Consider the following 72,089-nt stretch of genomic DNA (forward strand, 5'->3'; position numbering starts at 1 on the left):
GAGCCAATCTCCCTGAGGCAGCACTTAGCCTCAGGGAGACGAGTGCGCCCTTTTGTGCGCATGTGCAAAGGAGCACACTCTCAGCTCAGGGAAATCCTCCCCCTCCCCCCCACCACCCCCCCACCCCCACCCCACCTGCAGAGGGAGTGCATAGCGCTTCAATGCTGACATTATGCTGGGTGGGCCTTAATTGGCCTGCCCATGTAAAGTGGCGGCGCGCCCCCAATTGGGGGCACCGATCGGAGGCGTACCTCCACACGCCCGCTCCTGAACTTCCCCCCGTAACGGGGGGAAAATTCTGCCTCATAATAATTTTGAGAGTGGCACACTCAAGTCTGAAACAAAGGGTGGGATTTTGCAGTTCTGCCCACTGTGGGACTGTGAGGATTCTTGTGGTGGGCAGGATTGGAAAATTTAGACCAAGAATCCTAAAATTAAATAAAGCCAATTACATAGGTATGAGGGAAGAGATGGCTATGGTTGATTGGGTAAATAGATTAAAAGATTCAGTCATTTCTTTCTGCTACATTGCGATGGCTACACAAGTGGTCTCCGCCGATGCTGCCAGACCTGCTGAGTTTTTCCAGGTAATTCTGTTTTTGTTTTGGATTTCCAGCATCTGCAGTTTTTTTGTTTTTATCAGTGTGTTTCTTTGATTGTTTGTAATAAGCAGAGTATAGACCACATGGTTGCTTGATATTCAACCAGCTCCCGCTTGAAAAACCCAAAACAAAACATCTACTGTTAGATGAAATTCCTTGACTGGGCAGCACTTGTTGAACAATCCTGAGTGCACTAACAGTTACACTAACAGCCAATTTATGATAATCAGTCAAGCTCATAACATAGCTCATTTACAATTATTAGAAGTGACATACATTCATACACTGGGACCCATTCTCTGCAAACAGAAGAACTATACTCAAACCTTGCACCTTTTTGAATTACCTGGGAACTTGGGGAGCCTACATTTCCCTGTTGCTTTTTCCATCATTGTTCAGCCATAATGATCAGCCAATCAGAGTTGACTTGCCAATAAATCAGTCCTCTTTTCCCCTGTAGTATAAATTATGATCATTTGAAATTTGGCATTCTTGCTTTTGTCCTGATGAGTGCATGAAAAAAAGCTTCAGCTACTTGTTTCCCTTTTCAGCAATATTCAAGTTCTGTACAACCAAGCAAATGTCAGACTAAAAGGCATTGTAGGGAATATACAGTATGAAACATTTGAAGAAACTTTTCAAAATGTTCAACAAAAATATGTTCCAGTAAAAAGGAACTCAACAAAAACCCCATCCATAACTACCTTGGGAAGTTAAGGATAGTATTATTATAAAAGAAGAGGCTTATAATGTCGTGAAGAATAATAGAAGGCTTGAGGATTGGGAGAGTTTTAGAAAGCAGCATAGGGAAACTAAAAATTTGGTAAAAAGGGAAAAAATATAATATGAAATAAACTAGCCAGAAATATAAAAACAAATTGTAAGAGCTTTTATGAAGTGTATGAAAAGGAGGAGAGTAGCTAAAGCAAATGTTGGTCCCTTCAAGGCGGAAACAGGAGAATTATCATGGGGAATGGGGAAATGGCAGAGACATTGAACAAATATTTTGCATCTGTCTTCAGAGCAGAAGACAGAAATTATATATCAAAAATAGAAAGCAACCAAGGAGCTAATCTGAGAAGGGAATTGAAAGTAATTAATATCAGCAAAGAAAAAGTATTAGAGAACTTAAGGGGCTAAAATCCAACAAATCCCCTTGATCTGATGGCCTACATCCTAGGGGTCTAAAAGATATAGCTACAGAGATAGTGGATGCACTGGTTATGATTTTCCAAAACTCCCCAGATTCTAGAACAGGTTGCAATTTAGCAAATGTAACACCGCTATTCAAAAAAGGAGAGAGGAAACAGTCAGTTAGCCTCCCATTGGTCATCCAGAAAATGCTGGAATATATTATTAAGGAAGTCTCCACTACCCACTTAGAAAATCAGAGTACGATCAGACAACGTCAACATGGCTTTATGAAAGGAAAACTATGGTTGACAAATTTATTAGAGCTTTTTGAGGATGTAATAGTAGGATAGGTAAAGGGGAGCCAGCAAATGTAGATTTCCAAAAGGCATTCGATATGTTGTCACACAAAAGGTTAGTACGCAATATATGGGCTCATGGTGTTGTGGGTAATATATTAGCATGGATGGAGGATTGGTTAAGACTCAGGAAACAGAAAGTGGGGATAAATGGGACATTTTCACTTTGTCTAGCTGTGGATGTCGAAAGGATCAATGCTGGGCTTAACAAAGTGACAGAGAGTAACGTATCCAAGTTTACTTACAACACAAAGCTAGTTGTGAAAGTAAGCTGTGAGAGGGACAAAAAAAGGCTGCAAAGAGAATTAGACAGATTAAGTGAGGTGGCAGGTGGAGTATATTGTGGGGAAGCGTGAAGTTATTCATTTTGGAAATAGGAATAGGAAAGCAGAATATTTTTCAAAAGGCTTGAAACTTTCAAATGTTGATGTTCAGAGAGACTTGGCTGTACTCGTACAAGGAACACAGAAAGTCAGCATGTAGGTACAGCAAGCAATTGGGAAGGCAAATGGCATGTTGTATTTTATTGCAAGGAGAATGGAGTATAAAGAACAGGGATGTCTTGCCACAACTGTATGGGGCTTTGGTGAGACCACACCTGGGCCTGAATTTTTCCTGCGTCGGGTGGGGGCGGGCGTCACAGAGCGGACCACCACCCACGATCAGCTCCACGCAGCCATTTTATGTGGGCGGACCAATTAAGGCCCGCCCAGCGTAACACGTGAGCGGTAGCGCTGAGCATTACCTATGTGGGCGGGGGGAGAAGGGAGAGTCGGGTCTAGCGCACCGTTCGCGCACGCGCGCAAAAAAGCGCTTCAATCTCCCTGAGACACAGAGCTGACTTAGGGAGATTGAAGCGCTTTTGGAAAAAATAAGTAAATGCAATAAAAATTTAATGAAACATGTCCCATCCCATGTGACTGTGTCACGTGGGATGGGACATGTTTTAGTTTTTCAGAAAAAGTTGTTCTTTAATTCGTAAAAGCTTTAGGAATCCTCATCCCGCTCGTGGATGAGGTTTCCTAAAAAATGTAAAGGCCGCTTGGCCTTTCAACAGCCCGCCAAGCATAAGGTTGGGCGGGCAGTGTAAACTTGAAATTAATTACTTTGTTAATGGCCTTAAAAGGCCTTTCAATTATTGGCAGGTGCGCAGCCGACTCCAGCGTGTGCACGCCAAACGAACTATCGCGAGACAGCACAATGACATGCCCAACGTCATCGCACGTCATTTTACATTCCAGCATGCCGGGCCCTCCTCTGCGCGCCGAATATAAAATCCTGGCCCTGGAACACTGTGTGTAGTTTTGGTCTCCACATCTAAGGAAGAATGTACTTGCCTTGGAGATGGTACAGCGAAGGTTCACTAAATTGGTCCCTGAGATGAGAGGGATGTCCTATTGATGAAAGGCTGAGTAAATTGATTCTATACTCTCCAGATTTCAGAGGAATAAGAGGTGATCTCATTGAAACAAACTAGGTTCTGAAGAGTATTAACAGGATAGACACTAAGACATTGTTTCCCCTGGCTGGGGAACCTACAACACAGGGGCACAGCCTCAGCATAAGGGGTCGATCATTTAAAATTGAGATGAGGAGAAATTTCTTCACTCTTCCCCAGAGGGTTGTGGATGCTCTATTACTGAATATATTCAAAGGTGGAATAAATGGACTTTTGATCTTTCAGGAAACCAAGAGATATGGGGAGTGGTCTGGAAAGTAGAATTGAGGCAGAAGATCAACCATGATCGTACTGAATGGCGGAAAAGGCTCAAGGGGCCATATGGTCTAATCCTGCTCCTATTTCATCGAATTTTATGGGCTTGCCATAACTTGAGCAGCAGGTATATTCAATGTTGAGCCACTTTTATTGCAGTTGAAAACCCCAAAGCATGGGAAGTGCAGCTTGCACAGGGTTGATTTAGAAATGATGGTTATGTAGTCATGTCTTGATATCACAAAACAGTGCAAATAATTTTGCTTTCATTAAATGTTCTTTCCAATTATTCCAGAAGAACCAGCCTATTATGGAATGACTTGTGGTATGATTAAAAAATGCTCCTCCTTTTGCCTTTTGGTGCTGAACTGATGAAGACTAAGTTTAAATTCTGGTATTTGTGTCTGAAACAACCAAGTACTTGTGGTTCCATAGCTGTCATAGGAGATTGAAACAATCTGCCTACAATCCTTATTTCAACAATATATTTGGTATCGCTAAGCAACGCTTAAAAATGGTATGTGAATATGCCCTTAAACATTCAAGTACATACAATTAAAGTCAGAAAGACTTGAATTAAAAAGCACTTTTTCAAGACCTCAGTGTATCCCAAAGCATTTCATAACCAGATAAGTCCTTTTGAAATATAGTCACTGTTGTAATTTAGGAAATGGAACAGTCAGTTTGGGTACAGCATGCTCTTTTAATCAATAATAGTGTAAAAGACCAGGGGTAAAAATGTTTGCTCGGTGGGTGGGCACACGCCCGACCTGACCAAGCGTAAAATATCGCACAACAATAACAGAATTACCTGGAAAAACTCAGCAGGTCTGGCAGCATCGGCGGAGAAGAAAAGAGTTGACGTTTCGAGTCCTCATGACCCTTCGACAGAACTTGAGTGAATCCAAGAAAGGGGTGAAATATAAGCTGGTTTAAGGTGTGTGTGTGTGTGGGGGGGCAGTTTGGGTGGGGGGGGAGAGAAGTGGAGGGGGTTGGTGTGGTTGTAGGGACAAACAAGCAGTAATAGAAGCAGATCATCAAAAGATGTCACAGACAACAGAATAAAAGAACACATAGGTGTTAAAGTTGGTGATATTATCTAAATGAATGTGCTAATTAAGAATGAATGGTAGGGCACTCAAGGTACAGCTCTAGTGGGGGTGGGGGGAGCATAAAAGATTTAAAAATATTTTAAAATAATGGAAATAGGTGGGAAAAGAAAAATCTATATAATTTATTGGAAAAAACAAAAGGAAGGGGGAAGAAACAGAAAGGGGGTGGGGATGGAGGAGAGAGTTCATGATCTAAAATTGTTGAACTCAATATTCAGTCCGGAAGGCTGTAAAGTGCCTAGTCGGAAGATGAGGTGTTGTTCCTCCAGTTTGCGTTGGAGTAAAATAACGCACAATGACGGGCAAGTATCCCAACGATATCACGATATTGCGGTCAGGAGCGCACCTGCCAACAATTAAAAGGTCTATTAAGGCCATTGAAATATTAATTAAAATTAATTTTTTGCTGCCCACTCAACCTTACGGTTGGCAGGCAGGCGAAATCGCCAAGCGGCCTTTGTACTTTTTTGGAAACCTCATCCACGGGCGGGATGAGGTTTCCAAAAGCAAATAAAAATTAAATAAAAACTTTAATTTTTCATTAATAATATGTCCCTGCTCATGTGACAGAGTCACGTGAGGGGAAGCTATATTACATTGAAAAAATTTTTTTTTATCTCTCTTCATCTCCCTGAGGCAGCTCTCTGCCTCAGGCACATTATGTAGCGCGCATGCATGAAGGTTATGCTAGTCCTCTCCGCCCCCCAACCCACACAGGTAGCGCTTAGCACTGCCGCTCGAGTTTCATGCTGGGCAGGCCTTGATTGGCCCACTAGTGCGAAATTGTCTCCCGGGCCCAATCGCAGGCAGCAGGCGGCTTCCCACCCCAGCCAAGTCCGCGTGCCAAGGGCAAAATTCTGCCCCAGGTCACCTGCTTCAGATGTTGGTTAGGGGATTAATATTGGCCAGGATACCAAGAGAACTCCTGTTATTCCAACAATGCTATGGGATCGTCAACATCCTCCTAAGGGTCCTCAGTTTAACATCTCATTCGGAGGACAGCACTGCCCTCAGAGCTGTGTTGCAAAACGCACTTCAGTATTTCTCGGAAAATCTCAACACTATGTACAATTCCATTTCTCCCTCTTTCATTCTCTGACTCTGTTCCCCACAACTTTAGGAATCCTGATATGTAAATTTTGATCCTTATTAACTGCTGTACTCTGTTGCTCTATTTTTTCCCACAGGGTGTCCCGCTCCGATCATAGGCCTGCCCTCTCTTACCCATTCTGGCCTTGTGCTTTGCTCCATTATTGACCCAAAATTTTCTGGAAAAAAATGTCATTAGTGTACAAATCAGCCAGAAACTTGTAGTAAGGATGCAACACCTGGTAACTTGCAAAATGGCACAAGTTGTTGGATGATTTGAGACAAGCCTCCATTTGCTTTGCAGATGCGGCATTTGACCCTTAATCTCCAGAGCGTTTCATGAAGTTGCTGTATCTGCAGATTAATTGTTCATTAAACTCACCACAGAAAGTTAAGTCTAGTAATTAATAAAGTACCCTTTTAACTGCATAATAATTGGTCATGGTTGCCAATCAACGTCTCTAGCCCAGAGAGTGATCAATTAAAAGTATGGAGTCTCATTCTTTCAGGTAGTGCATTGTTGGAGATTTTTAAAAAAGTCAAATTTAAAAATTAGTTGAAATTTGTTCTTTTCCTTTCAGTCTCCCTTTTCTCCATCTCTCTCTCTCTCTCTCAATCCAATATTCTTTCCCACTCTTTCTGTATCTAATTTGACATTGAATTCACCCACTCTAATTCAACCGTGTTCTCAGTCCTTCCTCTGTTATCTTCTCAATCCTTAAATCTCATTGGTTGAGGAAATGCTGTATTTATCCTGCTATTTACCGAGGACCGAAATGTGTTTTACATTCGTTCATGGGACATGGGCATTGCTGACTAGGCCAGCACTTATTGCTCATCCCATTTGTCCTTGAGAAGGTGGTGGTGAACTGCTGCAGCCCACGTGTTATAGAAATATCCACAGAGCAGTTATGGAGGGAGTTCCAGGATTTTGACCCAGTGGTGACATAGTTCCAAGTCAGGATGGTGTGTGACCTGGAGGGCAACTTGTAGGCGGTGGCATTCTCAAGAATCTGCCTTGTCCTTCTTGATTGTAGAGGTTGCAGGTTTGGAAGGTGCTGGCGAGGGAGCCTTGGTGAGTTGCTGCAGTGCATCTTGGAGATGCTACACACTGCTGACACTATTTATTGGTGGTGGCAGGGGTGAATGTTTAAGGTGGTGCATGGGGTGCCAATCAAGTGGGCTACTTTGTCCTAGATGGTGTCGAGATTCTGAGGTGTTGTTAGAACTGCACTCATCCAGGCGAGAGGAGAGTATTCCATCACACTCCTGACTTGTGCCTTGTCGATGGTGGAGAGTCTTTGGAGAGTCAGGAGGTGAGTTAATCTGCGCAGAATTCCCATCTTCTGACCTGCTCTTATAGCCACAGTATTTATATAGCTGGACCAGTTCAGTTTTTGGTAAATGATAACCCACAGGAAGTCAATAGTAGTGGATTCAACGATGGTAATGCCATTGAATGTCAAGGGGTAATGGTTAGATTTTCTCTTGTTGGAGATGGTCATTGCCTGGCACTTGTGTGGCGTGAATGTTACTGGCCATCCATCAGCCCAAAGCTGAATATTGTCCAGGTCTTGCTGCATATTGACACAGACTGCTTCAGTATCCAAGAAGTCATTAATGGTGCTGAACATTGCGAAATCATCTGCAAACATCCCCACTTCTGAGGGAAGACTTTAATGAAACAGTTGAAGATAGCTGGGCCTAGGACACTACCCTGAGGAATTCCTGCAGTGATATCCTGGGACTGAGATAATTGACCTCCAACAACCACAACCACCTAGGTAAAAGTCTAACCAGTGGAGGGTTTTCCCCTGATTCCCATTGACTCCAGTTTTGCTCAGGCTTCTTGATGCCACACTCAGTCAAATGCTGCTTTGATGTCAAGTCACTCTCACCTCACCTCGGGAGTTCAGCTCTTTTGTCCATATTTGAACCAAGGCTGTAACAAGGTCAGGAGCTGAGTGGATCTGATGAAACCCAAACTGAGCGTCAGTGAGGAAACTATTGATGAGTAAGTGCCACTTGATAGCATTGTTGACAACGCCTTCTATCACTTAGTTGATGATCGAGAGTAGGCTGATGGGGCAGTAATAAGCCGGGTTGGATTTGTCCTGCTTTTTCAGGAGAGGAAAAACCTGGGCAATTTTCTCACTGCCAGTGTTGTTTGTAGCTGTACTGGAACAGCTTGGCTAGGGGCACAGCAAGTTCTGGAGCAGAAGTTATCAGTACATTGCTGGAGTGTTGTTAGGGCTCATAGCCTTTGCAGTATCCAGTGCCTTCAGCCATTTCTTGACATCACATGGAATGAATTGAATTGGCTGAAGATTGCCAACTGTAATGTTGGAGACCTCAGGAAGAGGCCAAGATGGATCATCCACTTGGCACTTCTGGCTGAAGATGGCTGCAAATACTTCAGCTTGGTCTTTTACACTGAGGTGCTGGGCTCCTCCAACATTCAGTATGGGAATACTTGCGGAGCCTCCACCTCCAGTGAGTTAACGGTCCACCGCTATTCATGACTGTGTGTGGAGAATTGCAGAGCTTAGATTTGATCGTCGGCTATGAAAACACTTAGCTTTGGCCATTGCTTGCTGCTTATGCTGTTTGGCACAAAAGTAGTCCTGGGTTGTAGCTTCACGGGATTGACACCTCATTTTTAGGTATGCCTGGTGCTGCTCCTGGCATGTCCTCCTGCACTCTTCACTGAACCAGGGTTGACCCCCAGCTTGATGGTAACGGTAGAGTGGGAGGTACGCTGGGCCATGAGGTTACAGATTGTGGTTGTATACAATTCTGCTGCTGCTGATGCCCCACAGCACCTCGGTTTTGAGTTACTAGATCTGTTCAAAGTCTACCGTTTGGTAGTGCCATAACATGATGGAGGGTATCCTCAATGTGAAGGCAGGACTTTGTCTCCACAAGGACTGTGCGATGGTCAGTCCTACCAATGCTGTCATGGACAGATGCATCTGTGGCAGGCAGGTTGGTGAGGATGAGGTCAAGTGGTTTTTTCCCTCTTGTTGGTTCCCTCACCACCTGCCGCAGACCCAGTCTAGCAGCTATGTTCTTCAGCACTCGGCCAGCTTGGTCAGTAGTGGTGCTACTGAGCCACACTTAGTGATGGACATTGAAGTCCCCCACCCAGAGTACATTTTGTGCCCTTGCCATTCTCAGTGCTTCTTCCTGTTGTTGTTCAACATGGAGGAGTACTGAATGATTAGCTGAAGAGGGATAGTACATGGTAACTAGCAGGAGGTTTTCTTGTCCATGTTTGATCTGATGCCATGAGACTTCATGGGATCCAGTGTCAACATTGAAGACTCCCAGGGCAACTTCCTCCCAACTATGCTGCCACTTCTAATGGGTCTTTCCTGTCAGTGGGACAGGGCATACCCAGGAATAGTGATGGTGGTGTATGGGACATCATCTGTAATGTGTGATTCCGTGAGTATGATTATGTTGCTTGACTAGTCTCTGGGACAGCACTCCAAATTTTGGCACAAGCCCCCAGATTTTAATAAAAGGACTCTGCAAGGTCGACAGCGCGGGGCATGCCATTGTCACTTCCAGTGCCTAGGTCGATGTCAGGCGGTCTGTCAGTTTCAGTCCCTTTAGGCTTCATAACTGGCTTGCTAGGCCATTTAAGAGTCAACCACGTTGCTGTTGGTCTAGAGCCAAAACCAGGATTGCAGATTACATTCCCTAAAGGGCATTAATGAACCAGATACGTCTTTTTTATGACAATTGACAATGGTTTTGTGGTCACTATTAATTAATTGAATTTAAACTCCACCAGCTGCCATGGTGAGATTTGAACTCATGGACCCCAGAGCATTAGCCAAGGCTTCTGGATTACTAGTCCAGTGACATTATCACAATCCAACCACCATCTCTCCTATCCTGGTTCCCTCACTATTCTGCTGTCAACACACTCTACCAGCAACCTTGTGAGCAAAATCTTTTAAAACCTAAACGTGCACAAACAAATCTAATCATTGGGGCAGGCTGCGAGATGCCTTGTATTAGCAAAAGCCAGTTCATTCACTTTAACTTTCTTTCACAATGTTTTTTGTGACGTATATAAACATGATATTTTGGCATGCTTGCCAACCATCCACGTTTTGAATGGGCAGCTCACTTTGTTGGATCCATTTCATCCCAGTCATGTTATGGCTTCAAAAACAGTGGCTCTGTCTCCCATTGACTGTCCATGACCCCTTCGCCAATCTGGTATAAATTCCAGCCTCTTACGTGCAAGCTATAAGAGTAAGGTAGTTAAAATGTATAAACACAACTAGAATATTTTCATTCACTGCCCAACTTGGGGTCTGATTTCCTCAAGAATATATCTGGAGAAACCCAAGCTTCATTCAGTAATAGTTGTAGCATTGAAATTTGTTGGCAACTTTATTTTCAAATCAATCAAAATTTCTATTTCAATCAAAATTCTAGGTTAGAGCTAATGGTTTATTAATTCTAAACATTAATTTACTTGTCATTTTATTACATTACTAATTATCTTTTAAACAATTTTAAAACTTTATAAAAATTAAATATTAACAAAATACTTTAATCATTAATAAACTTATGTGATTCACTTCAGGAAATAATATGCTGGAAAATTCTTTGACCAATGAGATTGTCAAACCAAAGGCCAATGTCACTTCAATCTACCAAGATGTAATGAGCACCACCCATCAGAACAAGAGCTTGTGCCAACATATTTCCCAACATCAGTTTAAGCATCACAGTGATTATAATCTGTACACCAGAAATTTGTTTCAATCAGAATATTTACCTTTGCACTAGTCAGCATAGGGCTGTGCAAAACAGAAAAATTCATTAGAGTAGCAGGTACTAGTTATAACAGGTTGATCTTCCATATTACACATAGGGAGTCAAGACCAAGCAGAATGTTCGGATCAAGCATGGACTAAAAGGCAATGATGTAACTGAAATAAAGTGGGAAAAGGTAAGATGGGAGGAAGGGTTTGTCAGAGGGAGGGCGGCAAGGAAGATCCAAAGTTCTCTTATATCCTGCCCATACCAGGACCCATCCCTTAATCATTCCTTTCCTTACTGATTATATTGGTACACGATCATCCAACACCTCAGAATTAAAATTCTTATCATTTTATTTAAATCTCTCCATGGCCACCTCCCTCCTTATCTCTGTTGGCTCTGCCAAACCAGTCCCCTGAACTTTCCATTCCTCTTGTATATCCACCCTGCTGCAGACAGAGGAGATATGGTAGGATGTTTCCCCCTTATCTCCACCTCTCAACAAACCGCAATAAAATGTGTTTTTAAGAAGCTCCTTGAGTGCTGTGGCTTTCAAGAACAGACACAAGACAGGCTTTCTCGTAAGTTTAATTTAAAAGGAAGAATAAACGTTTATTTTCTCAACATCTGAAATGTAATCAGGACAGCACACATTCACACAAGACACACACACACACACACACAAGAAGGAAGGTCTACTGTCATTGTTAGGAGTGGATAAGAAGGGAGGACAGGAAAGGGGAAGGGGAAGGGGAAAGGGGAGTGGGGGGAAGGGGGTGCAAAATGTAGGGAGGAGAGGAGAAAAGACTGAAGACAGGAGCATGGGATCATGATGGGGTGAAGTGAAAGAAACCATTGCATTCAGGCATATCTCTCTAAGCTATTCAATAAGGTAACAATGGATTAATGTAAGGAATTCATAACTTGAAGATGGGGCTTAAAATAAATTTAGGAGTGGTTAAAGATGAATTTTTAGAAATAAGTTGAAGAAAAAGTATTGGGAAAAAAGAATTTAAAATTAAATCTTTAAAATTAAAAAGGGAACATCTATTTCAAAACCACTATACTCTTTCCAAAAAGCCGAATACTTGCTCTCGTTAGCATCCTGTGCCTGCCATCCCATCTAATATTAAGGAATTTTAAACCAGAAGTTGACATAATGCACTGGCATGAAGAAAGTGCCCTCAGAATTTAACAGAGGAAGTTCTTTGTTCATTGGTCTGGCCGTTTCTTTCCTTCAGTGTCAGCATCTCTTTAGGCTCTATATTGCAGCTCAACCAATGTTGAATTTCCCTGACTGCAAGTAAGCAACAAATTGCAATTAGGGGATATATTAAATTATTGGAATGAACATATTCCTATTGAGAGTGATGAAGGATTACTTGGTTAAACCTCTCCATGGCCTCACCTTCCTTATCTCTGTTACCTCCTCCAGCCCTATGACGTTCTACATCTCTGGCCTCTTGCGTAACTCTCACACCTGCCGCTCCACCATGAGGAGCCATGACTTCAGCTATCTAGGCCCTAAGATCTGGAATTCCACCCCTAAACCTCTTTGTCTCTCCACCTCTCTTTCCTCTTTTTAAGATTTTGTTTAAAACCTACCTCATTGACCAAGCATTTGGTCATGTTACCTAATAACCCCATCTTTGGCTCTGTGTCAAGTTTTGTCTGATTACATTCCCATGAAGCGCCTTGGGACATTTTACTATATTAAAGCTTCTGTATAAATGTAAGTTATTATCATTGATTAATGTGCCATGTAGGTGCTAGTGGCACTATTAATGTGATGTTATCTGGTACATAGTGTGTGTCCCATATATGACACTGCAAACTGAAATGAAGCTATGCAAAGTAACTGAAACTCTCCTTAGCTTTTCTCATTTCATCATTAAATCCAACTAAATCCAAGCTTTAAAAAAACAAAACAACATAAATTGAGATCTGTTCTAAAGTAGCAGTGCACAATTCAACTGGGGCTCTCCAATACTAATTCCGGGACTGAATTCTCGGCTGAATTGGATGCTCCCAACACTGAAGATTCAACGGGAGTTGGATGCCTTAAGTATAAATATTAACTAAAGCTGCTGAAAATACAATCAGCAAGTCACAATCTTCAATCTTTTGGGTGGATGACCTTTTCTCAGATTTTCAAAAGTCAAAGCCAGGATACATCAAGAAGTCTTGGCAGGGGTCTGTGATGGTTAACACATTGGGAGACCAATGGCAAGGATTTGGGGAGGGACAGTTGAAGGTAGGAGGTCATGTGTTGGCATCTCCAGGAATATATTCAGCCTGAGTTGGTAACCCAATTAAGAAACCCAATTATTGAAGACAGCAGTTACAAAGCACAGACTCTTGTTTCAATGACATTTCTACCCTATTCTCTTAAAAGAAAACTGAACCGAGACTTCGTTTGTCACAAAACCCGAATCGGAATCCTCTATTCCGCGCTAACTTTGTGGGATGCACAATGGTCAGACCAATCTCCATTTAAAAGCCTTGTTTATTTTCATTTGCACACTGGGTTCTAACAGTTAACATTTTCCGTCAGAAGCTGGATTTTAAACCAGCGTACGTACTTCAAGTGTGGTAGATTTTGTTTGCACCCAGAGCCGCAAGCAGCAAAGTTTGCAATCTTTCAGTGAGAAGTTTGGCTGAACGTTCCCTGGCTCAACTGAATTTGTCACCTTCCCCGGCGCTGATTGGTGGTTTACTGATGGGGCACCATTTGACTTACAGTTGGCAGACACCGCTGTCAATGTCCTGTTGTCACCCAGAGGCTGACACCTGGCTCCCAGCTGGTCATGGGGTTAATTTATAGGAAGTCATGGAGGTTGATGCCCTCAGTGCCTCCTATAAATCTGTGCCTGACTCCGCCCCCCTCCAATATCTCTCTCATCTCCTGCTTCCCCCCCCTCCCCCCCACCCACTGGCCTCCTCTATGGAATCCCTGATTGGCCATACCGTCCGATTGTTCCGATTGGTCAATCAGGGTGCTGCGAGTGGAACCATCCAGAGGAGCAAAAAGCTGTCCAATGGAGAACGAGTCCATTTTGGGGGGGGGGTGGAAATTGCCCCCGGCCCCAGCTCTGAATGTTAGGGAAAGGGATTTCTGCACATGCAGGAGCGTCCGGGGGCAGTGGGTAGGCAGTATTCTGATCCCAGGATGCAGCTTAAGAGGGGGTTATTTTGGAGTTTGCCAAGAATAAATGGAATGTGAGGTAAAGGTGTTGGAGGGAAAGTGAAGAGAAGTGAGGCTGATGCTGTGTGAAAAGGTGAAGTATTAACAGGGGATGTGGTATACTGTACTCCAGATATCTAGGGTCATGCTCTGGGGAGCTGGGTTCACATTCTACCATGGCAGATGGTGAACTTTGAATTCGATAAAAAAAATTTGGAATTAAAAGTTGAATGATGAACATGAAACCATTCCAATCGTCATAGAAGCCCATCTGGTTCACCAATGCCCTTTAAGGCAAGAAATCTGCCATCCTTACCTGGTCTGGCCTACATGTGACTCCAGGGCCACAGGGGTGTGGTTGACTCTGAAATGGCCTAGCAAGCCTTCAGTTCTCAGGGGCAATTAGGGATGGGCAATAAATGCTGGCCCAGCCTCTGATGCCCACATCCCATGAATAAATGTAAAGAGGGACATTTGAGCTATTTTGAGCAAATTGGCGAGACCCCGGGACGTTTGAACAAATCGCCAAAAGCGGGGTGCTCTTGCAGACTCTGTTCCACTTTGCCTCGGTCTGCAATCCGCTTTTTCCAAACCACTCCTCCCCAGTGTCCCAGTTTAGCTGTAAACGCCCAGTTTTTAGCTCGGGTTTATAACGTCCTCTGCACTGATCAATGCGAGTGTGAAGTACAAGGACAAAGAGGAAAAGGGTAGGGAAAGTCTACAGTGCTCGGAAAATTCATTTATTCTATTCTCGGCGGAGGAGCAGGTCGCAGCAACTAAAGAATAAGCTTTATTGATACCGATTTAATTTTTTCTTTTTTTAAAAAAAAGGCACAGGGGTCAAACTGCGTGAAACTAGCTTCCTGCTATACTTGAGTCGGGTCTGCAGATAACCCGCCTTCACCAGTTGCCTTTAATGGTAGATGGGTTTCAGTTTGTTTTTGTTGGGAAATATCTCACCCAAATAAAAATCCGGAATAAGGCTTCGACTGGTCTTGCGTTATTCGCAAGCAGTTGATGCCGTGGTTCTGCTTTAATGCGGAGTCATGTCGCGGTTTCGAGCTCCATCAAGTTATTTAGCCGAACTGCCTCCTCCCAAGCTATTTCATTTAACCCTATCGGCATAACCTTTTGTTGTTTGATAAATCTGTTAGAATTGTATTTCAGGGTGGCTGGGGTGGTGGAGTGTATTTCTAGATTTTTTTAGAAGGCCTTCAATAAGGTGGCGCACAAGATTAGGGTTTGTGAGATGGAGGTAATTTATTAGCGAAGATTGCGGATTGGCTGATGGACAAAACGCAGTCGGAATTAACATGCATATATAGCAAGCAATTGTGAAGGCAGAGGTATATGTTAGCCTTTATTGTAGTGGGAGTGGAGTACCTGAGTTTGGAAAAGAAAAAGTCTTGCTGCAATTATATAGAGGCTTTGGTGAGACCACACTTGGATTACAGTGTGCAGATTTGAGCTCTTAGATGGGTAAGGCTATATGTGCCTTGGACAGAGTGCAACAAAGGTTCACTGGATTGATTTTCTGAGGGCTGTCTTATGTTGAGAGAATAAAATGAGATTAGAAGAATGAGAGATAATCTCATAACAAAATTCTGATGGGGGCTTGCCACAGCAGATGTTGAAAGGCTGTTTTTTTTGCTCTCCTGGCTGGAGAGCCTAGAACTAGGGGTCATAGTCTCAGGGTTACAGATTGGCCATTTCAGACTGAGCTGAAGAGAAATTTTTTTCACTCAAAGAGGAAAGAGTTGGGAATCTTTGGAATTTTGTACCCTGGAGAGATGTGGATGCTCCATTGTTGAGTATATTCGGGACTGAGATTGATAGATTTTTGGACGGTAAGGGAATCGAGGAATAGGCTGGGAAGGTGGATTTAATGTAGAAGTTCAGCCTTGATCTTGTTGAATGGCAGAGCAGGCTAAATGGGTTGTGTGGTCTATTCCTGCTCCCATTTCTTATGTTTGTGTTTTTCCCTTGCATGCTTATCTAGCTTCCCCTAAATTACATTTATGCTATTTGCCTCAACTGCTGCTTTAAGGGAGTTTCTCTGGAATTGTCTTTTGGATTTATTAATGACTTTCTTGGCTTGTATTTATGACTCCTGGTTTGTGCATCCCCTACAAGTGGACATCTTTACTTTTGCCCTATTGGACCCTTTGTTTTAAAGACCCCTATCCATCTATAGAAAAGTGCCCCAGCCTTTTTGTTATTTTCTGATAGGCACAACAGGATCTGTGTTATATTGGAGATCTTGTTAATGTATGGTTTCCACCCAATCTTCACAAGTGGGTGATGATGTGGACAAGATCCCCTGTCTTGTTCAGGAGTTTTCACTCAACCCCTTTGTACATGATGAATACTTGACCCAATAAGATTATCTGAGTTGCTAGGTCACTGACACTGTCTGTACTTTGTGCTGTCCCCTTCCTCCTTTTGTATTTTGCTGTGTGTCTTGAAACATTTTTTACAGATCATAAGAACTGATAATCCTTCATTGAGGAAGTGAGTAAAATAGTCAGTGGTTTCATTTATCTAATTCTACCAAGGCCCAAGTTAGCGGGGATGAGTGGGAGGATATGGTAACTAACATCCTTTCTCATTTCCCTGGAAATTTGAGATTTAACGTCATCAAAACTCAGCCTCTTCTTGCAACACTTTTGGCACCTTCTCCACTTAAGCACATGCCCTTCTGTTCTACTCCCTTTCCTCTCTTTTTAAAATTGGCATCTCCCCTTCCCACTGCTAACCCCATTCCTGTCCCAAGTTTCAGCCCAAGGTAGTCTCCTTCCTTCCCTCTGCCTCTGCAGTGAGCAAGTCTGAACCTTCTGATTTTTAAGTTCTCTCTCTGATTTCACCAGCTTCCCTAAACTGCTCCTTCCATACTAACTCTGCCAACCTTGCTATTTTGTGTGGCTCCCTTACCGGATGTCTTTTAGAAACCAGATCATCTCTGACCAGATCCATGTATTTCTCCATTTGCTTCCCCTCTTTCAACTCCCACTTGTTGCTGTGTTTGTCATTGGAAAAATATCTCTTCCTCTTTTTTTTCTCCTTTTTAAGGGTCTGGCACATCCAGGGTTAAGCATGGCAATAGCTCCTAGCCTGTATCCCTTACTGTATATGTGTAAATAGTTCTTGTTAATCAAGACTCCAGTAGGTTAACTGTAAGACTACTAAAACTTTAAGAGACACTGTTCTGTAACCAACACCCTCCCAACAGAGACTACTGACTAACTCTGGACTCCTTCCTATTGTCTCCCTTCTATCCCTGTTCAGATAGCTATCCTAATCTCACTGTAACTCTTCTCTACATACATTCACATGTACATTTTGGCTGCCACTCCAGTCCCCAGCCCAACACTTCCATTTCCACTCTTTCCCCTTTTTAACTTTGATTTTTACACCACCTCTTCATTTCTCTCCTCTCAGGTACTCTGGCTTCCCAATTCCTTACCCCAGCCCTTCTCTACTCTGCTGCCACCATTCCAGGCTTGATTTTGGTCTTGGATAATCCTACAATTTCCCTCTGTACCTCTCTTGGCATCCTCCGAAGGAACCGTTGAGGGTCACTCATCACCACTACCTCCTTACAACCAGCAACTCCAAATCAGTTGCACCATTCTTCCTGCTTTCCTGCTGAATGAGCCCACTAGAGCATTATTATTTTTCCCCACCCCCCCTCCCAATGTTGACCCTGTGGATGTTGCCAGTGGATCATCTATCACCCTCCCTCTCTGCAATTCCCTCTGGAATGTCCGTTCACTTATGAAGGCCCTTGCCATTCATGAGCTCATTGCGGATGGTTGAATCAACACTGTGACCTTGGTGGAAACCTGACTGGTGATGTCACTTTTTGCCCCTTAATTCACCTTCCTTGTGCCAGCCATGGCTCAGTTGTTGGTGCACTTGCCCAAGATTCAGAAGGTTGTGGGTGCAAGGTTCACTCCAGGACTTGGCCACAAAAAAAATCAAGGTTGGCACATTAGTGCAGTACAAAGGAAGGGCTGCACTGTGGAGGTGGTGTCTTTTAGACAAGATGTTAAACAGAGGCCCTGGTCTGCCTCCTCGGGGAAACTGTTAACGAGCTCAAAGAAGAATGGGAGTTATTGAGTGAAGCTTGCTGGGTGTAAAATGACTACAACATACCTCTGTGCCTCTCATGGCATTCTCTGAAAGGACAATTGGGCTACAGTGGGAGCTTTTGGATGGATACCTGTGTAATCCATGGCACTGGTTGAGGTGCGGTACATTTTGTCTTGCTCAATCTCTCTGCAATCTTCAACACCATATCCTCTCCCCCAATCCTTCTCCTCCACTGCACTGGGATTGGGAGTTGAAAATTAGCACCATGTTAGTCTATTTCCAAACTTCTGGTACCTCACCAGTGCCCAATGACTCATTCATAATGATTTGTCAATGCTTCACAGATCTCTTCCATAGTCTGTCTCAGTACTCTGGGGTAAATGTCGTTGAATCATGGCAATTCATGTTTGGAACTTAATTTGTCACTTTGACTTCCATCTCAATCACAACAATCATTGCTTTTATTGGGAACTTCCCAAGGGGGCCTATTACACTTGTCTTCCCGTATCAATAGATGAAAGAATTATCATTCAGAATATTAATTATTTGGTGATCATATCTTCCATCCACCACTGTCTTAATCCAGTTTGCATCTTTCATGTCTTTGCTAGTGAGATTTGTCAGAGTTATTCCAACTGTAATATCTTGAATTAATAGTTAACTATTTATTCTGTTAGTTTATAAGTAAATATTGGTTTACTAATCTTGTCAAAGCAATTTCTTTCCTCCTTGCCCCTCCTTTTGAAAGTATGAGGCCACTCCATTATTAGAAATGGGTGTATGAAGCAATTTGCAGTATTTTGTAGAATTAGGCTAACTTTAGTAACATTTTAATGAGGAAAGTGGCACATTCATTGGAAGATTCAGTTCTCCAGGGCTGAAATTTTGTCCTTTTCATACATGTCAGCGTTGTATTTTTGATCTTTATTAGCAGGAGGCTTCCTGATTGATTGTGCTCTGTGGTATTTACACTTAGAGCCTATGCTTTTTCAATGGCATATGTCATTGCATATACACACCATTGTTTTTTCTGTCAAATTTACTTCCGAGTTTTATGCTCGTTTTTATGTATTCACCCAGCTCTTGACATTAAAATTTCCTAGATTCAGATAAAGTTTCCATTAGATTGGAAAATAGTGAATATAACTCTATTCAAAAAGGGAGACAGCAAGTGCAAAGCTACAGGCCAGTTAGCTTAACATCTGTCATAGGGAAAATGTTAGCTATTATTAAAGATGTATTAGCAGGGCACTTATCAAGCAGAGTCAACATGGTTTTGGGAGAGGGAAATAATGTTTGACTAATTTATTGGAGTTCTTTGAAGAAGTAATATGTGCTGTGGATAAAGGGGAACTGGTGGATGTACTGTAATTAGGTTTCCAGAAGGCATTTAGTAAGATGCCACATCAAAGGTTATTGCAGAAAATAAAAGCTCATGGTGTAGGGAGTAACACTGGCATGGATAGAAGATTGGCTGGCTAACAGAAGGCATAAATGGGTTATTTTCTGATTGGCAAGGTGTAACAAGTGGTGTGCCACAGGGATCAGTGCTGGGGCCTCTAGCTTTTACAATTTATATAAGTGACTTGGATGAAGGGACCAAAGGTGTGGTTGCTACATTTGCTGATGAGACAAAGATGGGTATGAAAGTAAGTTGTGAAGAGGACATAAGTAGACTACAAAGGCATATAGAAAGGTTAAGTGAGTGGGCAAAGATCTGGCACATGAAGTACAAAGTGGGGAAAATGTGAAATTGTCCATTTTGGTGGGAAGAAAAAAACACTGTCTAAATGATGTGAGATTGCAGAGCTTAGATGTAGAGGGATCTGGGTGTCCTAGTGCATGAATCACAAAAGTTTAGTATGCAGGTACAGCAAGTAATTGGGAAAGCTAATAGAATGTTATTGTTTATTGTGAGGAGAATTGAATACAAAAATAGGGAGGTTATGCTTCAGTTGTACAGGGTGTTGATGAGACCACATCTGGAGTACTGTGTAGAGTATTGGTGGTCTTATTTAAGGAAGAATATAAATGCATTGGAAACAGTTCAGAGGTGTACTTGACTAACAACTAGAAATGGGCAGTTTGTCTTATGAGAAAAGGATGGACAGACTAGGCTTGTATCTGCTGGAGTTTAGAAGAGTAAGAGGTGACTTGACTGAAACATATATGATCCTGAGGGTTCTTGACAGGGTAGATGTAGAAAGGATGTTTCCTCTTGTTGGAGAATCTAGAACTAGGGGTCACAATTTAAAAATAAGGGATTGCTCATTTAAGACACACAAGGGGAAATTTTTGCTGTCCGGCTCATGAGTCTTTGGAACTCTGCTTCCACCGCCTTTTTGAGGAAGACAGCCTTTTTAAGACCAAGGTAGATGGATTCTTGATGAGTTAGGGGGTGAAACAAAAACAGAAAATGCAGGAAAGCTCAGGTCTAACAGCATCTGTGGAGAGAAAAACAGAGTTAACGTTTCAAGTCTGTATGACACTAGTCTTCAGAGCTTCAGGGGGTGAAAGGTTATTGGGGGTAGGTGGGAATGTGGAATTGAGGTTACAATCAGGTCAGCCATGATCCTATTGAATGGCAGAGCAGGCTCGAGGGGCCGAGTAGCCTATTGCTCCAAATTTGTATGCATGTATGTATTATTTGGTCATGTGTTGATCTATCACAATTGTGCTTTCTACATTCCTTTCCTTATATTACATCAGTAATTCTCTTGTATATGAATTATCACCTTCCCTGCCCAAGCCTTTCTATTTGTACCACACCCCAACCCAATAAAAAGTTGACTTGTCACATTATTTCAAGCCTATTGTATTGATATTATGGAAGGAGGAAAGCATTTGTATAGTATATTTCACAACTGCAGGACACCAAGATGCTTTACAGCCAGTGAAGTGCTTTTTGTAGCAGTCATTAAGGTTGGGAATGTGGCAATCTATTTGAATACAGCAAGGTGCCACAGACAACAATGAAATAATAACCAGATAATTAACTGAAACAGGAACAATATTATAACAAATAATTAAGTTGTTGTTTTGGGGCATAATATCGCAAAGTGATGAAATGCTGGTTTCTGAGAGAGCGTTGTATCTTGGCCATGTTGCCTTTTAGAGATACTGATAAAAGTGAGATTATATGCTCTGAGAGAAGGGCCGGAGGGATGGGATGTGGAAATTGGCAGGAGAGTAAACCAATGGATATTAGTTTGCCAGTTAGTAATCAAGAAACTGCCCTGGTAAATCATTTTATCACCCAAACAAAATCACTTTTTTTTGTTTGCTTTTTAGGATTTGAAAGATGGTGGGGGTACTTTCAAAAGAGTATGGGGCTGTGGTGCTGACTGGCACAGCCAGTTTTGTCATGGTCTGTTACCTTGCTTATAAAGTTGGAGCAGCACGCAAGAAGTACAAAGTAGAGGTGAGCTTATACCAAGAAGCATGATAAGCTGGAGTTGCTGAATTAGTTCATGCTGGATTCACTGTCCATTCAGTCTTTTTTTAGATACGTCTTAAGATGGGTGTGGGTGAAGTAGTGGCAGTTTGAAATCCTTTCCGGTCTCCAGTGTGGGTGCAATGGTATACGTACTTTGTGATTAGGCAAAGATGAAATGGGTGGAAGGCTATCCTGTTTAATACATAAAACAAATTGTCATTTTATTCTTGTATATGCAATATCTTCCAGCTGCTTCCTGAATTGTACTAGTTCAAGTATAGGTCACCAGTATGAATAAGCATTAATCATACTTGGCAAGCTTTGCTTAATTATATTAGATAAAAGCAAAAAACTGCGGATGCTGGAAATCTAAAATAAAAATACCTGGAAAAACTCAGGTCTGACAGCATCTGCGGAGAGGGACACCGTTAACATTTCGAGTCAGTATGACTCTTCAACAGAACTAAGGAAAAATAGAAAAGAGGTGAAATATAAGCTGGTTTAAGGGGGGGGTGGGACAGGTAGAGCTGGATAGAGGGCCAGTGATAGGTGGAGATAGCCAAAAGATGTCATAGACAAAAGGACAGAGGTGTTGAACGTGGTGATATTATCTAAGCAATGTACAAATAGGTGACATTAAGGGTAGAAAGCAGGACAAGCAAGGTACAGATAGCCCTAGTGGGGGTGGGGTGGGGGGGAAGGGATCGAAATAGGCTAAGAAGTAGAGATAAAACAATGGATGGAAATACATTTAAAAATAATGGGAATAGGTGGGAAAAGAAAAATCTATATAAATTATTGGAAAAAAGGGGGATCGGGATGGGGATGGAGGAGAGAGTTCATGATCTAAAATTGTTGAACTTTCAGTCCGGAAGGCTGTTAAATGCCTAGTTGGAAGATGAGGTGCTGTTCCTCCAGTTTGCGTTGAGCTTCACTGGAACATTGCAGCAGGCCAAAGACGGACATGTGGGCATGAGAGCAGGGTGGTGTGTTGAAATGGCAAGCGACAGGGAGGTCTGGGTCATGCTTGCGGACAGACCGAAGGTGTTCAGCAAAGCGGTCACCCAGTCTGCGTTTGGTCTCTGTGTAGAGGAAATTGCTTTGGGAGCAGCGAATGCAGTAGATTTAATTATGTTTGTCAATTTGCACATGAATTATGCTATTTCATATTTGACCCGTTGACTTTGTGTGTGATCTATAATGTCACAAGGCTTTTCAATTATTTATTTCCATCGCAACAGTTCTCAACACTGGTTACAATTTTTATATTTGGACAGTGATGGTTTTACAACACCCGTGTCAAGTAGAAACTGCAATGCGTAATTGCAAGCTGTGTTATATAATTGGTCCCTCATCAGAATATTTCAAACCTGTCTCTGCTTTACTTGACTTGCAGCTCATGAGGCTTAAAAGAAAGAAATAAGATGTTGACTCAGTTACTGATTGCTAACAAAACAGGATGGTACATCTATAAGGACAAGAATAACCAGAATCTTGTCTTTCCCATTCTCTCGTGAAGCCTGCCACTTGGGTTGGAATAGTCCCCAGAAGCTGCAGGCAACCTCCAGTATCTCAACAAAGTGATTGTCCTTCATGCTGGATGAAGAGCATTATCGCCTATCTGTTGCCATCCTTGCCTGCCAGTCTAATCAATGCACTTTCCAGTAGTTAGCCACTAGATGCCCATCTCATATGGCACGTTTGAGTGTCTCTAGCTCAGAATGCTGTAATGCTGGAATTTTTTTCACCTTCTGTTCAGTTAGAACGCTAACAATTGTCATCCATATAAGACAGGTTGTGCTTTAAGAGGAGACTATAGCTACAGCTTTCCACACACTTAGGTTCCAGGGAATGATTAATTTTTTACAAAAAAAATGAGAGTTGTATGTCACCATCAAATGGACAGAAGGACAGGTTTGTCAACTTAATTTTAGTCAAATAACTCTTAGCTGCAGTTGAGTGGTGACTACTGTAGTTTTGCATCAGCTGGCACATGTTTGAATGGGAAGAATTTGTCTTTGAATTTGACTGGAAACTAAAATGAGAGTTTATACTTGAATACTAAATCTAGAATGATAAACGAGGGACCCTTCCTATCATTTTAGAAACTATGGGGAAGGTACTGGAATGGAGCATTTCCTCAGCTAACTTATTTTCCCAATAAATTCAAAAAATTTTGTGCAGTTTTATTTCTGTTGGGTGTGAGAATGAATGTGATTTTGGGAGAGGAGAGAGACACATTTCCTGTTCTGTTGTCACATTATGAAATAGGCACCAGTGGGTTGCTGATAATGTGAACTGGGAAGTGAAGCTTTTAAGGTAGGATTTTGTATGTTGTGAAAGACAGGCAAAGTGTGGGGTGCTTCACTTGGAAGAGGATAGAGGGCATAAGGCTGTCACAGAATGTAAACTGAGTTTAAGACCATCTGCTGAAATTTCAGCTGGCTGTTCCTCTTCACCTAAAAGTTAGCTCTTAAATATAAAGGCCAGGGGCTTTCATCCATTTGATCCCATCATCCTTATTTTAGTACACATGATTTTATTTTAGTAATGATTTTTGTGCATATAATCGGAGCCCAGATTTTTGTGTATGTAAATAGCCATCCTTCTTGTTTGAGCTGTAACCAAACCTGCACTGAATGTGACAATAATTCCAATAAAATCCCAACTTGAAATCTACTCAATGCATTCACTGCAGGTCATGCCAGCTGAAATTTGGATTTGTGTGCATCTGGTCCAGTGTCAAAGTAACATGATCCTGTGTTTCTAACAATGTACATTTTCTATTTTTATAAAGTACCCTATTATGTACAGTGATGATCCTGAGACAGGACACTTGTTCAACTGTGTCCAGCGTGCTCATCAAAATACGTAAGTGTCACTGACTAAGCACCAAGTTACATGTACTCAGTAATAATTTTCATAATTTTGCAGTGTGATCTTTCATATCTCAAAAGGGCAGTTAAAAAGAAACTTTCTAATTCCAGTTGAAGGTAAAACCTTGGCAAGCAATTGCTTAATTAGCTTTCTTCCATTTTGAAATTTGACAATCCTTTATTTGAAAAAAAAAGGACCATGTGATTTAATTGTTTCAAATTGATACTATTAGACAAGCAAAATTCTACAGACTACAGCTTCTACTTCTGAATTAAGTTCTATTTATCTTTAACTGGTGACAATGCAATATTATATTTACATAGCAGTCCATGTGAAACGATCGGAGGGCATTGTCTTGGATTAACTGAAGTCTCTAGAGTGTGAAGTTACAAGCAATGGAACTTTTACCTTCAGTGATCAAGGCATTGGTGAGGATCTAGTTGGCTAGCAGGATGTTTGGAGGCAGAAGAAGTCTGTAGTCTTAGTGATTGACCACATTGGATAGAAATCTCAGCCTGGGGTGGGGTGCGGAGACCAATCCAGTAAATCTCATCCTCTGTTCTAATGAGCATCGATGGCAGAATGATCAGAAATAGGAGCTAGAGTAGGCCATTCAGCCCATCGAGTCAACTCTGCCATTCCATCAGACCGTGGCTGATTGTGGCTTTAACTGCACTTTCCTGCCTACCCCCATATCCCTTGGCTCCCTTGTCAATCAATAATCTGTCTAACTTGGCCTCCATTGCTCTCTGGGGTAGAGAATTCCAAAGACTAACAACCCTCAAAGATAGACACGAGGAGGAATTTCTTCTAAGTGGGAGACTGCTTATTTTTAAACTGTGGTTCTAGATTCTTGCTGTATTATTCTGATAATTGGGATCGAAAGGGAATGCAGGAAACAGGTGATTAACCTCATGGCGCAAATTATCAAAAGCAGCAAGACTGATTATAAATCCATTAAAATGAATTACCCTTAAATGATAGGAGTGGATGAATGCTTAACCCATGACATTCCTGCATACAATTGTAGCAAATATATTGCACTGTTTATTTTAAGTGGGGGTCAACTATCCACCCAATTATTCTTTAGCTTGTGTGGAATTGTGGAACTGAGTTTTACAAATCATCTGGATTGAGCTGGAGAATGACAGACAAATTGTTACTTTTTATTTTGTGACTTGTTTGGGAGGATTTCATTTCCAGCAACTAGCCCACTATCCTTGAACTCACTTACTCTTTGTTTTACTTTCTTGTCTTCATTCACCATCTTTGCTTTTAAAGCAACTGCCTCCCTTGTACGTAGCCCCTAATGTTTGATTGCACGGATGACTATTGAAGTTGATTTAGCAGCTACTCTTGGGCAGCCATTTAGTTTGTCTCCATCTAGCTTCTGCCCTTTGTTACTGTGAGCTGTAGTGATCAGACATCTTTCTCAAACACAATCTGCTTAACTTTCTATCCTCCAGATTTAGAAATTAATGACATTTTCCTCCTTTCTTGTTACATGTTTTAGACTGGAAGCATATCCACCATTCCTCTTCTTTTTGGCAGTCGGTGGAATCTGGCGGCCAGTAAGTAATGTTCAGAATTTCATTATTCAATCTTTTGACTGTTTTCCCAGATTTTGGAAAACTCCCAACTATTAGGTAACCTTCACAATTATGCTGTTTGAATAAAGGATACTGAATAGCTTTCTTTTGTTCTTGGCATCCACTGTTGCTGTCAAATAAGAGGCAGCTCAAAGCTCCATCCACTATTGCCTTGAAGTTTTTGAACCCCAACTAGTGAAGGGTTCCCCATAGACCAGTGTGGTTTTTTTAATATCTAGTCTGTAATCGGGGTGTGATTTCCCAGTTGTAACAAAAATCACTCCTAATTCAGCACTGTCCAAGAACTAGACTGGTACTTGCATTCCATCACTGCTGATTTGGTCCCAGAGACAAAATATCTCCTCTGGTTGAAGTGTTTCACTACCAGCTATGCTACTGGTATTTCATGGATACAAATTCCAGCTTGGGCTGATCATTTGTATTCCTGTCATTTCACGTGAAGATGCACTTTCAATTCCAAAGCAAACTGGTGCCATGAAAATATTTTCCTCCCTCCCTTCTGCCTATGGCCGACATGAAACTGGCAATCTCCATCAAATTCCACAAGAATTGCTGTTCTGAAAAGGAGCAAGTTCCTTCACGGTACAAGAGGGGGACCTTTTTGAGCCCAACATCAAAGTGTATTCAAAAACAAAAACAAAAAACTGCGGATGCTGGAAATCCAAAACAAAAACAGAATTACCTGGAAAAACTCAGCAGGTCTGGCAGCATCTTCTCCGCCGATGCTGCCAGACCTGCTGAGTTTTTCCAGGTAATTCTGTTTTTGTATCAAAGTGTATTGTCCGTCAAGGTATAGTTTGTTTCAAACTGACTTGGGGCCTGATGCTGAGACTAGGGTGACAAGTGGAAGAACATTTCATTTTCAATAACATAGTCCCTCACCTTAATGAGCATAATATTTATCAAAATCCATGCATTTTTTTAAAAAAATCCAGACTTTGAAGCACACTACCAAACCTAGCTGGGAATGGCAATCCAACTTTGTCAATAGATTGAAGGAACTATTGCTGAAAGAGATTTTTGTCGAAGCTTTTCACCTTGTACTCAGAGATAATTTGCAAGAATATCGATGTCGGAGGATATAATATATTTATACTGTATAAGAGTGTAGATTGTTAGTGAGTGGATGCTGGTAGAATTGTTGCTATGGGGAATGCACTGGTTGACAGTGACTGACAGTTACCTTCCAAGCATTGTTTGACATTTAAACCAGGTACTTGATTCTAATTGGTCAAGACATTGCCCTGGGAAATGAACAGCAATGTGTGTACATGTTCTTTTTCTGCAAAGAATAGGGCCCTGTGTATTAATATGTAGCTTCCAGTACACACACACGCACCACATTTTGCGAAATTGTACTGATGAGTAGGGGGTGAACAGATTCAACAGTTTTTTTTCCAGCAATACAGTTCTGTACTACCAAATGACTATAGATTCGAGGAACTTAACTCTTTCAAAATATTGCAAGATACATGCAGATAAAGGCGATCGTTTGCATCTTAGCTATCCATTGAGAAAGATGTCCACTTTAGGGCCGGAAATCCCAGGATTTTTCTGGTCTTCTCTCTATTCAATCATCTTGATGCTACATATCAATTTCCTGGCTCTTTTCTGAATAGCTTCCAGTACTTGTCGCGTCTCTGGTGACAAATTGACGACTAGGGCGTTACAAAGTTGGTAGTATTTTGGTTAGTTTTTTGTTGCATGTTATTCTGTAGTTTGAAAATAGAACTACCCATACCTGCTTGTTTTCAGCTAAATTTTAATTCTTTTGACATCATTCATAGACTATTCGAGTCACCCATTTTTATTTGTTCATATTGAATTCCATCTGCCACTGTTGGCCCACTTCCTTTGGTGTACTCAAGCGATTCCTTGGTGTGATATTGTCTGAGGTCCACCAGTTTGTAAAGTTTCTAAATCAAATTAATTACTATTGCTGCTTGTGGACCTATTTCCATAACTTGGGAGCCTCCTCTTGACAGATGCAGACATGATTGACAAAATTCTTCTTCACCTCCAATGTGCCAGCTCAGCCTTCTGACTAAGGAAAAGACGTATTTGAGGACTCTCAAGCCCAAGTGAGGTCATGGTTTACTGGGATGCAGTGATTGCTGAGTCACAGACTTGGACAACCTATAGTTTTTAGTGTTTCTACGTCGCTGCCCATGTTGTCCAGATAGCCCAACACACTCAAAAGTACAGTCAACAAAGCAAGATTCCACAAAAAGCAAGTGTATATGGAGCGGTTTTGGCTGAGCATGGAATGTTGGTGAAGACACCAGAACTACCTGCCAAGGGATGATCTCCATCCACCTCTTAAATCCAGTAGCTCAAATCAACACTTCAGACAATGCAGCACACCCTTTGTACTCTACCAAATGGTAGCCTTAAATGTGTCCTCTTGTCAAGTTTGAGCTACAGACAAAATTCCTGTCAAATGTGCCAAGCTGACTGGACCTTAACCATTACTGTGTTTTCTTTAAAGCGACTGGTGACTGCACTCGGAGGAATTTGGATAATTGGAAGAATTGTTTACGCACATGGTTATTACACTGGAGGTAAATGCTTTAACCTAAATCAAACTTTTTTAATAAAAATATTGTCTATCATTTCAATGTAAAATTTTACATCAGATCCTTGGTAAGGCAAGATGACCACTTGCGTTTTTTTTAAATATGTTGAACCCAAATAATGCAACTTAATGACCACCAAGTAGTAGCTTAGCGCAGTGGTTTTAAGTAGTTAACGCTATTGAATGCTACTTAACATTCGGTATCACATAGCCAAAACGACTGACGAAGCAATTGTTAACTTAAATAGAGGGTCACAATTGCTTAAGGTTCAATATTTTGTCTCTATGGAAATCATAAGGCTGAAGAATTTCATGATCTGAAGAGTATCAGTGTATTCTTACAAACATGCGTTTACTTGATCTAGGGGCCAAGGTGTGTTTCTATCTAAGTATTAACATACTGGAATACATGGAGTCAGCTGATCCCATCCTTCAAAGGAAAAAACAAATTTATTTCACACTGTCTATAGTGTTTAAGTTTATTTTCAGTATTTATAACACTTTACAATTCTTTATCAAAAATGCTCCTGCTGCACTACCTCAGCATAACATAAAATTGTTCCTTGCAACAGTTGCTCACTCTCTCTCACAAACACTACCCCACAGTCACTGCTCAAGCTCGGTCTTTTTGCTAGCTGAAGTGACCATCCACAAGCCTAATGCCAGGCACATTCAACATACTTTGGAGACACACTCTTGGATTGTTTCTGTCAATTTAAGATATTTGCTTAAAGTTGGTTGGTCAGGTCAGATATTTAAAATTTCAAACCTGACAATCTGTCTCCAGTCTAAACTCACTTCTGGATTTAATGGAGGCAGGTTGGCAATTTAAATGACAGTGAGGCTGGCACCCTCTAATTTAACCTGTTTTGCAAGTTTAATTATGGCTGACTGGGTTTCCCAGACCTTGAGAAACTTGGCAGCTGAAGGGAGGGGGCAAGGATGGTTTTGGGGAGAAGGGAAGTATCATCTCTGTACTGTCTATGGGCCAGGAGGACCATAGGTTCTACCCACTTTCCCCATACAAAGACTCCTGGGATTTGAGATTGCATCTATCCCTGTGCCCACCAGGAACCCAATAACACCAGCAGGCTCCTTACTTGTACTCGCAGTATGCCTTGGAGTATACTCGGCCCAACTGGGAGACGAGGTGATTAATCGGACTAACTTCTGGATGGGGAAAGATATGTGCTTCAGGGTTTCCATGTCTGAAACTCTCCTGCCCGTCAATCTCTGAACAATTGTCTGATGTCAATCTAAGCATCTATCACGGACCTGGCCTTGCATAACTTGAAATTCTGGTCTTCCCTAACCTATTTAATTGGAACAAACTCGACTGGAACAATCTTTTCTCTTAATCTTAAATCTCAATCAGATCACTCCTAGGTTTATGCTTCTCCATAAAGTGTAGAGCTCCAACTCTAAGCCTATCTTGATAACAAAGATGCTTTACACTGAAAATTATTCCTCATCTGCATAATTTCCAAAGTCTCTAGCACCTATCATCATCGAGGAGTCTAAAACTGGTCACACTCATTCAAATTGGGCCTGATTTAAGATCTTTCATTCAATTGTATGAATGCACCTCCCAACATCCTATTATCTATCATTTCTTAGCATTGTTCATGGATCTTTGAGATTTATGCCCAGATTGTTCATTCTTCAAGGGCTGTGTGAATGTTGAGTATTTGCCCTGCACTTTCACTCATTTTTCCAGATCTGCTTTATCCAATTCAGGATCGTAGAGAGTTGGAGCCTATTCTGACAGGCAGTGAGTGCTAGGTGGGTTACACCCAGGGTGGGACACCAGTCCATCATAGGGCACACACTAAGGTGCAATTTTAATTATAGCCAATCCACCTAACCAGCATGTCTTTGGACAGTGGGAGGAAACCTAAGCACCCAGCAGAAACCCACGCAGACACAGGGAGAACATGCAACCTCCACGGATACCAGAGACCAGAATTGAACCCAGGTCCCTGGAGCTGTGAGGCAGCAGCACTTACTACTGTGCTGCCCCACCATACACTTATCCAAATTAAGCATCATTTGCCAGTCATGAGCTCAATCTCCCAACACTTTAAGATCCGCCTTGGGTGTTTAATGATATCTTCCTGCATGGGGAGTGTATCATGGAAGGGCTCAAGCATTAGCAGACTGCTTGTACCCTGAATCAGACCTACCAGCAAGAATATGTTGAAGGATTCAAGTGTTGAAACTCTGTTACATTTTAAAATATTTACTAGAGTTCTCCCATGAGAGATTTTACACTTATTCAAAGATTGCACCCTTGCCTTAAGAGGCTCCCTCAATCTATTACTTGGATCAAGCTTTTCTAATATTTAAAGTAGCTGAGTTTTGACTGCACTCCTCCTGTGATGTGATGCATCTTGAAGTTGTTAAATGCACTGTATAAATGACTCGAGTTGCTGCGCTCTACCTATTTTTAGTTTTGAAAACTTACTACTTTGAAGAAAAGCCTGTAGTTTTTAGTATGTGTTTGGTAGTGAACTACTACTTCAACATCGAGTGAAGTTTTGTGTTGGATGAACATTGAGGAAAGGTTAATTACTTTTATCTTAAATGGGTCTTAGTTTAACATTTCCTTTTTTAACTTTGTGTTTCTTAGATCCTAGTAACAGAATATATGGTGGATTTAGTTCACTGGCTCTCCTGGGACTCATGGGGACTGCGATGTCATGTGGATTTCACCAACTGGGATGGTACAAGTCTTGCTGCTAAGCTTAATTTATAACCTCGACAAATGTACACTTGATTAGCAGAACTAGAGCATCAGCTTTATCTCTAATAGCAGTCACCTGCTTCTGAAGTTTGTACACTGAACCTTTTTATAAAATGACAATAAAGTTCTTGCATATGACCATTGTTTAATTGCTTTGCGCTTGTGCCCCAACAGTATCCTATGCATTACATTTTTGGAAATGTTATTTTTACATAGCCCCTTTAAACTGACCATCTCACTGCTGGAAAATCACCCAGTACTCATTTGGGTGATTGAATTTTAGCCTTTTCTGCAGTCTGTCATATGTATTCATTGCTGATACTCACTCACTCTGAATAAGTTTCTCCTCAATTAGTTCAAGGGGGCAAAGATCGAGGATGGGAAAATAAAGTAAACATTTTTGTAGCATTCGGAGTTTAAGCCCCACACAGAATTAAGCACAGAGGATGACATGTTGTACTGAAACCCTATCTGCATGTTTAAGTAGTCATAAGATTCAGTGGCATCATCTGCAAAGAAATGAGTTCGCTCAACTAACAGCACCATAACAGACTGATAAGGGCCAGTTAAAGAAAACTACACTAAGATTTGAGGTTATTAAACAACCAAGTTACACAGGTTACTTCTACAAGCTCACTTTGAAAACTGATGTGCAATTCCACGATGTTAAGTTGAAAAGAAAATACAGTTGTTGGAAATTGGAAAGGTAACCATGTTACATAGAAATGTTCATAATGAACTATATTTTCACATTTCATAATGAGGAAAAACTTCAGACACCTAGTTTAAAAAGCACCACCTGAAGATGGTTAATCCTGTGCTTACTAAGAACTGAATCACCTCCATGGTTGTGTATTAAATTTGCTGCTAACTTAATCTTGTGAAATAACTTTCCACCATTAGAAGAAAGTGGTACATCTACTATTCTTTACCTTTCACATCCATTGACATGCTCTTGCCCATGGAAAGTTAGAACAATGAATTTTACTCTAATTCTAGGAATCAAACTATACCTTGCACTAAATTATGGAATGAAAATCAAATATCAACTTCTTTATAGATGCTACATTTTCTTTCTCTACCCCCACCCGCTCTTGAGCAAAAGGAAACCGAACAGACTGAAGCCACAAGGAAGTTCACCAGTTGAGGTCAGAACTTCCATTTCCACATAAACTGATCCAAAAAAGTTTTATTTTCACAAATTTATCAAAGGACTCTGTGCTTCAGTCTGACCTGCCTCTGCGTGTGAGAATAAATTACTGCTTAAAAAGCACTAAAGGTGGGTTTATAATTTTATTTAAAAAAAAACAATCCATTTGAAATTTTTCATAGCAAATGCAGTGTAACATGGATAGCAAAAATCATTTCACAGTATTTCCAAATGCTGGCAAACAATATAGTTTGAATAGTGACCCTAAGCCTTCACTAAATGCAGAATATTAGCATCTCTACAAATACAGTTTGGAAAGTTTAAGACAAAATAGCTTTCATTCTTTGCGGTAATAAGCTGCTACAAACTAACCTGAAACAACAGATTGTTTGTGCCTGAATTCAGACAAGATTGTTGCAGTTTAGAAAGAACATTGTGGATCTCCCATTTCCACATAAACGCTTTTTAGCTGTGTGTAATATTCAATTGTTGCTATTCCATTCTCTTTTCCAAATCCTGTAACAATTGAGTTGGGATTACTTTTCAGTTAAATGAAATGCTTTTTAAAAAAAAATCACTTTCTCTAGAAAAACAAAAGTGATATCTACCTGACATTTTATACCCTCCAAATGGTATCTCAACTGGGGAGACATTGTAGTTGTTAATAAAACACGTCCCTGCCTCGAGAGCAGCTGCCATCCGATGAGCTCGAGTAAGGTCCCTGAAAAAAACATATTACCCACTGCTTTAAAAAAAGACTCCGAAATGAGCACAAGCAAACCTCACCCTCCATTATTCTTATAAAAATTATTAGACAGTAGTTCTGGAATAAGTACAAAAGTAACATTTCTCAAGTAAACTTTTTACAATTGTTCATCGCTTGAAAGGTAAATAATTGCCTGGACTATGCCTCAGAGTACCCCAAACTTTGCAGAAAAGGGGGTTGCCTCCTGTCAGCTAAAACCCCAAGCAGTAGGACTGGTAAACAGTGGAATGTTTGCCAGTGCTCTAAGTAAACTTGGTTTGGCGACACTTAAACATGATGATAGAGTTCAGACATCAAAGATCAAAAGTGGAGTGCTTTTGAAACCAGGGTGACTTAAAGTGAAATCTATTTTTAAAACACTACTAATAAAGGTACAAGTCAGGCTCAGATTTTACGCACTCTCATTCACAGATGCATAAATCGAACAGTGCATGCAAGCACAGCAATTGTACACATGGAGTGAAATTTTTTGATCCCAAATATAAAACAGCTACCTCAGTCATTCGAAATGGACTAGATGAACTATATTTCACCTAATCACAGAATTACTCCTACTCTCTTGCTACCCGATGCTTCATTAGCATGTCTTCCTGTTTCAATATGTGTAGAATTCTCCCTTCTGGTCATTGTGTGTCTGCTGCTTCCAATCCTCCTGCCAGCCAGTGAGTGTCTGCTCACTTACCCATATGTTCAACACTGTTCCTCCATCTCACGGCTACAGCAGGAATCAAATGTTCACTTGAATCCAATCTACCTACTGTACATCAACTAAACGATTATACAGAAAAAAAAACCATGCATGATTGCCCATGGCATTAAGCAGACAGTCCAAATCCATAAACTGATCAAATCGACTGTTTCTATTTCTACATTTCATGAAAATAACATGGTATGCAATGATAAAGTTCGTTTGTGACAAAATGCTGTAACCAAGAGTTTAATACATAACACACTTACATATTGGAGGGTCTAACTATTTAGAAATTAAAAATATTGTACTCAGCCAAACAAAGCTGGACAGAAAACTGCATCTAAAGTGGTGTTAAGAATTAAAATATCCACAAGTAGAGAGCACCGAGTATGATAACTGTGCCTCCATCAAATAGGAACAGAACAACACCATGTTATCTTGCCAGAAATAATGATGCATAATAAGCAGGAGTATTAATTTTCTGGATCCCTCTCAAGGCATTACCTCTTCACTAGGATAAAGCTGCACAAGCCCCAATCAGCTCTGGTAATCTGTATGAATGGTCTGTATGCAATTCGAGATGTGAGTGTCAGAAGGTTATTCTATTACAACTGCGTAAGAGTCTGGTCTGACCTCGTCAGTCAGCTTCATGTGGTGGTGAAGATTGGAAATTCCAGCCAATTTTCCCCTTCCTCACACAGGGACATGGGTCTGTAACACATTCCTGTTAAGCGCATCTAACTAGGCCCATACTACAGAAAGAACACATGAGCTATTGCTAGTATTTTTTTTTTAAATGAACAACCTAGCAGAAGAGAAATGTGAGGTGCAGAGTACCTGGTGAACACTCCAGCTGCCAAACCAAGGTTGGTGTTATTTGCTCTCTCTATGACCTCCTCCTCAGTATCGAACGCCAGCAGCGACATAACAGGTCCAAATATCTCCTCCTTAATACAGGTCATTTCATCCTTGCAATTCCCTGCACACACACACACACACACATATCTTTACTTGTGGACGTCATAGATTCACAGTCAGCATGTAACAGCAAATGAAGCACTTAACTCTGCCACAGTTCAAACATTAACCCTCAGCATCGGGTACAAATTTTCAACTCAGAGCAAGGCCGGATGCTCTCTGCCTAAACACCAGGTCACGTACGGGCACAATCTCATGGGGCACGTTCACTGAAACGTCCCTTCCACCTAACTACGCTCCCTGAGGGGCTGGTCTGAGATCAGGCACTCATCACCTAAGGGTGTGAGAATCAGCGCAGAGTTAATTCATAGTGTCACTCCGCCAGACAGAAACGGGGATCAATTTAATTTCACATTAGAACATTTCTACTTTGCCCCCTTTTACTGAAAATGTAGTGAAATTGTGGCTGAGAGATTTTTTTTTAAACAAAGTCATTTAATTTTTTTTTTGTCCTTTGGTTTGAAAGTACAATTTTGTTTGGAGGACTTCACCACTAATTTATGTTAACAGATTTGCAGAAAAGAAAGACAGACTTGCACTTCTATAGCACCTTTTGTGACCTCAGGGCATCCCAAAGCACATTACAGTCAATAAAGTAGTTTTGAAATGTACTCACTGTTGTCATGTAGGAGACACAGCAGTTATTCTGTGCACAGCAAGATTCCACAAACCGCCATGTGATAATGACCAGATTAATCTCTTTGTTTTAAAGTGATACTAATGGAGGGCTAAATGTTGGCCAGATGTCAGGAGGTACTCCCCTGCTCCTTTTCAAAATAGTGCCGATAGTCTCATTTAAAAACAGCACCTCAGATAGCGCAGCACTCGCTCAATACTGCACTGGATTTATTGGACTAGATTTTCTGCTCAAGTCCCTGCAGTGAGACTTGAACAGTAAATGTTCATAATGGGAGAGTAGGTGCTTACTTCAACTGACAACCAGTCTGTATATTAATTATTTATATAATTAAGACCTACTGAAGTGAATTGATATAATTTATTCCCCCAGACAATATATGCAAGAACAAAGCACACCCATTATCGGTAGTGGCTGACTCTTCTGGGGCATCCTGCTAGGAAACACACTGTTGTCCTAAAGTTAGCACCTATCTTTTAGCACAAATGCCTCAAGATAGGCTCAGCATCACCTTCTCAAGGGCAACTGGGTATGGGCAATAACCATGACCTTGATAGCAACACCTATAATTCAAACTATTTCCAGGTCATTATGGTGAGATTGCCAAGGTGAGAATTTATGTAAAACGGCTTTCTAAGGATTCCGATTAAAAGGGCTCATTTAGAAACTCTGTTGGTACTGTCTCAGAAAATGGTCAAAATCAACAGAGAATCAAGCAATGTACTGCTGTTTCAATTGAATTAATCAGTTTGTGTAGATTTATTTACTGTAATGTCAAACAAAGGTTGTGACATACTGAAATGCATGTTTTGGCAGTGTGGTATTTTCTACCTGAGATATCAGGAATTGGCATTATGCATTACATCTTGATGACTCTGAGAAAACAGTAGTTTGTTTAACCTGAGGTATTCTACATCCCACACCGCAAAGTTGGAGACAATGGCCTACTGATGGAAGCTGATTTTGTAGTCAGCACAAGTAAAGATTGTTGGGGAATAGGCCAGTTGCAACTCTAATATTCTAAATATATCATAGCCTTGGAAGGCAAGTTATTTCACTTACATTCAACGGCTGAACAATTACTTCACATGTATTTATGGTGCAGTGGGAAGATGTCAGTGATCACAAAACATCACTTTACACCAATCAAGATCAAATATTTTAGAAGAAATTGTCTTCTAATTACTCTGATCTTAATTGTGCCACTGGACAACAATACCTAGAACACAGGGCTTCATGAAATATCCATCTTTCAGTTTTGGATCATCAGGAACAAACTGATCTCCACCACAGAGAACAGTGGCACCCTGTAAAAAAAGGATAACGATCACATCAATCTTGTAATACCATTCAAATGCAACAGCAACAACTTGTACTTACACAGCACTACTCACGTGCAGGAAGATGTCACAGTGTGTTTACACTAATGTGACAAAGGATAAACTGTGTACTGAATGTAGGAAAGGACTAGCGTAGGGAGCCAAAGACGCAGTCTAAGGAGGGTTTTTAAAGATGGCAAGTTGAAAGGAATCAAGAAGTAAATTCCAGATGGCAGGATAGTAATTGTGATAGAGCATTTGCCAAGGGGCGAATCAAGGGTGTGACGAGGTCCAGTGTTTGGTGAACAGAGGGCATGAAATGCAATGTAAAGCAGAGGAGATCCCCAAGGTAAATTGGAGTGAAGACTTGTAGGAATTTGAAAACTGGCACCAGATTCATGAAATTGGCAGGCAAGTCAGCAAGGCTCAGACTAGACAGGATCAGGGGAATGTTAACAGAGGGTAGGAGAGCAAATGGACTGTGGCAAAGTAATGAGTTGTAGCTCGGTGCAGTAGACAGCTGGAAGAGCAATGCAGAAGCTGAGCCTTGACACAACAGAAGGACTGGGGTTTTATTGGGGAGTCTGAGACTCAGACAGGCAACAGTGTAGAGAAGGGAGAAAGTGGCTTGTGAGCAGAATAGATGTGGGGAGAGAGAGCTGAACACTCAGTCAAGCAGGACATGCAAAATTCTGCCTCAGTTGAGGGCAATCTTGGAGAGGGTGGGGTCAGTTTTGCCGACACTAATCTGACACTTCATGATTTTCATTTTCCAGTCTGAAAAGTTAGCATGTTTTTTTTTCACAAGTTGTGACATTTCCTTCATCATCAGCCACTATCCTTTTGACACTTAACACTAGATGCAAGTTTTGTCCCTATTATAACATGAATATTTTCCATTCTAGCTAATAAAATCAGCCCCAGTGTGCGAAGATCATTGGTAAATTCAAATGAGCTACCAAGTAAATCAGGTTCGACTAACCAGGTAATTCCAGTTCACCAGCTCAGGCCACGGTTCTGCACATGTATGAATAGAAGCATGCCTAGGCTTCCTCTCCCAACAGTTGAAATATAAATATTTATAAGCACCATTGCCCAAGCTGCTTAAACATTTAAATTAACCTATGATGTGCCAGGAAACTCTACAGACTTCAAACGTAGTGCTCAAACTAAAATAGTGCAATGCCTTCCCTTTCAAGTAGTTTTATTGCTTCAGATTACTCCACTGCCTCTGTTACAAACCAGCGTATATGGTTAGTGAGAATAATTAGTGAAGCAAATTTAGAGCAACCAAAATGTTTGGGTACCTGTTCCTTGGCCTGCTTTACATAGGACAGCACTCGATCCAGGTGTGGGCGATTGATGAGTCCTCCCATTTGAGTATCTTCAAGTAGTGGATCTCCAACTTTTATTGCTTTTGTCTTTGCCACCACTCTTTCCACAAATTTCGACATTATGTCTTTCTGTATAAACACTCTGGTGCCATTGCTGCACACCTGAAATGAAAAAAGAATGGTACATTAACATATATATCAACCCCAAATAATTAAATAGCAAACAGAATCTTATCTATGATCAAGCATCAGCCTTGGTTCTGTGGTAGCATTCTTGTCTCTGAGGCAGAAGGTCATGAGTCCAAATCTCATTGCAGAAATTGAGTTCATGCAAGTGAGAATCAGGCTGGTCATAGAAACTTCAGATGGGCTGAAGGGGGGGGGAGGGTAAGAATAAGATTGAGAAAATAAATAAGAGAAGCAAAGAGAGAGTGTAAGTAGAGACTGGCAGCTAACATAAAAGTGAATCCACAAGTCTTCTACAGGCATATGGATAGTAAAAGGGTGAAAAAAAGAGGCATAGGGCCAAATGGGGACCAAAAAGGGAATCTATGCATGAAGGCAGAAGACATGACTGTAATACTAAACAAATACTTTGCACCAGTCTTTGCTGAGGAAGATGCTGCCAAAGTTGTGAAATTGAGGTAGTTGAGACACTGATTGGGCTAAAAATTAATAAAGAGGTATTGGCTAGGCTGGCTGTACTTAGAAGTTGGTAAGCCACCAAGACTAGATGAAATACATCTGAGGGTACTAAGGAAAGGAAAGTTGGAAATTGTGGAGTCAGTGGCCCTACTCTTTCAATTCTCCTTAGATACAGGGTTAGGGCCAGAGGACTGGAGAATTGCGAATGTTACACCCTTATTCAAAGAAGGATACTCAGCAACGACAGGCCAGTCAGTTTAACCATGGTGGCAGGAAAGCTTTTAAAGATGATAATCTGGGAGAAAATAATGTGTCACTTGGATAAATGTGGATTAATTAAGGAAAGCCAGCATGGATTTGTTAAAGGCAAATTGTGTTTAACTAGCTTGATTGAGCCTTTTGGTGAGGTAACAGAGAGGGTTGGTTCAGTGTAATGCAGTCGATGTGTTGCACATGAACTTCTAAAAGACATTTGATAAAGGGCCACATAACAGGCTCGTCAGCAAAGTTGAAACCCATGGAATAAATGGGACAACAGCAATATGGAAATGAAGTTAGCTAAGTGACAGGAAACACAGAGAAATGGTTAACAGATGTTTATCAGACTGGAAGATTTATACAATGGGGTTCCCCAGGGGTCGGAATTAGGACCGCTGCTTTCCTGGATCTACATTATTGACCTAGGATTGAGTCTGTAGGGCACAATTTTAAAATTTGCAGATGACACAAAACTTGGAAATATCGTGAACTGCGAGGAGAATAGTGATAGACTTCAAGAGGACATCGTAGGCTGATGGAATGGGCAGACATGTGGCAGATGAAATTTAATAGAGAAGTATGAAGTGATACATTTTGGTAGGAAAAATAAGGAAAGGCAATATTAAAAAGGGTAAAATTCTAAAGGAACTGCAGAAGCAGAGACTTGGCAGTAAATATGTACAAATCATTGAAGGTGGCAGGAAAGATTGGGAAAGTGGTTAATAAGGCATTCTGGGCTTGATAAACACTTGTTCAGCTTCAACTGGAGAATTGTGTCCAATTCCAGGCAGTACACTTTAGGAAGGGCGTGAAGGCATTGGAGAGGGTGCAGTAAAGATTTCTGAGAATGGCTCCAGGGATAAGAGACCAGTTACAAGGACAGATTGGCAAAGCTGGGGCTGTTCCCTTTAGAGAAAGCCAAGAGAAGATTTGATAGGGGTGTTCAAAATCATGAAGGGCTGGATAAGTGGATAATTACCTGAAGATAGCATTTTGCAGGGCTACAGGGAAAAGGCTTGGAAGTAGGATTCCTTCTGTGCTGTAACCATTCTATGATTCTATAATCTAGCTTGACACTTCAATACAATACTGAGGGAGTTCTGAATAGTCACAAGTTCCATCTTTCGGAGGAGATCTTAAACCAAAGCTGTGCTTTAATTGCCAATCCTGATTGACTTCCACATCAATTTTGTGGCAACTGAGGGGTAGGGGTCACTGAACATAATCCAGGGCTACTTGCACCACTAACGTAAGAATGGCTTTCATTCATTGTACTTAGCAGGGGCATCAAACAATGAAGTTGCCATAGCTCCTACACCAAGGGAAAGGGTCTCTCACAGAAGGTCATGGTGTAATTAGCTGTTGACAAGCCGATGCTTGACACAGAGAGCTGAAGGAGGGGGGTCAGAAGTCAGCCTCTGTCTGTTCCGCATTCTGGACAGGCCAGTCTGAAGCCCAGAACAGTCATGAGTGAGATATGGAGTCCTCACTAACTGCAGCAAATTATATTCCAACAGCTTCCAAATATGCTCCCCATGAAGCAAAAACTGGGTCTGATGGGACATTTTCTAACAAGGCAGGTCTGGAGAGTCAGGAAATTTCCAAAGACATAAATCCAGGCCTTGGTGTTCGATGTCTGAAACTAAATACTATAATCAAATTAGAAGCAGATCACATATAGGAGCACAGAATTTTCTAGAAGTACACTGGAAACAAAAGGTAAGGTGTTTTACTTGGAGTGCAACTAAGCAACTCACTGGAGGGTTTGCTGATCGTCCTGCCAACAGTGCAGGTGGTCTGGATGCATTACGTGGTTAAAAATATTATAAAAATACTGATTGGTTAATCCAAGATCACAGAGCGGCGTTGATTACAAACCTCTCCCTGACTCAGGAAGTTCGCCAGCATTGCACCTTTCACAGCATTTTCCAAATCACAGTCAGAGAAAATAACAAGTGGAGATTTCCCTCCTAGTTCCAAGGTGACATGTTTGATACCTTTTGCTGCTGTTTCCATGATCTAGAGAGTTAGAGCAGAGACATATTCAATACAGTGTACTCTTGGAACTGGGGCTCTCAGGAATTCTGAATGGGACATCTATTAAACCAAGAGTAACAGCTAACTCCACTAATGTTATTTTTGTGCTAAATAATTGAAGAGAACCACCTATATTTATATGGTGGTTTATCGTATCTCTAAGGAATGTTTCAAAGTACTGATGCGCAATGAATTGCTTTGAAATATAGTCACTGTGTTTAATTGGGCAAAAGCAACAGCTCCAAGCAGGATCCCACAAAGAAACATAAAATGACCAGGTCATATGAGGAGACCAAACACAGGTTGTGTGATCTCATTCGGGAAGGAAGGGAGAGCCCAACGCGAGACCCCTCTGCCCTTGCTGCCTCCCCCAATGCCTGCTTGACCACACCCTACGATCCCCCCCCTGCCATCACTCACCTGTGGCCTGGGTTCCAGAGATGATACTAGGCCTCGGGTGCATGTCGCACTGGCAGCAGTCACTCTCTCCCCAGCAACACTGCTGCTGAAAAAGAGCTGCTGGCCTCTGAATGGCCAAGAGCGCCAGCAGTTCTTGAAGGGCAGGACTTCTGCCCCCAGCCCGCTGCTGTCCAGTTAAGTGCCTGAGCGGTACTTAATAGGATGGACCTTCCTGGACAGAGGTAACACAGGGGCTTCCACTGGCGGTGTGACCCCTGTCGCCTCCCTTAAATACCGCCCAATGTCACTGAATTGTGGGATTGGGTGGGTGGGGTGGAATAAGAATACGTGTATTAAAAATCAACTCTCAGTCATTATTTTGTGATATTGGATGGCAAGGTCCCCAAAAGAAGAATGTGGACATCAGACAGAGGAGAAGTTCGAAGTCGGTTATGATACTCCCTCCATGGTTGGGAACCATGTGGAGACGACAAACATCTAGACTCTCACTGGCAAAAATGGCAAATCAAAACAGGCAACCACATGTGTGTGAAGTGCCCCAGCACATGCAAGCGCCTTTGAGAGGGAAAAGGACGGTGAATATTTTAAAAATACGTTAGACCATTTCTAACATGAATAGAAATAAAAATACAAATCACTTCAATTCCACTGCTTGTGCTGAAGCTTTCCTTGGATGTGAGCATCACTGGGAAGTTCAGCGTTTGTTGCCCATCCCTAATTGCCCTTGAACTGAGTGGCTTGCTTTCTGAGCCATTTCAGAGCGTAGTTAAGAGTCAACCCACGTTGCTACGGGTCTGGAGTCACATGTAGGCCAGACCAGGTAAGGAAGGCAGATTTCCTTCCCTAAAGGACATTAGAGAACCAGATGGGTTTTTACAATGATAGTAACCGTGACCATGAACCTCAGATTAGTTTACAATTCCAAATTTTATTAACTGAATTTAAATTCCAACAGCTGCTGTAGTCCCCAGAGCATTAGCCCGAGACTCTAGATTTACTGGTCCAGTGACATTACCACTGTGCCATGTGGGGGAGGGGTGGATATTGAGAATGTCAGATTCCCAGTCGGGATTAGATTCCATTACTTCCCAATATCTAGCAGCAAAGTTGGTGACAAGGCGTCGAGCCTGTCCCCTCAGGCACTGAATGCGTAGGAAGGTTCCCAAAGGAGAAAAGGAATTTGGAATTTCATTAAGTCAATCCTAACCACCACCACCCCACCTCGCAGGCTAATTAATTATCAATGCCGCTCTTGAGCTGATCACTAAAAGCTGCACCGAGAACAGGCAGGGCACCTCTTCCTCCCTTTAGGTAAGTAGTTGACATCTGTTAGATACCTCCCCACCACTGCACACTTGGAATTAGGACATCAGTATAAAGAAAATCACTGGCACAAGCCTTGTATCCCATCATTCAAAGGCGTTGTGCCTTACCATCTCAACACATGGCCCCAGACGATACAAATTTAGGCCTAGTCTGAGTGATAGTTCGTTTAAATTAAGAGCAGCTCCATAGCTGCTTCTCCACAGCTTTAATATTTCAAAATGATTTGCACTGGTAGACCCAACCAGCATTTACCTTGATTCCAGTAGGTACGCTACCAGTAAAAGAAACTTTTGCCACACCCGTGTGTCGACAGAGAAGTTCCCCTGTCTCTACTGCCCCTTGAACCACATTGAACAACCCATTTGGTGCCCCAGCTTGTGTATAGATCTCGGCGAGCATCACCGCAGTCAGAGGGGTCAGAGGTGAAGGCTTGAAAATCATCGCATTGCCTGTATGGGAGAGGAGATAGGATTTTCAGAATACTTTAAGATATCTTTCCTTCTCTGAAGATAAGGACTGACATTACTCCCTCTTGGCTCGTAACACCCAGAGATAAAACCAAGGCACAAGGTGCTAACATGGTGAAAAATCCTCACTTGTCAGCATCAGTTGGGATGCTCAATCACACTTGAACCAAATAGGATACACTCATCTGCTACAGTGTGATATTACAGCACAAGATTGGTTAACTGTGAAGGGAATGCAACTAAATTATAAGTTACAAAGACATGAACAGCACCCTCAGCAGAAAATCTTTTCCCGGAGACGCAAAATTCAGAACCATTACAGCACAAGCATTATTTTATACTGGTAAGCGCATTCCAACCCACAGAGCTCCCTGACCAGACAACAATTAACCTCAGCTTGACCGGAGATTGCATTTACTTGAATACTTGATTTGGTGGCCTTAAAGGGAAAGGCCACTGAAATGGTAGTCCCACCTTGTCAGATAATGGCTCAGATTTTGCTTTAAAAATATTCCTAATTAATCATTTAACAGCGGTGTAAAATAATGGTCAAAAATCAAACACATTGCTGAAAGGAATGGGGTGAACGTAAAAAGTAGTCTCAGTGGAACGTTTTGTCATGATGTTCACGAAAAGTAGAATGAAACTTCACTTTATAAGGATGGGGTGCACTGTATTGTGTAACAAACCATATATTGGGTTGAATTTTGCAGGGGGTGGTGGGGTTGCTGAGGTTGATTTTTTTCAGAGCCGGGTTCCATTGTTCATCAAATTTTATTAATCGCCTCGCCATTATAAAGCCAGTTACTCCTGACTGAAAAAGATGTAATTTTTTTTTTTAAAAAGGGCTTTCTAACAATGATGTGGGAATGGGTAGGTTGAAATTCTCACCGGTTTCAGTGCTTACCAGCTCCGGGGTGCAGCAGTGCAGCCTGTGTTGGAGCCCTGTGTGACATACCGCAAAAATCAGAATTTTCACACTAACCTGCAAACGCCAACATCCTAAAACTGCAGGCTTTTTCAGAGGGATAACAGTGAACGCTGACAGTTCACCATCAAGTCCCCCCCAACACCCTACTCCCCCTGCAAAATTCAGACCAATAAAAAGCTTGTTACATAAAATAAATTAACATAACGTGATTATAATAACTAATATTAATATATTTATAATCCTAATAAAGCAAAGCTTCCTTCCACTTAATATGGTCACCACTACAAAAGCTCCATTGAAATTCACATGTCGTTCCAGTCAGCCACATGGCTGAATTCTGACAATTATTTTACACAAGTGCTTTGCTTGGGTTAAAAAAATAACAGCAGTTTCTCTGCAGTGCAGTGTTTTGAAACTACCACAGCTGCATGGAGCAAAGCCATGGTCGGATGGTATCGGCGGACTGCACACAGGCACAACCCTCAGCTAAAGGAATTGCTCTGTACACTGTGCTGCAGCGCACAAGTCAGTCCACAACCTGAAACAGGTTTTCCACCAAGCGCAAACATCCATTTTCTTTCTCGCCCCGCAGCACGCTGTAAATAAGACAGATTCAGTCAGAAATAAAGTTTGGCCTGAAGGATTTTGCCTCATAGCAATAAAGCTTGGTCTCCTGCCAACCAAAAAGGTTTTTTTTTTCCCGGAAACAGCTGGAAATTAAATTACATGTTAACTGCTTGATTAGTTTTCCGTAATCAGTAGCAAAGCTATTTTGGGCAAGGGTTGTGCCAGGGAGTAAGGAATCATATGAATATGTGAAATAACAGGCAGGAAAGACCATCAAGCTGATCCCACACTCATGATACCTGCAGCATCAAGTCTAGACATTGTTTACATACCCAACTGCTCAACCAGCCCACCAGCACTACCCAACAGTATGTAAACTCCTGCATGAGGCAATAAAGCAGACAAATTCAATGCCAGTAAGGGAAAATGGATCTGGAAAATTCCTCTCCAACCTCCTCAAGGTGATCGGGAACAGTCCGAGCGATCGCGTGGGCTACATGCATGTTTGCTAATCAAAATGAAGTTTAAAAACATATAGTTATGACGTGGGACGATATGCGCTCTCACCACAAGCCAGGGCTGGGGCAGACTTCCAGCAGGCTATCTGGAACGGGTAATTCCAGGCTCCAATCCCCACGCACACACCAAGGGGCTCCCTCCTCGTATAAGCAAATGATCCTCCAGGGAGTTGAATATGTTGGCCTGTGCACAGAAATAAAGGGAAGATACTTAAACATGGGATTCGGGAAATGTACAATTGATCCACCAAAGGAAAATCAAACAACAAAGACTGAAGAAATGACACAACGATGTCATTCAGGTCAGGAACTCCCCAGGGTGACAATCCAGTCAGTCCTTCAGCGCTGAGTATCAGCTTGTAAGAAGGAGATCAGCAATTATCAATAAATGTGTGCATAGCTCTGCCAATGGACTAGATGGACAATCATCCATAGAGTTAAGCATTCAACTTGTCTTCAACTGGTTAGATGGTCTGGGAGGTATTGATCACTGCTACTTTAACCCCACTTTGGAGGTTCCTCCAGTTTAATTGCTTTTTTATTTATTTTGAACAGTTCATTGAGGTTATGAAGAGAGAAAAAAATGTTCAAGTCCTACTCTGTAGAGTTCTTAATCTTGCAAACAGAACCAACCTAATAATATAAAACTCATGATTACATTATTACATTAAGTCCATTTGTTGGAATAGTATGGCGTAAAACGGAATTTCAGTATGTTCCCCTCTAATGATATAATAAATGTGCTCTTAGTTTTCATTTTTTTCTAGATTGGACACAATATTTGTGTTACAAGGAAAAAAATGGACGGGTCATGCAAGATGTGTCAAAAAAATAATTGCTCCATTTTTTCCCTTGGGTCACATATAACCTCTACCCCAAAGAGAGGTCAAGCAACATGTTTCTTGAAATGTGGCGCTGGGACCACAAAGCCTCAGATTTCCCCTTTCCGCAAAATACTGCGGATGCTGGAAATCTGAAGCAAAAGCAGAAAATGCTGGAAAAACTCAGCAAGTCAGGCAGCAACTATGAAGAGAGAGAGAGAGAGAGACAGAGTTAACATTTCGAGTACATATGATTCTTCCTTGCCTGCTCTTTGCTCTGTAATGCTTAAGCTGTCTTCCTTTATGCAAAAAAAACCTTCAGAAATAACTTCTGATTGCTTGGCCCCTCCTTATGGCAACATAATGGAGTTCTTGAACTCAACATGAGGGGGAATTCAGTAACGCCAACCTCACTATCTCAAATCAGGAGACAAACTCTGAAAAATCAAGAGGTTCAGTATAAAAATAATGAGTTGCTTTTTTCAGACATAAGCCAATATAGATTAATAGTTGGTTTATAATCCACATTAAAGGCTTATTTAATCTCCAACAGCCATATGACGCTACACTTAGTCCTGTAATTTATCTGTGGTAATAGCAGACCCAGAGTATGGTGCTCTCTAAGATCCTTGATCTCCATCCAGCCCTCTTCCCATTTAGTTTTCTTCCTACTTCCATTCCAAATTAAGACTGATTAACATTGCAAAAATTCTCTCCCCCATCCTGTCAGCTGATTCATACATGGGCCAAGATTCTATTGATGGGATACAGCAGTAGATTATACAATGTAAACACAGGCAGCCAAGGGAGAGGTGTCACTCTCCCATCACGAAAACCACAAATGCACCAAATATAAAAGATTCAGTCGGTCTCCAGTGTTATCGGGTCTCCAGACTATGAGTCACTTAATATGAAAATACCATCAGTATTACTTCATTCTCATCAATATAAACCATCCTGGGAGAGACAGTGGGGTAGTGGTATTGTCACTGGACTAGTAATCCAGAGGCCTAGGCAAATGCTCTGGGGATGTGGATTCAAATTCCACCACAGCAGCTGGTGGAATTTAAGTTCAATTAATGAAATATGGAACTAAAAGCTAGTGTCAGCAATAGTGATCATGAAACCGTTGTTGATAGTCGTAAAAACCCATCTGGTTCACTAAGGTCCGTTAGGGAAGGAAATCTGCTGTCCTTACCTGGTCTGGTCTACATGTGACTCAGACCCACAGCAATGTAGTCGATTTTTAACTGCCTAGCAAGCCACTCAGCTCAAGGGCAATTAGGGATGGGCAACAAATGCTGCCCCTGCCAAAGACACCCAAATCCCATGAATGAATAAACTTTTTAAAAATCCTAATAACAAAAATCCATATAAGCAGAGAAAAACTGCAATGGCTTAAGCCATTCATCAGTTAATCATCTGGACACTAAAATAATTATTTTTCTCGCATTTAGACGTATACTTCTGGCAGCAAAAGCAGTCGGTATTTAATGATTTTTAATTGCAGAAGTGAAATTAAATGAACTTCGTCATAAATCGATCATTATATACCCTTTTACTTAATGGGAATGTAATGTGCTGTCATATTTTATGCAGAAGTTGAGTATTGGAAGATTTCGAAACTATTCAGTAATGCTATAATTGTTCATACAATCAGTATTTTCCATGTCTTTAACAGTAGCAGGATACTTCCCATTAAAAGTGATGAGTGCCGCTTTGCAGGCGGGGCTCAGTGCACAGAGCCAGTGACAGCTTCAGAGCCTTGCAGAGCTTCTCTGTGCCCAAGTCCGCGATCACTAGATAGAGAGACAACAACCTGGTTCCGACTGGGCTTCTGGAACATCAATAGAAAGGAAAACGCTGGAAGTGCAGAGTAAGCAGCTCCCAGCTTGTTTTCCTTTCAATTCTAACTCTGTGTAAAGGTGCAGGGATTGCACTGTAATCAGCCAAACAGAACGAGGATTTAGCAAATAGTAAACAGCTTCAATGTGTTCCCTGGGCCAACGATGCCTTGGGCATCACTCTCTGAGAGAGACAATCACCAATTGGTGCTTGGGTCTCTGGCCGCCACAGCAAAATCCTGAGACTTCAGACCGCCTTTCGCAAGAATGACTTAATTTTTAAATAAGAAATTAGGTCTCTCGTGATAAATTCACAAGTGCTTGCACGTCTGTGGATGGTGCCAGGACAGAGCAACATAGAAACAGGAATAGGCTATTCATCCTCTCGAGCTTGATCCGTTGCCATGGTTAGATCATGGCTGATCTACATCTGAACTCCATCTACCGTCGGGAACAGAAAGGGCAGATAGATAGAAAGGATATCCTCTGGTTGGGAAGTCTAGGATGTTGAGGCATAGTCAAAAAATTAAATCCAGACCTTTGAGTGAAATTAGGAAACATTTTCACACAGAAAGGGTGGTAGAAGTTTTGAACTCTCTTCTGCAAATGGCAATTGATGTTAGGTCGATTCTTTATTATGGAAGGTGGGTGGAAGTAATGCTTTCACCCCTGTCGCTTGTAAACAATATACCTCAAAAATTAATGGATGGATTTCAATAAAAGTTGCTACACAGATAGGATATGGCTCAAAGAAGAACTGATTAATTTTTAGCAAAGATGTGGATCCGGATCCTGGAATTTTTTTTTTTTTTAAAAGGATCCATTGATATTGGGAGACAGAGCAAATTGACTTGAATGCTGTTGATTGTTTTAGAATGCTGTTGATTGTTTTAGAATGCTGTTGATTGTTTTAGAATGCTGTTGATTGTTTTAGAATGCTGTTGATTGTTTTAGAATGCTGTTGATTGTTTTAGAATGCTGTTGATTGTTTTAGAATGCTGTTGATTGTTTTAGAATGCTGTTGATTGTTTTAGAATGCTGTTGATTGTTTTAGAATGCTGTTGATTGTTTTAGAATGCTGTTGATTGTTTTAGAATGCTGTTGATTGTTTTAGAATGCTGTTGATTGTTTTAGAATGCTGTTGATTGTTTTAGAATGCTGTTGATTGTTTTAGAATGCTGTTGATTGTTTTAGAATGCTGTTGATTGTTTTAGAATGCTGTTGATTGTTTTAGAATGCTGTTGATTGTTTTAGAATGCTGTTGATTGTTTTAGAATGCTATGGTGGCATTTGTCACAACTGTCAAAATGTGAGCTGAGTTTTCAGAGCAGGCTGTTGGATGCGGATTGGCCAGAAGCCAACTCAGTGAGATGGAAGCTCTAAATAAAAAGATTTCTTTTTCCAGCTTTGTAGTTACAGAGTGTCAACCAGCCAAGGGAAAGCCTCAAGGAAGAACTGCATAATTGCAATAACGTTCAGTTATCATAATGTGATGGAGATATGCGCTCTATGGAATGTCCTCTTCATTCGTCTTAGAACAGAGATTGATGGATCTTTGTTGGCCAAAAGTATTAAGGGATATGGGGTAAAGGGAGGTATATGGAGTTAGGCAGCAGGTCTGCCATGATCTCATCAGATTACAGAACAGGCTCAAGGAGCTAAATAGCCCAGTCCTCTTCCTATGTTCCACACGTCTTAACACCTTAGCTCAACAAAGACAGCCCATTGTCCATTCATATATCACCTTTACTGGCAGGTTGCTGGTGGGAAAATCATAATAGCAAAAATTGGCTGAAAAAAATCTCCAGTGTTGAATGTTGCTTCTCTAAAACACAAAATCAGCACAAACTTCCCACTTGAGCTATGCACCACATGAGATGGCAGTGGGGAAATATCAGTATTTTATGTCTCTTGGAAGTGAAAAAAACGAGAATCATTTTAAGTTTTACTCTCAGGTTGCTATCCAGTAAAGCTAGTCGAAAATTAATTTGGCCTTGAAAGCTCACACTTCCAAGCTGGTTGGTTCAAACTCAAAGTTGTGAGTCACTTGCAAAGTTTAAGCTTCAGGCAAAGTGCCAGGGAGTAGTTGCTGCGTCTGTGGAACTGTATCCTGGCATTGGTATATTATTTCTCAATTTACAAAGAAAACATTAATTCCCCTAGGGAGAGAACTGGAGCTTAAACATTTCGGGTCAACAACAAGAATTAAAACGGAAATGGCACTCAATTTATTAGAATGACGTTTGCAGAAACGCCTGCCAGTTTCAGCCACGTCTAAAGGGGAATTTCTGAAAAAATTTTCACTCGTCAGAGGAATTATTACGGTTTGGTGCCACATTGTGGTCAAATGCTGTATCGACACCAGGGGAAAAATTCATCAAGGAAAGTCATTAATGAGCAGAATCAATGAGATTGTCAACAACTTGTATTTATATAGCACCTTTAGTAAAGCCTCCCAATGGTTCACAGGTTCATGAAGAAACAAAATTTAATACCAAGCCATACAGAGGTATGTTTTAATGAATGTCTTTAATGAGATGGGAGACTCAGACAGGGTTAGGGAGATAATTCCAGAGGTTAGGGCCTTGGCAGTTGAAAGATTAATGTTGGAGCGACAAAAATCAGGAATTCAGCTAAGCTCCTACAAGGCTTTATGTGAAGTTTCCTTAATTTTTACTAAGCAGCACTCTGTTCAGGACTATTTCTGTTCAGTTTTGCAAGCTTGTTCTTACCGGCTAGAGTTCCAGCAATGCCAGCATAATATTCCACAGCCTGCCATGCTGTATCCACATCAACTCTGGACTCAGTGATAGGCTTTCCAGTATTAATGGATTCTACAATTGCAATGTCTTCTCTCTGTTCCTGTTTTGTAAAAGACAAACAGTTTAATTATTTGTTCAACTAATGACAGGACAAGACAACTTTTCTTTCACTACATATACTGATATTTCCCTCCCTTCCCTTCAACTTATATTAAGCTGCCATCCGGCCTTGACCAACAATGCCCAGTACCTTAGATGGTACCCAGTCTTCCTTTTCCCTCAACTGAGGATTCCCCTCAACATGGTTGAAAGGGCCCTTAGCCATGTCTGTTCCATTTCCTGCACTCCTGTTCTCAACCTTCCCCTCCCTTCCAAAACCACAATAGGGTTCCCTTATCCTCACCATCCACAACACCAGCCTTGGTATACAATCCCTCTATCATTTCCTCCACCACCATCGTGAAGCCACCATCAAACATTTCTTCTCCTCCCCTCCTCTATCAACATTCCTAAGGGACCGCTCCCTCCGTGATACCCTGGTCCACTCCTCAGTCATCCCCAACACCCCTCCCCTTCCTATGCACTTCTCTATGCAAGTGCAGAGAACGTAACGCCTGTCCTTTTATCTCCTCAGTTCTCCCTGTCCAAGGCCACAAACTCTCCTTCTAGATGAAACAGTGATATACTTGTACTTTTTTTCAATTCAGCCTACTGTACCCACTGCTCACAATGCAGCCCCTTCTACCTTGGGGAGACCAAACACAGATTAGGCGAGCTCTTTGTGGCACTCCTCCATGTGGTGAGCATGACTCATATCCCTAGCCTGCCGAAAACTCCAAACGTGCAAGGATGGCAGATTTCCTTCCTTGAAGGACTTTAGTGAACCAGATGGGTTTTTACAACAATTGGTGGTTTCATAGTCAGCATCACTGACACGAGCTTTTCACTCCAGATTTTAGCTTACCTAAATTCAGCTTCCCTAGCTCTCGTGGGGAGATCTGAACTCATGTCTCTGGATTATTCATACAAACCAGTAACATAACCACTATGCTTTCATACCCGATAAATGCCCATGACAGAGTTTCATTCAAGCCTTTGAAAACATTCACCAACAACACCATAAAAGAGAGAGACACGCATTTCATAGCACCTTTCATGGCCTCAGGATGCCCAAAGCACTTCCCTGCCAAGGAAGTACTTTCTTTGAAGTGCAGTAACAGTTGTGATGTAGGAAAATGCAACAGACAAATTGAACACAGCAAGAGTCCATAAACAGAGACAAAATAATGACTAGTCAATTAGCAATGTTGTTTGATGGATAAGTATTGACCAGGACAGCAGGAAGAAAATGCCCGGTTTATTATTAAAATGGTACATGATTATTTAAAGTAATTACGTTATGTCACCGAGTCACAGTAAAGGAGCTCATACAAACGTTCTTCCATGCTGCTAAGTCCCTAATATTGTCTGCAATATCAGAAGATGTCAACCACAGGAAGTATCCCCATAAAAAGCAAAAACACTGAAAATGTAAGGCACCTGTGGTATAATGGGGAAAAGCTGGAAACACACAGGTCAAACAACACCCACAGGGAGGACAGACAGTCAACATTTCGGGGAGGGGCCAGATACATCAACCTGTTCCTTCTCTCTGCCAAAGATAGTTCTGCTGTGTGTTCCAACTTGGTTTTGTTTTAGTTACAGGAAGTAACCATGTTGTCCAGTTCTGACAGACATTTGTCTACGTGATAACCTTTGCTAAACTGTTCTGCCCTCTGGGCAAGGAGTGTAGGGTGGATGGAATTTTGATTTTAAACAAATGATAGAAAATAGCATCTGATATGGCGCAGTTCAACAATTAAGTAGTGGAAACGTAGTAATTTTACAAATCAACTGCGCCCAAGAATGTGGTCGCGATACTTACACGGCTGTGGGGTTAAGAAATTCAAATACCACAGGAGTACAACTACAGGAATATATCAGTGATTCCACAAAACAGCATAAATCTGATAGAAGAGAACTAGACTTAAGAAGAGTTATTTATTCGCAAAACATTTCTGTAACCATGGTTGCCTTGCTTGGAAGTGAATGACGTGTACCAAACGGGTTATTTCCATATCAGTCCAAACCCATGTCTAACACATGAGTAAGGCCAGAAAAAACAAGCTCACAAGCTGTTAGATGAAGTAATTTGTATTCGTTTTCAACTTTATTCCCCTGCCTAAAAAATTAATACCCTTCCCTCCTTCAAGTATTCACATAGCGCTCCCCCGGCTAAAGAGGGCTGATAAATGGCTGGCTCCTAGGTGGCGAAAGCAAGGTCGCCAGAACCTGGCTTCTAGACCACAGCAGCCAGTCCAAAGTTTATATTTCACAACCATCAACTGGTGCCTGTCAGACAGTGCAACTAGTCAGAAAATCACACAGCTGTAACTCCACAGCCCTGTGCTAGGTGCTCTGCTCCCCAACCATCCAATATGAAGCCAGTTCAGTTTCCCCTGATTGCTCAGGATCTAAATGCGTAAGCTGCAGGCTTCAAGGTTTGATTACCACAGGCACCAGCTGATCGCAGGCTGTGGGGAAACCAACGGGCTTAATCAACTCAGTCATTGCCGGGACAGGGAGAGTTCAAGCCAGATTATCAGCCGGGAAATCTGAGTGTGTGGATGTTGGTCAAAACCAGAATGGAGTTCAGCTGCAGTGTCCTTGATGGCAAAATATCTTACAACACCTGGCATCTCACTGAGGGCTAGATGACCGCAATTCTTGGAGCCATGAACTTGTCTTCCCGGAAAGGAGACAAAACCTGGGGTGAGCAGAATAGTCAGTAGAATCGAGCAATAAATCTGGTAAAAATTCAGCTCTCCGCTCCCCTATTCACAACATATAATTTAGTGATAATATTCTGATTCTATAGAGTTTTATTCTGAGGATTAGGTTGGTTTTATTTACTTTCCATCCCCTCAATCCTGTCCCTTACCTTCCCTCACAGGCAGGGAGAAGGGACTTAGTTTAACTATCTTTGCATGTAAAGTGCCGTTTTTTCATAAATAAAGTGGACAGATACTGAATTGCAAGTAAAGCAATTTGGAATCAAAGTTTAATCATAACTCAGCAGCATCAAACGCACTGTAGCAACTCTAACAAGCAGCATTTGTACGAATGGCTCAGTGGAAAAGACACTGTGCAGTGTGACACTGAGCCATACATTAGAATACGGTCATGGGGCCATCTCTCTTTCTGCTCTGAGTCAGCTGATTTTAGCCAGGGCTGCAGTGAGACATGAATTCTGTAGTGTAGTGGTTATGTTACTGGGCTAGTAATCCAGAGGCCTGGATTATTAATCCAGAGAGCGAAAGTTCAAATCCAACACGGCCGTTTGAGAATTTAACCTCAGTGTAAAATTAATCGGGAAATTAAAATGATGGTATCAGTAAAAAAAAAAAACCATTTGTGTAAAAACAAAAAACAAGGTCACAATTACCTTTGGGAAGGAAACCTGCCATCCTAAACATGGTCTGGCCTATATGCAACTCTAGCCTATGTTCTTAGCTGCACTCCAAAAATGCTCTATGCTACCAGTGGTTCATGTAGATCAGCCCCAGCTTCACAAAGAAACTGGAACATTATCCCTGTGCTCGCTAACCTACATTGGCTCCTGCCTAAGCAACACCTCAATTTTAAAATTCTCATCCTGACTCCCCCGTATCTATATAATCTCCTCCAGCCCCCCAACCACCACCCACCTCCAACCCAGCTGGGATATCTGTGCTCCTCTGATTCCAGCCTCTTGTACACCCTGATTTAGATTCCTCCCCCCGCCCAGCAACCATTGGCAGCTGTGCCTTCAACAGTGCCACCAAGGGGCACTTCAGTTGATTCTAAGCAACGAAGGCTGGCACTTATTGCCCATTCGTCAACAATTTGCATTTATATAGCACCTTTCACTCAGTAAGGCTTGAAGTTCTGGAATTTCCTCCCTACATTTCTCTACCCCTTTATGACGCTCCTTAAAATCTACCTCTTTTACCAATCTTTTGGTTAGCTGCCCTGATGTGTCTTGGTGTCAAATTTTGTTTGATAAAGCTACTGTGAAGAACCTTCAGGTGTTTTACTACATTAAAGGTGCTATGTAAATGAAAGCTGTTGTTGCTGAAAGGGAAATAAACAGAAGCGCCACCTAGTGGCTCTGTGCACAACTACACAGCCCAATGTGATACCGAACCATACAGACCAGAGGCCTGAGGATTTACACTGAGTTGGTTAATCCTAGTGTGGACACAAATAGGCAGACTATAACTGCTCTACATTAAGAAAAACCCACCAGTGTTACCACTCCTGGCTGCTGGAAATTGCATATGCACAGCTAGAATGATAGAATTACATTAATCTACAATATGCAGCAGCTCAGTATTATATAGAATTATACAGCACAAAAGTAGGCCCAACTGAAACATGTTAATTTTTTTTATTCATTCAGGGGATGTGGATGTTACTGGCTGGGCCAGCACTTATTGCCCATCACTAACTTCCCTTTGAGAAAGTGGTGGTGAGCTGCCTTCTTGAACCTCTGCAGTCCATGTGGTGTAGGTGCACCCACAGTGCTGTTAGGGAGGGAATTCCAGGATATTTTGACCCTGCAACAGTGAAGGAATGTCCAAGTCAGGACGGTGAGTGGCTTGGAGGGGAACTTTCAGGTGATGGTGTTCCCCTCAATCTGCTGCCCTTGTCCTTCTAGATGGTAGCAGTTGAGGGTTTGGAAGGTGTTGTCTAAGGGAGTCTTGGTGAGTTTCTGCAGTGCATCTTGTAGATGGTACACACTGCTGCCACTATGCATCAGTATTGGAGGGAGTGAATTTTTGTGGATGGGGTGCCAATCAAGCGGGCTGCTTTGTCCTCGATGGTGCCAAGCTCCTTGAGTGTTGTTGGAGCTGTACTCATCCAGGCAAGTGGGGAGTATTCCATCAAACTCTTGACTTGTGCCTTGTAAATGGTGGACAGGCTTTGGGGAGTCAGGAGGTGAGTTACTCACCACAGGATTCCTAGTCTCTGACCTGCTGTTATAGCCACAGTATTTATATGGCTAGTCCAGTTCAGTTTCTGGTCAATGGTAACCTCCAGGATGTTAATAGTGGGGGTTTACACCCCACACAAGCCTCCTCAGACCCTACTTCATCTCATCAGCATTTCCTTCTAGTCCTTTTGTCCGCTCCTGTATTTAACAGGCTTCTCCTTAAATGCATTTGTAGCCAAGTGGTCTTAAAAATGACAGTGCCAGCCATCAATGCTGGAAAGAACATTTTCAATAACTCCTCAACCGTGAATCCACAGTGGCAAATGATTCTCTCCAGGGTCTCCCCCAATGCACTATGGTAAAATCCATGGGTGAACCACCATCAATGTGTGAGATGCAACAAGCAATCAAACATATAAAAAGCAACAAAGCCTGTATTTCAGGTAAGGTCTTCAAAGCTGGAGGCCTTTTCCTCACCTCAAGGCTCTATGCACTCATCCTACACATCTGGAAGGAAAAGCTCCTCCATCCCCAATTTCAACAATGCGATGATTATAACTGTCAAGAAGGATGATAAATCATGCTGAGAAACTCTTCATTGCATTCATTAACCTGACCGAGGCATATGACTCAGCAAATCATAAGGCCCTGCAGATTGTGCTCCAAAGATTTGTATGTCCAAGAAACTTCATCACAATCCTGCAACTGCTTCATGATGATACGACTGCAACTGTCATGAGTGGGAGATCCAAAACAGACGCTTTTCAAATCCAGACCAGGTTCAGGCAAGGCTGTGTGATTGCCCCCATACTATTACAATCTACCTGAATGAGGTTATTCACCTCGAATATAAACTGCCCGCTGGTGTGAGTATTAAATACCACCTAGAGGGAAAACCCTTTAACCTCAGATGTCTCCGTGCCAGAACTAAATTGACCACAATAGACATACATGATCTATAGATTGCAGGCAGCTGCAGGGTCTTTGCCCACTCTGCACCACATTTGAAAGTCATTCTCAATGTCCTCAATTCTGCAGATAAGAAACCAGCCTCTTCTTGAACATTGCCAAAATAAAACTCATATCAACCCAGACCTGGTCAGCCAGATATTCCACTTCCCAAATATGTTGAAGGGGAGACCCTGGAGCATGTTGAGCACTTCCCATACCTTGGCAGTCACCTCTCTCAAAAGGCCACACTGACGAGGAGATCCAACACCTGATCAGCAGCACCAGCTCAGTCTTCTGCAAACTACGATAACAAGTGTTTGACAACAAAGACCTCCCCAAGTCAACAGAAGTCTTAGTGTACAGAGCAGCTGTCATCACCACATTCATCTACTGCAGTGAGATCTGGACTGTGTATCAGTGACACATGAGAACGCTAGAGAAATTCCATCAGCAAAGCCTCTGCTACATCCTCCGGATTCAATGGGAGCACCATTGAACAAATGCAGCTTGAAGGCAGCTCCACAAGCGTTCAGTCAACACTCCAGCAAAATCAACTTCAATGGACTGGACATTGTGCCCAGATAGTCAAAAAGCACCTCCCCAGCCAGGTCCTGTTCGCTCAACTCTCAAAGGGCCAACATTCCAGGAGAGGGCAAAGAAAACGGTTCAAAAACACTCTGAAGCTCTCCAGGATGTACGGCCCCATCGACATTAATGACTGGGAGGAGCTTGCTACCAGTTGTTCAGAATGGCGACAACCTGTCCATCAAGCTGCATCATGTTTTGAGTCACAATGCTTTGATGATGATGCAGAGCGGTGACAGAGAAGTTAAGAAAAGGAAGCAATCCTGAACTCTGGATCCCACTGCTGCATGGGACATCCTGACCCATGTGACCAAGGATCTGTTGGTCAAAAATCAGCGTGTTCAGTCGCATGAGGAGCCGTGGCTGAAACTCGCGACCCTGAGTGGACATCACCCTTGAATCTAAGGACAGCCGATGACGATGGTATCAAACTGCAGGTTATTAATGGAAATTTAGCCAAGCGTCAGTGCCTTCATGATGTGGCAATAAACTAAGGGAACCAAAGTGAAAGTTAACTAAAAGCCAAAAAAAAAAACACCTAAACATGCCAACAGCTAAATATCCATTTCTCATGCCAATTCCGATCTTCCTACTGCTAACATTGCAGAGCAGCTTAACCTGTACTTTGCTTTTTGAAAACATATATCCATGCTCATGCTTGACATTCAGTTGGGCTCCTGCATCTAATTTATGTGATAACTTTCATGTAATGTAAACAGCACTCATTCTTTCTAATATGCTTGATTTCTAACTATTAATTCCATGCAAAAGCGCAAACCCTTTGTGCATATCATACACTTGATTTACAGTTTTACGTAAGTAGTAATTAGAATTATGATTTGAAAAATATCTTTCCAACATTTATGTTATCAATTCGCAGTCTTATCAGTTAAGTTATCTTCCCTTATCCATTCTTTTGTTACCTGCAGACTTGGCTATTCCAATGCTCTCCTGCCTGACCTCCCATCTTCCTCCCTTTGTAAACTTTAGATCATCCAAAATGCTGCTATCCCTATTCTAAAGCACCCTAACTCCTGTTCATCCATTGCTCCAGTGCTTGCTGACCTACACTGGCTCCTGACCCAGCAATGTTTCAAATTTAAAATACTAATTTTACTTAGATATTCAAATCCTTCCATGGGCTCACCCCTCTCCATCCAAACTCCTCCAGCTCTACAACCTTCTGACAACTTTGGGTTTCCTTCAAGTCTGAACTCCAGTGCATGCCCAAGTTCATTCACCCCTCCACTGGAGGCCACAGCGTTATCTATCTAGCTCATAAACTCTGGCATTCCCACTTTAAACATTTCTGTACATATACCGCTCTCTCCACCTTGAAGACGCTCCTTAAAACCTAGCTCTTTGATCAAGCTTTTAGTCACCTGTCCTGATATCTCACTATGTGGCTTGGTGTCAAACCTCATCTGATAAAAAATCCTGTGGTGTTTTATTATGTTAATGGATATGTGTAAATGTTAAGTTGTTGTTATTTTAGCAGGCAGTTATAAATCTAGACATATCCCTCTTACTCTTATGAGTCTTGCAGCCTCAAGTAAGATGCGGCTTCTTTCCAACCCAGACAGTCGACTCCAGGTGCTATATGCTGTCTTAGCACTCTGCACAGCAAGCTCTACATCCAGTTGGCCTGAACAAACAAAGTCACATATCACACGACCTATGAAAAAAAAGGAAAAGGTTAAGTCCTAAAGCACAGGAAGAGAACCGTCAAAGGGGCACAGTGAAATAGTTCCATTTTTAGAATTTGTTTCATCAAGATACATCGGGTGGTGTGGAACTGAGGTCTAGGAAATTCTCACATACTACTAGCTGATCTAATTAGGGCACTACACGGTCCACAAGACTAAATTATTTTGGCAACCAAACCAAAAATATTGCAGATGCCAGAAATCGAAAATTAAAAACAGAAAATGCTGAAAAACACTCAGCAGGTCAGGCAGCATCTGTGGAAAGACAGGCAGACTTGAATTTATCTAGCGCCTTTCACGACCTCAGGACATTCCAAAGCACTTTACAGCCAACGGACTGATTTTTGAACTTTAGTCACTGTTGTAATATAGAGCTGGAAACAGAGTTAATGTCTCAGGTTGATGACTTTATATTCAAACAGATCTAGATGAAAGATCATCGACCTGAAACATTAACACTGAACCACACTGGGTTATCGTACTCCCATTTACTTGAATCATTTTGTTCAATGAGAAGCAAGTCGTGTTACAAATCATAAAAGATTGTCATTCTGATATTATCTTGTGGAAAATTCATGGCTTGGCAGTATAGTCGAAAATAACTCCTTTACTCCCTGGAAGGATGGTACCTCTATTACAGGAAGATCATGCATTGTTGTAATTTCAAATAATCAACATTAATAGTGCTGGCCAGCCCACTGATCTGGAAGGGAAAAAGGGAGGAGCGAGGACAAGCTGATCTATGCCAGTGTTTATGCTTCACACACGCGTCCTCCCACTCTGTTTCCTCTGAGCTATGCCCTTCCACTCCTCCCTCTCTCTCATAAAAACAAAAAAACTGCGGATGCTGGAAATCCAAAACAAAAACAGAATTACCTGGAAACACTCAGCAGGTCTGGCAGCATCGGCGGAGAAGAAAAGAGTTGACGTTTCGAGTCCTCATGAAAGGTCAACTCTTTTCTTCTCCGCCGATGCTGCTAGACCTCTCTCTCTCATGTTTATCTCACTTCAATTTAAATGCAGCTATGCTACTTGCCTCAACCACACCATGTGGTAGTAAGTTCCATATTCTAACCACTGGGCGAAGAAGATTCTCCTGAATGGATTTATTATTGACTATCCTATAATATGACCTAGTTTTGGACTTCTATATCTATCTGCTGTTGTTTGACTCTTACTTTTGCTCATTTAATTTCTTAGTGAATTGATTTGTAGACCGAATTATATGACATGTCAGTGTTATTAGTCTGACAGTCAGGATATAAGGAGCTTAAGGTGCCATTTCATATTATTTCCAGTATGTGCCTCATCAATAAAAGGGCTCTTGCTTCACCTGCCACCAGCTATCCTAGATTCTTTCGACCTTAGACTTTCCTGTGACTAACTGTGCCCAAATTGTATTACCTATATCCTGGCATATGGCAGTCAGTCCTTTCATAACAGAAAGGGATACAGTTGAGGGAAACAAAAATATAAACAGGCAGCCTGAAAGGAATGAAGAACTCCTCTTTATACAGTGCCTTACACAACCTCAAGACACTCCAAAGCACTTTAGTCAATTAAGTAGTTTTTGAAGTGCAATTAACTGTTGGAATGTAAGAAATTATGCTACTTACATTGCGCCATGCACAATGCAAGACTTCTCTTCCATCCACATTTACCTCACATATGGGACCTGCACCCTCTTCCCCAACAGTCTTCCTGTGGAACGGTTACAAATACTACAGGCAGCCATCTTGCTGTTGCTCTCCTTCCCAAACTGCTCCAGTTACTGTCACTTTCTCAATCTGTTCCTTGCAATATCCACTTTCTCCCATAGCCATCATGATTGGATCTGCCAGCAAGGTGTTCATGCTGACAAGTCCCCAGGTTCTGATGAACTTCATCCTGAGGTCTTAAAAGTAGTGGCTGCTGAGATAGTAGATGCATTGGTTTTAATTTTCCAAGATTCTAGAAAGGTCACGTCAGATTGGAAAATAGCAAACATAACTTCTCTATTCAAGAAATGAGGGAGACAGAAAGCAGGAAACTACAGGCCTGTTAGCTTAATATCTGTCATAGGGAAAATGCTAGATTCTGTTATTAATGAGGTTGCAGTGGGGCACTTCGAAAATCTCAATGCAATCAGGCAGAGTAAACATGGTTTTGTGAAAGGGAAATCAAGTCTGACTAAATTAGAGTTCTTTGAGGAAGTAACTAACAACATGGACCAAGGGGAATCTATGAATGCCTTTCCAGGAGGCATTTAACAAGGTGCCACATCAAAGGTTACTGCACAAAATGAGAACTTATGGTGTAGGAGATAACATGTTAGCATGGATAGAGGATTGGTTAGCTATCTATCCTTATTGTTTGAGGCATAAATAGGTCATTTTCAGGTTGGCAAGATGTAATGAGTGGAGTACCACAGGGATCAGTGCTATTTATAATTTATATCAATGAATTGAACGAAGGGACCAAATGGATCATTGGTAATTTTGTTGATGACAAACATATAAACAGGGAAGTAAAGTTGTGAAGAGGACGTCAGGGGTGTGCAAAGGGATATGGATAGGTGAAGTGAGTGAGCAAAAATTTGGCAAATGGAGCATAATGTGGAAAATGTGAACTTGTCCACTTTGGCAGGAAGAATAAGGAACCAGCATATAATCTAAATAAAAAGACGCAGAACTCTGAGGTACAGAGGAACCTGGGTGCACTGGTACATGAATCACAAAAAGTTAGTATGCAGGTACAACAAGTGATTAGGAAGGCAAATGGAATGTTGGTGTTTATTGCAAGGGGGCTCAAATATAAAAGTAGGGATGTTTTGTTACAGCTGTACAGGGCATTGACAAGACCACATCTGGAGTACTATATATAGTTTAGGTCTCCTTATTTAACAAAGGACATAATTATATTAGAAGCAGTTCAGCAAAAGTTCACAACTGATTCCTGGGATGGTGGGGTGTTATCTTAGGAGGAAAGGTTAGACAGGTTGGGCCTGTATCCATTCGCGTTTAGAAGAATGAAAGGTGATCTTATTGAAACATATAAAATTCTGAGGGGACTTGACAGAGTGGACACTGAAAGGATGTTTCCCCTTGTGGGAGAGACCAGAACAAGTAAACAGTTTAAAAATAAGAAGTCTCCTGTTTAAGATGGAGATGAAGATCATTTTTTTCTGTCAGAGGGTTATGAGTCTGTGGAATTCTCTTTGCCAGAGAGTGGTAGAAACAGGGTCATTGATTATTTTTAAGGCAGAGGCAGATGGATTCTTGACTAACAAGGGAATCAAAAGGTATCAGGAGTGGGCAGGATAGTTAGTGGCTTTGAGGCCACAAAGATCAGCCATGATCTTATCGAATGGTGGAAGCAGGCTCAAAGGGCCGAATGGCCTGCTCCTGCTCTTAATTTCTATGTTCGTATGTTCCAGTGCAAATATAAGGAGATCTATTAAACTGCTGTGGTGAGTTCATTAGTGCTTACTCTACTCTTCTTGTGCCATTCCAACTTCCATAAACTAAAAATTTTACATTAAAATGATCTAACTGCAGTGTGAATGAAACAAAATGAAATGAAACTACATTTGGGAACTTCACTTCCTGGCCCCTACGTCAGCTAATATTATAAACAGTTCCCTCTCTTCAGATGCTGTCTCCCTTCCTTTCAGTTACTCTGTAATCACCACCCCTCCCTCACTTCATTAACTCAACCCTATCCCTCTATGCTGCTACATCTCCAACATCCTTGAACAGGTGCCTCCCAAATTCATGTCCCCATCTTTCCTAAAACTATACCTTTGAACCTGTCCAATCAGGTTTTCCACTCCTGACATAGTACTGAAATAGTCGTAATCAAAGTTACAAATGACATCCACTAACAACTTCTGTCAGGTTCCACCTCAGCCAATTCAACCTCATTATCACCTTGCTTGACCCTTCCACTCAGTGTGTTATCAGGATGCTTGCCTAGCAATCAGTCCTGGATGAGCCGCAATTTCCTCCAGTTAAACCCTAGAGACATTTAAATCTATTGTCTGTCTCTTCGCCAAAAAATTCATTCCCTCGGTATCGATTTCTTCCATCTCACTGGCCACTGTCTCAGATTGAACCCGTATGTTTACAACCTCATCATCCTACCTGCACTGAGTTTCCAACCTCATATTCTGTCCATTGCCAAGATCATCGACTTCCACCTCTGATATCGCCTGCCTCCGCCCTAGCCTTGGCCTGCTATTACGATGTTAGGGACTATTAGCGTTTAAAGAGAAATCCAAACATCCAGCAATTAACTGACAGAACTATGCCACAAGATTTTACGTTCTTAAACAAAAAAAGTTATTGTTTTAATTCTTCTTATATACAAAGTACTATTAACTTAACACTATCATTTTTAATTACTTACGTTATGAACTCAATTCTACTTTTTACTTCCACAACCCCCTCCAAGAATTCCCTTATACAATACTACAATCTTGAAGGTATATTCACTTTTGTAGGGACCAACCCAAAAGCTATGCCATTGCCCTCCGGAATTCATTTTAATTCCCCTCAGTGTTCCAGCTATTCTCCGAGGTAAATCTCTTATGGGATCCTGACACTGGCTTTTTTGGCTACTTGACACCACCTTTTTTTTTTAAAAACAGGCCTCACAACTGTGGATGCCTCAACTCCTTGTTCAGGTTGCCAGCCGATACCCTACTGCCTTCTGACAGCTTTCCAAGCCAACTCTGCTGACTGCTTTCTACCCCAAGGCTCTATGAGGATCACTGTAGGTTTATTCCACTAGCTGCAAGCTGGAACAAATCATCCAGCTGCTTTTTCCCCCTCACAAAATCCAAACTGAGATTGGGCCCCACTTACATTCCATCTGGTGAACGATGAAGTTAGTATTTTCTCTGCTTTAAGTGTAGTCCTGACCATCAATCATCTCCCATTGGCTCTCTCAATCCAGTGAGATGTGGTCTACACCAAAGCAAAACTGCAACTACCTGTTTTCTCAGCAAACTCCCAGCCAAATTAAACAAAATAACTTACTACCCCCATTCCCACCTCTATGACAATGTGGCATGCTTTGCAATATTCTCAAACAGAAATGTAAATCCAAATGATTAATTTATATTTCTAATGGATGTAATTGCTCTCTCTCCCAGAATTACTAGTTTTTAGCCTCTTTGGAGATAATGATAGCTACCCTTGCTCTATCAAAAGGTCCAGAAATGGGTCATTCATTTGTTCATACTTCTAGCCCTGACCTTAAAGATAAACATAAGGTAGCTTTTAGCTGTAATTAATTCCCAGGTTGTTTGAATTGCATTCACTTCGGGGCTATTGCCAGTTTCTCAATCAAGATTTTCTACTTAACTTACATTTAACATTTTAATTCCTAACCTAAAATTGATATCCCTAAAACTAAAAGTCATATTCCAAAAGATATAAACCAAGAACTTGATTTTCATAACACTACCTGCTGCTGAAATGCTCAACCATGCATTTCTTACTTTCAGACGCAATTATTCAAAATCTCTTCTTGTTGGCCTCCTATCTTCCTAAACCCTAATGTCCACCAAGTCCCATTCATCCCTGTGCTTGCTGACCTACCCTGGCACCTGGTCCACCAATGCCTCGAATTTAAAACTCATCCTTATGTATCAATTCTCCCTTTGCCTTGCCCGACCCTCTCTCTGTAACTGCCTTTAGCACTACAACCCCCCAAAACTGTCTTCTTCCAACGCTGGCCTCTTATGCATTCCCCATTCTCTTTGCTTCAGCATATGCAGCCATGTCTTCAGGCTTCTAGGACCTAAGCTCCAGAATTCCATTCCTAAACCATTCTGACCCTCTCCTCCTTTATGATGCTCCTTAAAATCTACTTCTTGGACCAAGCTATTAATCGCTGCAACCATTGTCTCCACCTCTGGCTCCAGTGTTAATTTTAGTTAAATGGAGTCAGCTGCTTAACTCAATTCACCGGGGATGTTACCAAGACTTGAGATAAACAGCAAATCTTTAAGAGTTTGTTAAAGTACAAAGCAGACAAGCATATCCCTAAAGTCAAAATTGGAGCGCATGGCAAGGCAAAGCCACGATATCCAATTGGTCAAGTACGAAGGCAAATGAGAATAAAGCAAAAAATATTTTCGTAGATTCGAAGAATGTAATTTTCCAGAAAACAAAAATGTATATCATCTAAAATTAAAGGAAACAAAAGCTGCTATTTAAGCAGCTAAAAGGTCACTGGAGAAGAATATAGTAGACAGTTGCAGCAGGAATGGCAAAATCATTTTAAACTACATTAGAATTTAGAGGTTGTGTTAAAGGCCTTATGAGTCAAATGAAAAGATCCCAGGGAGAGATCCAAATGGACTCTCAGACAGAGGTATGAATGGATTACTTTGCACCAGTCTTTAATCAAATTATAACTGTTAAAACAAATATCATCTTAATTAGAATTAAAACCTTAAAATAGACTGGGCTGCATTGGGCCAGGTGAATTTTAACAAGATGGTACATGTGCTTGGTGAGCATCTTGTCCTCTCTTTAGCGGCTGGTTAGACAGTCAGGGGCTATGCCCTTGGGTGAGAAGGATGCACTGTGTACCTCCAAGCAGCAGCTGGGGCTGTTCCTGGAACAGTTTATACTCTACAAAAGGAGCAGGCAGGTAATGTTATGGAGATGGAAATAGGCTGTCTTAGTGATGATATGAATAAAAGGTTGGAAGCATATTAGCAATAGCTCACTTGACCTGCCACTATCGGAAACACAAAGGTGATAAAGCTGAGCACTTAGAAGCTCTTTTGACGTTGTGCCAATTGCAATTCTACAATGGCATAAAAGCCAAAACAGTGCAAAGAAACCTTGAGCCAGTCTGAGGCCTTTAGACAAAAATCCAAAACTCATGCCCATTTGCCTGGAATTATAATGCAGATGAAGCCACCCCCACTAAGCAGTACAAGTGCCCTATGACAAAGTGCTTCCAGATATCCAGGACTGGGAGATACTTGTCCTGACTGCTGTTATATTAACACCACTGCAGGTGCACAGCATCAATGTCCGGCCTAGTCCTGTTAAATTCAGTTTGGTTACGTGCTCACACCAACATTTTGAACTCTTTGCAAAAAGACCATATCTTTTCAGATTATTTTACAGGGTGCATTAATTGTAATACTGGTCGTGGGGAGGGGGGAGGTGTAATTATCAGTAAGAGAGTAAATATGCCCTCGGCAGACGCTTTACCTGAGGCAGGTTCGTGCACCTTCTCAATCCTGCTGTCCCCATCCCCTCTGGCCGGCTGTACCCGGCCTCCGTGCCGGTAGTTCAGCGGCTCCTTGAGCTGGAAAGCGCCGGTCGAAGCGGCGCGGAGGAGAGAGGTGGAAATGAGACGAGTGCGAAGGATCTCCATAGAGAGCTGAGGGCCTGGTCAATGTGCTTCAGTCACACAGGGAGAGAGAGAGAAAGAGGAGTTACAACTAAAACTAAACCTTTGCAGTCAGAACTGCTGCTGTGTTTATTTCCAAACATTTACCGCAAGTGCTGCGCGAACCATTAACAATACAAACTCTGAATGAAGCTGGCAGCAGTAAAACCATGGGATAGACTTTGTCTTTCCTTTCCAAGCCGCACCTCCTCCTCTCTCTGATTGGAGAGAGGGTTTTTATTTCTGTATGCAATGCACTTCGGCACTTTTTGTTAAATTAAATTCTCTTTTTATTACTTTGCACCGTTTGAAAAAAAAAAGAATCGGTTTCAAGTGTTTGACAACGTTTGGACCACGAAACGCTGTACAACATTATCTCTCTCCCCCCCCGCCCCGCTTGCTTCTGAACGGGATCGCTACTCAAAAATAATTGCTACTAATCTAATTTGCAACATTCGTGTCAAAAAACACCCCCCACGTTGTGAGCAGTTTTCACGGAGGCGAGATGACGAAAGGACGCCGAGCTACAGGGTTGGGGGGGGAGATGGAGTTACAAAGGGAAGGTGTCTTGGGAGGGAATTCCGCAGAGTCAGCCGCAATAAAGGTTAACCCGTGCACGGAGGGAGGGAGGGATGCATAACAGTTCTTATAGGGTTTGTGGTGCAGGAGACACCTCCCAGACATGGGGGGGGGGGGGGGCAAAGCCATGTGCCAATTTAAACATGAGGATGGAAGTTTTATATGGGAGGCATGTGGGGGGGGACAGGATGTCAACAAGAAGAAGGGAGTCCAGGGTTATTGGGGGGGGGAGGGGGGGGGTCCCAGGCAGGCAAGTGGATATAAGGCCACAATCAGAACAGCCATGCTGTTATTGGATGGCAGAGCAGGCTGGAGGGACCAAATAGCCTAATGGTGCTCCTATATTTTATAAAAACAAAAAATTGTGGATGCTGGAATTCCAAAACAAAAACAGAATTACCTGGAAAAACTCAGCAGATCTGGCAGCATCGGCGGAGAAGAAAAGAGTTGACGTTTCGAGTCCTCATGACCCTTCAACACTTCTGTTGAAGGGTCATGAGGACTCGAAACGTCAACTCTTTTCTTCTCCGCCGATGCTGCCAGACCTGCTGAGTCTTTCCAGGTAATTCTGTTTTTGTTCTCCTATATTTTATGTTCTTATGACAAGGGTGTTGGGTGAGCAGGACTTGCTGAGGGCATGTGTAATAAACTTGGTGTGCTGGACAGGTTTCCACAGTAAACTTTATTTACAGAGCTCCTGATGAAGCTACATGCTTGAACCAGGTCCACAACTAGAAAGCTCTGCCCCTAAGATTACCCGCACTTAGGGCTGATTCGGCTACACAGTCACATGATCCCCAGTATGAAAAGTTTGGCTTACAACCACTACAGACCTCCCCCTTTAATTGTGTTTTACCTCCGTTATTTACAAGAATATCTTAATCCATAACATATACAAATATATACAGTTCATGCAATTATAGATTAAGTCTCTGAGGTGATTTTCTGATTCGGTTAGAGCAATGCAGTTCTACGATTTGAGATTCTACCACTGGATCAACGATCAGGAACTGCAGCATCAGGGACATCCTTAGACAATGGCAGTTCAGAATTATTTACTTCAACAGAGATATCAGGTATGTTTATTCTATGTCAATCTAGTACCTCAGGGATCAAAGGTTTGCCTTCAACTTCAGGTGGAGTATCTCTCTACTTTCCGAACAATCTGGTTTTCCATTTCCACTTGGTATGATAAAGGTCCTGATTCAGACACAATTATACCAGGAACCCATCTAGATCCAAAATTTCACATGAAGACTATCTCTCCCACAGTAAATTTTCCATCTTTACTGTGAAAATCGTGATTCACTTTCTGACTACCCTGGTTCTTCCCTACCTTCCCCTCTAAGTTAGGGAACACCAGGCTCGACCATGTACAAAGGCGGTGTTTCATCAGTAATTTGGGCAGTGTTGAACCCGTAGTTGCATGAGGAGCCATGCGATAGTTTAGAAGAAATCATGAAATTTGTGTTTTTAATGTTCCTTCGGATAATTTCTTCATTCCTGTTTTAAAAGTTTGTACTGCTCTTTCTACAAACCCATTGGATGAGGGATGATGTGGCGCTGTTTTAATATGTTTAATTCCATTTAAGTTCGTGGCCTGAATTTTCCCATCGGCGATTTGGGGGCGGGGCCCGCTCGTCGACGGGAAAATGACGTAAGATGATGTAGGGGAGGAACCCTGGACATCATCCCGGTCCATTTAAATATTAAGGCCATTGACAGGATAATTCAAGTAGTTAAATGCCCTGCCCGTCCAACCTTAAGGCTGGCGGGCAGGCCAGAAGCCCCTGCAGGCTTCTGATAATACATGAAACCTCATCCACTGGCGGGATGAGGTTTCACGTCCGTTTTTAAAAACTTTAATAAAGTTTATGTGCTTCTTATTAAGATGTCCCATCTCGTGTGACAATGTCACACGAGGGGGATATGTTAATAATTTTTATATTTTTCCATTTTTAAAGTTTTTTAGAATGTCAGTAATCTCCCTGCGACAGCACTTAGTCTCAGGGAGCAGTCGCGCAAAAGAGTGCACTTTGACAGCTGGGGAATCCCTCCCTTGCCCCCGCACAAGAATCGCAAAGCACTTCCCATCAGGCAGGCCGCTGGGTGGGCCTTAATTGGCCCGCCCACTCAAAATGGCGGCAGGCCCCGTTTCGGTGGCGGAGTTCAGCTGCCCATCTGCTGCCGAGCCGGTGGGGCCCGCTCCCCAACCAAAGGCAAAATTCTGCCCCATGAATCTCTGGAATTACATCTAGTGAAAGCAGCACCATTATCTGAAGCAATGACTTCTGGCAGGCCATGTAGGCTAAAACATTGGCGCCGCTTTTCAATAGTTGCACACGATGCAGGTGATCTAACTTCATACACATCCATCCACCTAGAATACATGTCAGTGATCACTAAAAACACGGTACCTAAAAATAGACCTGCATAACCTATATGTAGTCTAACCCAGTGTCGACCAAGCCACTCTCACAGATGCAGTGGAGTTGCAGGGCAACTTCTGTTGTTGCTGAAACTGGAGACAGTGTTTAACCATTTTTTTTCTATATCACTGTCTATACCTGGCCACCAGATATAGCTTCACACAAGCATCTTCATTTTCGAAATGCCTGGATGTGCACTGTAAAGCACTGTCAAGAGTGGTTCTCTTCCTTGTGACATCTTGACAACTCTGGCTCCTCACAACAAGATTCCATCTTGCCAACTTAATTCAGTTTCATGAGCATAGAATGTTTTTAATTCTTCAGAGACTTGTGCATTCGACCATCCTTGCAATACCTGTTCTCGGACTCTTGATAAAATTGGATCCCGGTTTGTCCAAGTCTTTATCTGCTTCGTACAGACTGGTGAGGAGTCCAGGAAATTCAACACAAGTACAACCTCTGGAGGTTGTGTAATTCTATCTGGCAAAGGAAGACAACTGAGGATGTCTGCATTTGCTATATGCACACCTGGACAGTGCTTAAAGATGTACACATATGCCGCCAAAATCAAGCCTATCTTTGAATTCTAGCAGAGGCTATCAGCAGAATTGCTTTATCTTCACTAAATAAACTCATTAGTGGCTTGTTATCTGACATGATGGTGAAATGTCGACCATGCAAATATTGATGGAATTTCTTTATATTAAATATGACGGGTAAGCCTTCTTTTCCAAGTTGTGAGTAACATCTTCTTGGCTGCAGAGAGGGTTCTGGAGACATATCCTGTTGGCCTTTTGGAACCATCTTCCATCTGGTGTGACAACACTACTCCCACTCCATTGAGAGGTGCATCATGGGTTAATATTAATTGTTTTAATGGGTCACAATGCACTAGCAGACACAATGAGTGTAAAAGCTTCTTGACTTTAATGAAGGCTTCTTCTTATTGTGCCTTCCAGACCAGCAGTGGTTCTTCTTAAATAATAAATGTAAAGGGGTTAAGACTGTAGACAAAATTATCATGCCCAAAAAAGACTTGAGTTCAGTGACACTGGTAGGAGAGGGTGCCTCCCTGACTTTCTCCTCTACTGGATGTAACCCTTGGCCATCCACCTGATGACCCAAAAAAATGACTTGGAAAATACACCTCTTTTTTTCAATCATACACCAGCCTCCAAAAATCTCCTTAAAACCTCTTCTAGGTTGGCCAGATGTTTGACTTATGTTGATCCTGTGATCCAGGTACACTACAGCTCGAGGAAGTCCTTTTAATAGGCTTTCCATGGTTTTTTGGAAAATCGCATAAGCAGATGATACACCAGAGGGTAGGCGTGTATATTGGTACAGGCTCTTGAGCGTGTTGATGGTTACATACCATTTGGATATGCTGTCCAGCTCTAGCTGTTGGTGTGCATGGCTCATATCCAGTTTGGTCTAGGATTTTCCTACAGCTAGCTTAGAGTACAAATCTTCAGTCCTTGGAATTGGATATTTGTCTAATTTATCAGCCTTGTTCACAGTTCATTTGTAGTCTCTGCAAATGCGAATAGTTTGACCTGGTTTCATCACAGGGACTATGGGCGCTGCCTATTCCAAAAGTTGGACTGGCTGGACAATGCCTAGCTTCTCTAAGTGGCACAATTCTGTATTCACCTTCTCCTTTAGGGCATAAGGCATAGGTCTGGCCTCAAAGAACCTCTGAATCTACATATATTTTTGCTTGTAGGCCTTTTATCTTTCCCAATTCAACATGGAATTCGCTGCCATACTTTTTTAACAGCTCAGGAATTCCCCCTGTTCTAACCTGAAAAATTTCTGATCAGCTGAGCTTAATTTCTTTCAACCAATTGCGGCCCAGAAGGCTGGGTCCTTCACCTGTTACAACAATCACTGGCAGCTGGGCTGTCTGTTTTCTGTAGGATACAGGTACAGTGCCGATGCCTTTCACCTGTATTGTCTCTCCAGTGTATGTCTTCAGCTGAGCCACGGTTTCTTCCAGATTCAGTAGCTGGGTACCTTCACTTAGTTACTTAAAGATGTGTTCCCCCACCACTGTAGTCGATGCTCCTGTGTCTACTTCCATGACTAGAGGCTTTCCATTTACTTGAAGGGTGATGGTGTTTGGTTCAGTCTTCACTGCCTTGAGGCTGTAAAGGGAATAGACATCAGTATCAGCAGCTTTTGGTTCATTTATATTGTGCACTTCAATCACTTTGGCATGCTGTCTGATTGGCTGTTTTGATTTCACCCTGTATTGCTTTATAACCTGCCCTTTTTTGTGACAGTAGTGGCATTCTGCCTCTTTAAATCTGCAGGTTTCCAGTACATGGTTGCCCCCACATCGGTAACAAATTAATTTCTGAATCACTGGCAAGAAGCTTCCAGTATTCCTTTTTGTATTTTGAGTGGTAGAGACTGTTTCCAGCTTCACGGTTGTCTCCCTGGGTTTTGCGCCACGCCCAGCAGTAAGTTCCTGCCCCCACTGAAGAACAAAGCCATGTTGCACACTCTGCAAAGCCTGCAAGTACCTCTCAGCGCTCTCCATTACTGGTGCTATTTCCATGGTATGCTTCAGATCAATATTAACTCGTGCAAGTAAACGGCAGTGAATGGCATCGTCATGTACACCATAAACCAAACGATCTCA

The 72,089-nt window shown here is 41.8% G+C and overlaps 2 protein-coding genes across 5 annotated transcripts in view; one reads left to right on the forward strand and one right to left on the reverse strand.

Annotated features, from left to right (window-relative positions):
- Nucleotides 1-14,564: 14,564 nt before the first annotated feature.
- mgst3a (microsomal glutathione S-transferase 3a) lies at nucleotides 14,565-31,447 on the forward strand. The gene is made up of 6 exons (XM_041208421.1): nucleotides 14,565-14,683; nucleotides 21,360-21,489; nucleotides 24,302-24,375; nucleotides 25,895-25,952; nucleotides 28,480-28,552; nucleotides 31,196-31,447. Exons 2-6 carry the CDS (start codon nucleotides 21,370-21,372, stop codon nucleotides 31,306-31,308), a joined length of 438 nt encoding a protein of 145 aa, XP_041064355.1. The 5' UTR covers nucleotides 14,565-14,683; nucleotides 21,360-21,369; the 3' UTR covers nucleotides 31,309-31,447.
- Nucleotides 31,448-32,592: 1,145 nt separating this feature from the next.
- Nucleotides 32,593-72,089, reverse strand: part of LOC121289432 (4-trimethylaminobutyraldehyde dehydrogenase-like) — a 40,067-nt gene continuing 570 nt past the window's right edge. For 2 of the 4 annotated variants that reach the window (XM_041208910.1, XM_041208914.1), the window contains exons 2-12: nucleotides 66,254-66,445; nucleotides 58,860-59,005; nucleotides 50,751-50,880; nucleotides 45,403-45,537; nucleotides 43,123-43,319; nucleotides 40,966-41,106; nucleotides 38,158-38,346; nucleotides 36,751-36,838; nucleotides 34,754-34,895; nucleotides 33,068-33,180; nucleotides 32,593-32,975 (exon numbers count right to left, since the gene is read on the reverse strand). In XM_041208910.1, coding sequence (XP_041064844.1) covers nucleotides 32,881-32,975; nucleotides 33,068-33,180; nucleotides 34,754-34,895; nucleotides 36,751-36,838; nucleotides 38,158-38,346; nucleotides 40,966-41,106; nucleotides 43,123-43,319; nucleotides 45,403-45,537; nucleotides 50,751-50,880; nucleotides 58,860-59,005; nucleotides 66,254-66,419 — 1,542 coding nt within the window. In that variant the 5' untranslated portion in view covers nucleotides 66,420-66,445 and the 3' untranslated portion in view covers nucleotides 32,593-32,880. The other 2 variants (XM_041208911.1, XM_041208912.1) reach the window with 2 other exon arrangements.

This window comes from Carcharodon carcharias, chromosome 16, assembly GCF_017639515.1.
Source record: "Carcharodon carcharias isolate sCarCar2 chromosome 16, sCarCar2.pri, whole genome shotgun sequence".
In the NCBI taxonomy this organism is placed as follows: domain Eukaryota; kingdom Metazoa; phylum Chordata; class Chondrichthyes; order Lamniformes; family Lamnidae; genus Carcharodon; species Carcharodon carcharias.

Bases quoted from the DNA above. Each gene is read 5' to 3' on its own strand.
- mgst3a (XM_041208421.1), top strand. From the start codon at position 21,370: ATGGTGGGGGTACTTTCAAAAGAGTATGGGGCTGTGGTGCTGACTGGC. The intron at 21,490-24,301 runs GTGAGCTTATAC...ATTTTTATAAAG, and splicing joins GCAAGAAGTACAAAGTAGAG to TACCCTATTATGTACAGTGA. The intron at 24,376-25,894 runs GTAAGTGTCACT...TACATGTTTTAG, and splicing joins CAGCGTGCTCATCAAAATAC to ACTGGAAGCATATCCACCAT.